This window comes from Mytilus trossulus, chromosome 13 (assembly GCF_036588685.1).
Source record: "Mytilus trossulus isolate FHL-02 chromosome 13, PNRI_Mtr1.1.1.hap1, whole genome shotgun sequence".
Taxonomy (NCBI): Eukaryota; Metazoa; Mollusca; class Bivalvia; order Mytilida; family Mytilidae; genus Mytilus; species Mytilus trossulus.
Genome location: NC_086385.1, coordinates 54,184,991 through 54,257,079, shown reverse-complemented (window position 1 = coordinate 54,257,079; position 72,089 = coordinate 54,184,991). Strand labels below are relative to the sequence as shown.

Here is a 72,089-nt window from a genome sequence, read left to right as displayed (position 1 = left end):
AACTCATAAATCCATGGACAAAAAAAAAATCGGGGTAACAAACTAAAACCGAGGGAAACGCATTAAATATAAGAGGAGAACAACGACACAACACCGAAACGCAACACACACAGAAACGGACCAAGCAACAGACAAAATAACACGAGAATAACAAATATAACATCAAAACCAAATACATGAATTTGGAATAGACAGGTCATAACGAATGTAACGTGGGTATTAGAATCAGACCCTCACCCTACCGGAGCACCTGCTATCTCCCCAAGTTTGTGTTGGGGTTTGTGTTGCTCAGTCTTTCGTTTTATATGTTGTGTTTTGTGTACTACTGTTTGTCTGTTTGTCTGTTTATCTATTTTGTTATGCCTTGGCGTTGTCGGGTGATTTTCGACTTGTCAGTTTAATGTCCCGCTGGTATCTTTCACCTCTCTTTTACTTCAAGGTTATTTTGATAAGTTAGAATGTCATGTTTAATAAAGATAGTAATCAAACAAAAATTAACTCGAGATGTAAACCGTCAGAACTTTGTCCTTATTTGTCCACCAGCCAATCAATTTACTAGTAACGTAATTATCAATTATAAGAGTGATCCGCCCTCTAGCTGTAAATGTCGGTCCAATTTGTCCCATGCATTATACATAACTACCATCACCGTCACATCATCTTCTATAAGAAGGTACAAATACGAAACTAATTGCTGTAATAACTGTTAAATAATTACCATATTTTTCTTTACAAGCTAGTACAAATACGAAACTAATTGTAATAATAACTATCATATCAATTATTATAATTGTTCTATTCTTTGACATGTGCTGTCTTATGACGGAGTGTATTATCCCGAAAGGTAGGGTGAAAGGGTTCTTTTTTTAATTATTCAATTCAAGGATAGTTCATTACCCGGTGCTTTATTTTATTGGCAATTTGTACATTTCTTTCTTGGTCTTACTTTGTAATAATGATCAATATCATAAACAGGACCCAATGCCTTAAACACAACACATAACAGTGCAATGTCAAATTATCAATGAAATGCACACGACTTAAGTCATACAATCAGAAAACTATCACAACGTTTCGAAATAACATAAAAAAATTGGTGCACACTGAATAACGCGCGTAGCAGGTTATTTAACAGTGTGTACCACATTTTTTATGTTATTTCGAATAGGCAGACAAAATATTACAGTCTTTTTTCATATAATTTAATTCTAAACTCCGTTTTAAATTGTAGAAAACCATGAAAAAACGATGATGACGTCACGGTCACATTACTAAATTATATGTTTTGGCTGATAACAAATTAACGTCAACCAATAAGAAGACGCGTTGCATCCAAAATTTTCATTATTTTGCTTTTTCTCTACTAACCGCTGTTTTATTTTCATATTTTTCTGGTACTCAATGTTGTAATATCGAAGATAACAATCACTTGGGAGACCCCGGATCACGGATGACAGATTTTCAAGTTGCTACAGGCTTTTTCGACATTTGCTTCAGCATTCTCACTTGTCGCATTGAGTATTGGGTAATCGTATCACCAATGGGTCTTCAAAACGCGAAATATCATGCATCCACAAGCTTGCGGCAGATGGCAAATGGACATAGGTAAGTAACATTGAGAATGGAAATAGGGAATGTGTCAAAGAGACAACAACCCTGTCAAAGAGCAATAAAAACCGAAGGTCACCAATGTGTCTTCCACATAGCGAGACAATCGCGCATTCAAAGGCTTGCTACTGCTTCCCCCTAATCATACGTTAGTGAAATTGAGGATGGAAATGGGGAATGTGCAAACAAGACTACAATCCGATAAAAAAAGTAAAAACATGCGAATACAACCAATTGGTCTTCAACAAGACGAGAAAATCCTGCATCCCAAAGGCTGACAACAGCTGGCCCCTCTAAACAACAATAAGTAAAATTGAGAATGGAAATGGGGAATGTGTCAAAGAGACAAAACCCCGACCAAAGAGCAAAACACAACCGAAGACCACTAGTATGTCTTCAACTCACGAGAAAAGTCTGCACCAGAAGGCGTATTTCAGCTGGTCCCTAAATAAAAATAGTACTTTTTTTCTGTAAATTTTATTTTTGTATGCCAATTGTTCTCCACCTGTTTAACATTATTGTTTTTATTTACCATCTTAAGACCCGCATAGAATCTATAATCTGTTAAAGATCACATTCACAAGTGACCTAAATAGGAGATTATTATATATTCAGTTGAGATAAATGTCACTGTACAGTAGTTGTTCGCCATGTCTTATTTTGATTATGTCACCCTCCTTCCAGGTATATGCTTTTGATATTATGTCATTTTGTCTAGGTTAATATAAATGGAGTCGCATGCTTTGACCAGAAGTATTTAATACATATTAGATGTCTTTCATTTATTAATGCTGACAGAGAATAAAATATGTAATCTATCAACTCGTTTTATGATCTGCTAGCTTTCTCACGTATTGGTTATTCAAGTTGTGTAACCGAAAGATCAGGTACCTTAAACTCATGAATGTAATCGGTAAAGTGTTGTTTTTATCATGTTTTTTTAGTTTAACTTTTATTATGTGATTTAAACCCTTAATTTCTACATTAATAAATGACAGACGTTGAATCTGTACTGACTATAAGCATACAAATCATACAAATTCACGATAGGTGATACGTATTAACTGTCGTGAATTTAGAAAAAAAACAGAGTTCATATTTTGTATAAGAAATATATTAAGATAGCATAGTTTATACTTATTAACTATCGGGAATTAAGCTTTTACGAATAGTTCTTTTATATACATGTAGGAAGTATATCATGAAAATCAATGGGAAAGAGCTGTTTTTGCTTCAGTTTTTTGTTGTTTTATCATTTTTACAATAGCTGTAAAGTTAAAACTGTCGAATATTTAACGAGTTATTTACCATTCATGCACAAGGGCACATAACTAAAACCGTAAAAAGAAACGTATGAAGTATTCGTCAGTTCGACCACAAGCACACAAAAAAACAGATACTACCAAGGATCAACATATTGGTGAAAAAGAGAAGGATGTGCAGATGGCACGAAATTAAAAAAAAATATAATACGATGGGCTGTGTTTTGGTTCAGATCGAAGAAAAATAATAAAACGACAAGATAACTTGTATTTGCCTATCGCGTATTTACAGCAATATCTGCGGACTATTTTAACTCGTAGTTAATTATATCACATTCCTTTATCATAGTAAATCCTGCAGTCAAATGGAGTACAACTTCCTCTATGTTTGTATGTGTATCAATACGATCGACTATTGACCAGACAAAGATCTCATTTGCATGGGATTTCCCGCTCATTCTTTTTCATAATAAGGAATATTATATCTATGTTAGATATAGGTTAACTTATATTTGTTAAGTGTCAATTGTGTATTACTATTGACACAAATAATATGATATCGTTATCTGTATTCGAAAAGCTACAGTAGAACAAAAATTAAAGGATCCCAATGGGGATTCAAAAACCTTTTATCGGTGATGTATTCCAGATACATCTCTGAAGTGTCATCTGGAATTAGGCATCTGTTTTTTTATACTAACACTTATATATATCTATAACTGATCAATATAACTTGTCAATCAGAATATTGTCAGTGTTTTACGTTTTGGTTTAAAGTATTTAGTCAGTGTCCTTTTATAATAATTATGACACCTAGACCAGAATATTGTCATCTTCATTTGAAAGTTAAAAACTGTAAGATGCCAACGAGGCTTTCAAAACCTTGCTGCATTCCGGCATTTGTCTTTGGTGTCATATGGGGTACATCTACATTAGTGTGTGTGTATTTCTATACATTTATATACAACTCGTCTAAACATCAACCCAACAATGTTAGATCTGTAAATTTGCTTGCGCAAATTTTTTGTTCTTCCCTCGCCGGGTTTCAAACCCATGCTACTGTGATATCGTGACACCAAATCGCCTGCACTGCAGCCGTCCCACTAGACCATACGACCACCTGGACTCTACAAAAAAAAGCTTTCGGTGGCCATGTGTTTACTTTTCTCGTCAGTTTTAATCTAGCGTCGTACTACAGTACATGCTATATTATATATATATTCCTTAACTGACCAATTGGGACGTGTCAATCGCCATTCGATTTTCACTTTCTGGTTGTAAAGTTACACAATGTATATATGGTATCTAAGATTATGTTTAAGGCATCAAACTTTTCATAATTACCAACAGAAATATCTTCTACATTTTAATGTGATTCTAAGTAAGACTAGCATGAATGAAAAAGGAGACCAATAACTTTAAAATAAATCAATTTTAATTTGTTGGCATAATATATATCTGTAATGTTTCGATTTTAGTTTTACAACAAACAATGGATAAAATATTCATAAAACAACAGCTTTTCAAGACACATAAAACTATAAAATGATCAGCATTATATTCATAGGTTCTTTTATGCTACACAATCAGTTGTGTTGCTATTAAAACATTTATTCGTCAAAACCCTAAATATAGAATATCAGGTTAATGTCAGGAAAATACATTTTTTTCGTATGAGGCTAAGAAAATGGTGAATGGCGATATTCTAGCTTTTTCCTAGAGGAAAAATAAATACAAAAAAATGACTTTCGTCAAATTTAAAGATACAACAACCCAAACAAAGACAAGAAAACTGCATAAGGGCATCAATGGGTCTTTTTCACAATGAGAAAATCTCACAGCTTAAGTAGGGTTTCAGCTGGCCCCTTTACAAAATGTGTACCAGTTCAGTGAAAAATGTACGATACACTAAATTCCGAACTTTTAAATGGACTAAAATTAAGAAAACTTGCAAGAATTAAACATGCCAGAGGATTCTGACCCGCAGCTGCAATCATATGGCGGAGTTAAACATGTCTTGAGAGATCACAATCCTCCCTCTTTACTTCGAAGAAGAATTAAAAACAAACAGCAGACATGTGGCGGGGTAAAACATGTCTAGAAAGATCACTACCCTCCCTCTTTACCTCAAAGAAGAATAAAAAAACAAACAGCAGACATGTGGTGGGGTAAAACATGTCTTGAGAGATCACCATCCTCCCTCTTAACCTCAAAGAAGAACTAAAAACCAACTGCAATACGCACTGTAAAACTCCGTTAAAGCTCATAGATCGAAAACAAACCGACAGAGCTTTGGCTAAATAAAGAAAAAGACAAACAGAGAGATTTTATCACACAAGATATAAAGAAGATGAATATATAACACATTCCGTATCCAGAACAGATAAAATAGGCTCTTTTAGAAAAAAAGAGGATACATAACATTGTCATTTTCAACATGAATGTATTTCCATACCCTCCCGCATCAGTCACTTTTGGTTCTTACATTCAAATTATTATCTTGTTTTAAACTTAGGTAAACAAAACTTACAGCCACAAGTATTAAGTTCGTGTGTTGCTACACCACTGAATCAATGTAATACTCTCAGATCTGTCTTGTCGTCTTTTTTTTTTTGGTTAATAGGGATACGGGATTGATATATAACATGCCACGTTCTGTCTATGTTTTATTTAATGTGCTTTTCTTTGTTTCGATCTTCAAATTTAGTCGCTTGTTTTTTAATATGTTGTGCTATATTTATTATACATGTAACTGTCCAAGCTGATAGGAGGGTAGAGCTTTCACAAACATGCTCAACCCCGCCATATGTTAAAAGTGTATGTCCAAATCAGGAGCCTATAGTTCAGTGTGGTTTTTACGTAAATGGTTGTGCAATAAATAATGCAATTAGCTTTTGCAAGTGATTCGTTTGATTTTAATCATGTCGGGGCTATTTGCCGACTATTTATACGGTATGGTTTTTTTTCTTATGAATTGTTGAAAGCCAAGCGGTTATGGATTTGTGGATAGTTGTTTCCTTATTTTGATATAGGTAAAGATTCGTCAAAAATACAATTCTAGTATTATTACGTATTGTTTCTAGTACACGAACGATAAAATTGAGACACCAGCTATTTTTTTGGGATGCATGTGTGAAATAAATTTGACTTTTCCTTGGTCTTACTTTATTTAGAATCATTGATAAGAAGATATTGTCATATACAAGGTTTCTTTACTGATTCTATTGACCTCTACATATACACTAATATGTTTAATTTTGCAGCTTCTCTATTTCCATTTTAATTTTTTAATACAATATGATAGATATCCATTAGTTAAAATGTAAAATCCTAATTTTGTATGATTTCTTCTGTGTGGCTGAGTTGCGTCTTTTAACTGATAAAGATGTTGTCATATATATAAATAAATAGATAGTCAGCTTATGTGTTAGATTTCATCTCATCAAATGAGTTAAAAAGAGAAAAATCTCGATTTAGAATACCAGAAATAATTGAAATGTATAGCCTCCAGTGAAGGAGTCTCGAGAACTATAGATGAACTATCTCAAAAATAGAAATCAACGACGCTTTGTAATTATTACGGAAAACTTTTATATCATCAGCTTAGTATTCAGTACTTCGGAACTTTTTTTATTGATAACAAGCTTCTCTAAAATTGTCCGTTAATAAATTTTTAACTTATAAAACATTAAGGTTTCAACTCTCTACGGCAAATTGACCTTAGATGAACTTGTGTTTTAATGTCCTTCTTTGCATAGTTTCTAATTAGGGTAGTAAAATCATATCTGATATGTGTCCGCGGCATATGTACTTTACTACAGAGCTATAAAACTTGAACTTGATTCACAATATGTAGGGTTTTTGTGTAGAAAAACTGACATTCATGCAATAGCTTTATATATTAAGCAATGAAAACGTTTAAAGCATTTACAACAAAATCAAAAGGTATACAAATAAAAAAAGTCAAAGCAAGATAAATAAAAAAATGTTCTACAGCTCATTGAGATCTGCAAGATAAAAACTGACAGGGACTGATCGTTAAATGAACAATCAAACTTTTATAATGACCAAAAGACATTTCTACCCTCAATTTATACGTTTTGATATCTGATTGAGTGCAGCCTATTGGTAATTCTACTTATCTTACATGTCTTATGAATATTCGAGTTCTATTTTTTCCATTATCTGATTTAAACACGTCTATGGTATAAATGTTTTTTTGAAATAGCTGATCCGTTTGGTTTTGTTTAAACCTGCTCTAGTTATTGCTTCTTTTATCGTGTTTATTGCTGGTAACTTTTTTGTTTTTGTGTTGTTATCATTGCATTAAATATGACGACGTTTCCACAGATAATTCAGGGCATTTAAATTAGTCAACATTATATCTTTTAACATTATTATAGCATGCAACACAGTTTGGCATCCTTAGAATGCAAATACATACAATAATTTAGAAAAATATTGAACATTGTCAAACGCTAACTCGCAATGTTAGTATTGAAGACACATTTGTACCAAAGTGTAATATAAGCAAACTTATATTGAAACTTGTCCCGTCTATGTTATATGACGAATATTCTAAATGGCGTTAATAACATGTATAAGAAAATCTTGTTAGTATCAACTTCGATTCAGTTAATGATACCTTTGCAATAATGACAGGCTACTGATGCGGAAGTTCAGGTCAATGAACGTTTAAGAAAGTACATGATAAATACTACTATAGAGAATATTTGATATGGTCATCGTCTAGACTAACAACCAAACGTTAAAGTAGAAACAGCAATGAATATAACGACCCGATGCTTTATTTTAGAATCTCTGTTCCAAGTTTGACCAATAATGAATCAGTGATAATTGAAATAAATTGTTTTTACAGATCTACCCAGGGGTGTATTCTTTGTACACAACCCAACATTGTTAATATGCGATAACGACGGATTAAGAACTAAAAGTGCATCCTTATTTCAGTTTTATTTCAATATAAAATACAATACAATACAATACAAATATGTTTTGTATAGTGACATTGTGTATAACAAATTGTGTACAATATTGAAATATTTCGATTAAGTTATGCCCGGCCCAATGGACCTATAAGTCACTTCAAATAGATGCTATAGTTATAAATCAGATTGTAATCAGGAATGATATATACATGTTAATTATTTAAATATAAGTGTTGTCTGCGTTTTGTAAATGAATGTTCTAAGTATCGAGCTGTTTTACGAGAATATTCTGACAATAATAAATTTAACTTTTCACTGCTATTGAAATAATAAGATATAATATGTTTGCCAATAGCACAACTATCCAACTGGGTCAAACATATTTTGATGTAAGCAAAAATTTATCAGTATATACGACCTTCAATTATAGAAAAAAATCTACTATGTAATATAGAAATGAGCCCCTATATGGCAAAATATGAATCATTTAAAACGAGTGCAAATTTTTTTATTATTGTTATTGTTCAATATCCTCAAAAATGTTTTGTTCGGTTTCATAACCAGAATCATATGTCGATAGTGTTTCTCTCCCTTCATGGCCTGAATTCTATGATAGTAAAAGCCTTGTTTGATCTAATGTTAGGAGAATGTTAAGACAGTGTGTCATTATTTTTCTTCTTATTTTAGTTTAAAATATAGGAGCATGTGTTGCTATTTCTTACCTTTTATGTTTTGATATTAAGGGTATGGTATAAACATGTGTCAATGTATTTGATATCCTTTGATATAATTTTTAACCCCTGTTCAGTCCAAAATATATAAACGTGGATGTGTCTTTTTTATACCCTTTAAATCAAAATAAATGGAGGATGTTTCACTATTTGTATCTATAAAGTCCAAATGTAAGAACTCATTAATTCGTAATGCGCATGTGTTACTATAAGTCAGGTTCATTTTAATTTAACTTATGTATCACTATTTCAGCCTATATAAGTCAAACTGTTAGAAAAAAGTGTCACTAGTTCTATCTCTTTGATTAACTGTTACCTTTTTTGTATGAATTTTATATAGGATTACATTACGTTGTGTCGTTTGTTTTCTCTTATTTTTTAGTTTAAATTCACAATACTATAAGACGTGTCACGGTACTTATCTATTCCAAATTCATGTACTTGGTTGTGATGTTATATCTGTTTTTCTCATAGTATTTTGTCTAATGCTTAGTCCGTTGCTCAGTGTGTTACAGCTTTATGTTGTGTCGTTGTTCTCCTCTTATATTTATTGCGTTTTCCTCAGTTTTAGTTTGTTAACCCGATTTAGTTTTTTGTCCATGGATTTATGAGTTTTGAACAGCGGTATAGTACTGTTGCTTTTATATATGATTATCTAAACGTTTCTTTGTATTGATTTTCGTTTTATAATCACAAGATTCCTATTTTCATATAAGAAAAAAATTTAACATAAGAAAATTGTAATACATCAATCTACAAATCATGCAGATAATTTTATGTAGAAAATCTTGTTTAGAGCATGTTATAAGCATACGTGACTATTTCGTTTGTATTCAACTATTGAAGCAGGTGTTTCTATTTACCTTTTCAAAAACTGCTACTTGCCACTTATTCTACCGTTTTTAGTATAACTGCATTTTAGTAGCCTGTGAAACAAGTATTGCTATATCATTACTAAAACATTTCTTTGTATTGAATATTGTTTCATAATCATAATGTTCTTATATTTATATATTAAAACATAGGCCCGCTGAAGGACGCCTCTGGGTGCTGGAATTTCTGGCTACATTGAAGACCGGTTGATGACTTTCTGCTGTTGTTTTTTCTATGGTCGGGTTGTTGTCTCTTTGACACATTCACCCTTTCCATTTTCAATTTTAACATAAAAAAAATTGTAATGTATCAGTCGTCTACAAATCATGCAGATGGAAGAAATTCTGTTGGCACGTACTGAACTTGTCAGACTACTTTATTCTACGCTAATTTAGTAGTATTCTGTAAGGAAAAAACAAAACTATACTTTACTAAATACCACAGTTCACTGACTTCCTACCACAAATTAATCTAATAAACCACAGTAAAAGACGGCAAACCGAACAACAAGACCCTTTATCTTATTGTTTAGAGTTATCAATCAAATGAAGGTCTTTTTGTTAGCAGGCAATAATACAATAATCGAATGTATGTCTAAATTGACACAGCGAAGAAAATGTTTTGTTAAACATGGATATTGAGAAGCCGTCAAACTTTTATAATTCTTAATGAAGACCCGATTATGTTCTCAACACGAGTAGATTGAAGACGTCCCGTTAATAAGATTGTCATGGTGTGAGGAAACTCTCATGCTGTCAAAGAAATTTCTACAATGTACCAATCAGTCATAGACAATCTAATAAACCCGTATTTTTTTTTTATCTCTGTTATACTTTTTAAATGTTTTGACGTATCTTGGAGGGTAATAAACTTACTCGACATGTGAACTTTGATACAAAACTGAAATTCACTTCTCTTTTTAATTTGTCGTTTCAAAATTTAGAGTAGTGTGGGTTAATTCATTGTTCATTAACGAAAGAGAAAATAAAAATCACGTCATTGGATAGATTCTTATTGTTTAGCACGTTATAAACCAATGATCACACCTTGGGGTACCCTTCTTATCACTACCCAGGACCCATTATAATTGGAAACGGCGAATTATTGTCAATTTCGTAAGAGAATAAAGACACTACTCCATACAATTGCGAAAGAAGAATTAGACTAAATATTTTCATAAAATTATACTTATTCTTCTGCCTGAGTTGTATAGTGAACAAACCTGTGTTTTCATTTTCGATGACGAAGCATAAATTATGGTATAAAATTGTTATAAAGTCATACATATGATTATATATAAAGTCTTATATCATATTTATTCTTTTAAGAAGAGCTGTAGTGGAACTGAATAAACTCATCAGATATACCAGAATTAAATTAGTACAAAAGACACATCAGTGACGCTCGAATCCAAAAAAGTACGAAGTTGAAGAGCATTGTCTGACTTATCATTCACTTAAATGTGTATGAAGAATTTAACAAATATGTTTATTAGAAGAAATAGGGGAATGCTGAAATAATTATATCGCACATTCCTTAAAAAAACATCTTTTCATCAGTGACAACACACCTAAGAAGTCATCAACTGTAGCTTACCGTACGCTTTTCATCGTTGAAATAAGCAATACACATATCATACCATTATATAAGAGGAATAAAAAAAAAAATTCAAACGACAAAATAAACAACCTTATTGATAGACAAAACTATACACGAAAACCTGTAAGATGAACATCAACAAACTTAGCTGAATGGCGGAAACCTGTGAAATGAATATCAGCAAACTAGGCTGAAAGGCGGAAGTTCTTTAAAATAGAAAGATGGGTCCTTAATATTTGTTTATGGCTCTGCATATGTTCTTACATAATAACTGAAATTTACAAAACAATATTCCATAAACCTATAATTACTATCACTCGCAGCATAATTTTGTCGTTATGTTGTATTTCAGTATATTTGTCACTCCGCTCCTTGTTGTTACTTAACACAATTACACAGGGTCATTGACCATACAATTATTTACAGTCTTCAAGTGATTCTTAAAATTATTTTTATTTTTGTCTTAAAAACCTCATAAGATGTGTTTACACTTCCGTTTGAAAACATACAGTGCTACCGAAACTGTCTAATTTGTCCATTACTATTCCTAGAATACTTTCGATGTAATGCTTTTTAACGCTTTAATGGATTAGTTATTGGTTATCAGTAATTATGTTTATGATGTTATTGGAAATTTTACGTTTTATTTATTCGATGGCTAACTATATGTTAACGGAGGAACATAAAATTCTCTAAAATTTGCAATTATAGTTTAGAATCTTAGTAGAGGATCATGTAGAAAGTCAATTAAAGTATTTGTACTTTGAATTAAGACAACAGTTGTATGCCGCTGTTTCAAATTTATAAAGCGATAAACACAAATTCGGGTTACAAACTTAAATTGAGGGAAATGCATCACAAATAAGAGAAACACAACATTAAAATGTAGCACACACAAACACGAACTGTAAAATAACAATGGCTATTTTCCTGACTTGACACAAGACATTTTTAGAAAAAAATAATATTGGTTGAACTTGGTTTTGTGGAATGTCAAAACTATGTCTAGTCAGAGGATGTTTTGATACATATAGATACTCAGATCTTTTACACATTGATGTCGTAGATTTGCAGCTAAAAGTAACAATATTAGGCATTTAACGGCTCTCTATGCCTAAAAACCAAATACTCTGTTTATCGTTCTATTGACACTATGTATCCTCCTTTCAAACCCAGTCTTCACAATTTTAAGCTTCATAATGTCTCCCCACATGCTGTGGTCTTGCAGATGCATTATGATGTTGTAGATGATGTGTGTGATCACCTGTGTTATCCGTGACACAAAAGTTATAATTTAAAATGATTTCTCAGTGTTATATAAGTCGAAGGCAAGGACGATTTTATGAAACATTGTTTGCTTTTGTTCATTTGGGGATACGCAGGTATAATACATAGTATAACACACCCGTGATATCGCGGGTCCGTGACTGAATTAAAGTATGTAACTATGCGCAAGCCTTATTTTAGTATTAGAATTGTCATCTGATAAAGTCATGCCGATTATGATATACACAGTTTTCTCTGCTTTCAAATCTTTTTATTTGAACCTGTCAAACTGGAACTTATCAATTATTGGTTATATTAATTATTTGGAAAACAAAAGGTTCTGGAATGGAGTATTTTTTAATCAACAGCATTGTCCTATATTAGTTATAAATAAAGCTGAATTTTTTGATTCGCTGTTTTACGTCATGCCCGCTAACAAATTGAAAACTGTACCTATACGCCTTATTTTTAGTCCAGATTTCTATGATTCGTTTTGTTATCTTAGAAAGTCTTACTGATTAAAATACTACAATAGGTAAAAATTTGACAATTTAGTAGTGTCAACCCTGTGTGTATATAGCATATTAATCCTGAATACACCGTTTAGTGGTGCGCCTGTCAGATGCAGAACGTACAGATAAGGAGGTAACAGGTGAATATACGATTGGTCTCGGTATCGGACTCGACCCGGAACTTCTTAATAATAGGCAATATTGATTACGTGGAAAACAAAAGGACCTGGAATGGTGTAATTTTTAATCTACACCTTTGTACTATATTAGTTATATATAAAGTAGAATTCTTTGAAGGCTGACAAATTGGAGCTCGTTATTTTAGTATTAAAGATACTTTAAAATAAAACGGAAAATTATTCCGTTCAAATAGTTTGTATCCCAACATTGTCGTTCAAATTTATGTCTTCCGGTTATAAAAATTAAGGGTAAGAATCATTCCCAGCGTGTACATTTTGAGTTATTTATTTATTAATTGGACTCGTAATGTCCTGGAGAAAGTAATAAGAAAATCAGTAGAAAAAAAGTACCAAGTTAATTGTAATATTCAGAAGGAAAATTATCCAAAAAGGCAGTAGACAGAAGTACCCAGTCACTTGTAATATCCAGGAGGAATTACGTGAGAAAAAGCAGTAGAACCGCAAACGATGTAGAGCTTTCAATAGATCATGTTCAATTTTTTAGATAAGTTTTCAAATAAAGAAATTAGCAAGAGAGGACAAATAGAGGTAAAATGTCTAAAATTATGATTCGTTCCAAAATGACAATGAATACATAATGAATCACAACGACTATGTATAGGCTTCAAAAGAGAAGAAACATTTGATTTTGTGATTCTGTCGGAACAAACAAAGTCACCCATGGTTTTTGGTGAATTTTGTGTTGCTCAGTCTTTAGTTTTCTAAGTTGTGCTCTGTAGACCTATTTGTTTGTCCTTTTGGTTTTTGCCATGTCGTTGTCAGTTTTTCTTTTGACAATGAGTATAAATGGTCCTTTGATAAACGCTGCCTTTCTTTTGATACAAACGGACAATTAAGAAAAAGAAGACAAGATAGAAAACATCATAATCTTACGGCAAAGTTGACGATAATTCATATATTCATACACTTTGATGAAATGTTAAGAATGTCACACGAACATTAAAAAAGCGTTTATTTTATTACTAGTAATTGTTTATTCTTTTGTATGTATATATCGATAGTATTGCTATAGATGTAATTACAGATGCTACAAACAATATTTGATATTATCATCAAGTAAGTAGAAGTTGTGAAAGCAAACTTTTACATCATTGCTTAAAATATGCACAATCAAAAATAAAGGCAACAGTAGTATACCGCAGTTCAAAAAAAATCCGTGGACAAAAAACAAAATCGGGGTAACAAACTAAAATCGAAGAAAACGCATTTAATACAAGAGGAGAACAACGACACGACACTAAAATGCAACACACACAAAAAAAGGACCAAGCATCAGCCAAATCCCACGAGAATAAAAAACATAATATTAAAACCAAATACATGAATTTGGGATTGACAAGTACCGTGACACGTCTTATCGCAATATGAATGTACACTCAAAAATAAGAGAAAACGAACGACGCTAAGCTAAAATGAAACACACCCAGAAACGAACTATAATATAACAATGGCCAAATTTCTGACTTGGTAAAGGACATTTTTTCAAAAAAACATACGCAGGAGTATGATTTACAGTAAAAGAAACGTAACTCTAAAACTGCACAATTCTTTTTTCTATACATATTTCATAAAAACAAATTATGCAATCTATATGTAATTGATACAATTAATTGCAATTATTCATTTCAAATGTGTTTAATACAAAATGTTTATACATATTCAAAGTGTTATTTACATGAATGAGTGTGAAATAGTCCTTTATGATAATAGTTATTAAAGGTACTAAGATAATAAATTTGACATAAGACCTGTAATTATATAATAATATATACTCTAAATGAAAATAGTTCACTCTTAACTTGTGTATAGTTGTAGGAAGATGTGGTATAAGTGCCAATGCGACAACTCAAAATCCAATTGTATAATTATTTTAAATGGTTTGCTTATTTGATGACACAAAGAGTTTTAGATTTAATTAATCAAGTATTTTATAATAAAGATCATTTTTTTTTTTTATCTTTTACTTGCTTTTTATTTCCCCTAGGGTATCACAAGCCCAGTAGTCAGTACTGTAAGTGTTAACATGAATTATCATTGATATTGTTATATTTATAAATTAACTGTTTACCAAATTTAGAATTTTTTTAAATATCCCAGGCATGGATTACCTCACCTGTATCTGGTAACACTTTTAAGAATTACGAATCTCAATGCTCTTCAATTTTTTACTTTATTTGGCTTTTTTTTTTTTTTTTTTAACTTTTTTGGATTCGAGCGTCACTGATGAATATTTTGTAGACGAAAAACGCGTCTGGCGTATATATAACATTAAGTCCTGGTATTTATGATGAGCCTGATAAGGGTATATATGGGTTGAATATATTAAAAAAAAATTATGCAGTATAAAATATTTATCCCTGACAAATTGATTTTCACAGTTATAGTAATTAAGGTAATATCTAAATTTTATTTGATTAAATATTCTTTCTCACTTTCACTCTATTCGTTACACCTTTGCACCATAAAACCTACACATTACACCATATACATATATTTTCTACACCTTCCAAAATTATCCGTTATGCAATTAAATTTAGAGAAAGCGCACGACTACATTTTTTTTTTTGATTTTTTAAAAATTAGGAACTTTAATCACAATATTTTTAAACAGTAAATGTATAACATTAAAAAAAAATTATCAATATTTTGCATAGTTTTTAACTTTGAAACTATTCGTTCACACCATTTCCGATCGCACGGTACACAATCACACCATAACTCTATTACCCTTACACCATTGCACCATATACCAAACACCATAATCCAATACACGTGTTTTGAAAAGATTACACCATCCAAGGGTTTTAAAACCAGGTTTAATCGATCATTTCTACATAGAGTCATGCCTCTACTGAGTTATGTAAATGAGAGTTGGTTCCCTTCTATTGATGTTTTTGAGCTCTTGGTGAGTTGTATTTCACTTTATAAAGGTAATTCCGCATTTCAGTTTCCATGGAGCTTGGAATTTCTGTTATTTAATTTTGAGCATTAGAATGACTAATTGTATTGTTTTTAAACTACACAATATGTATGTAAAGCAAGAGTTATGACATTCTTTTTATGTCCATGCATATTTCTTACAAAGCATGCTCCTGATGGGTTTTCTTGCTATAAAACTTCACAAGATGACAGTTATGCAATGACTGGACTTTTTTTATCTTATGTTATGGTTAGCTATAGGGTAGACTATTATACTTTGTAGATGTCCTTGTTAAATAACAAATGGATCGTACACAAGTTTTGCATTGTTTTGGGACTTAAAACACTCTTTTCGAAATATTGTTGATGGACGACTTAATGTGGTGTACATCCTCGTTCTTCGTTCTTGGTTAGAGGGGTGTTCTTGGCGTTTATCCAACATTTCCTGTTTTATAAATGATGACATCATAGTACATCAAAGTTTTATAAATCGTGAGCTGATTGCCCATTATGACAAAAGTGTGTCAGAAATCATATCTGATATTCTTTCTAAGTCATAATAACCTTCCATCATTACCGAACTGATCAAAGAAATAACAGAACGGGTACCGTATACGGTGCAGGAAATGCTTACACTTCCGGAGCACCTAATTTCACTCCCGGTTTTTAGTGGAGTTCCTTTTGTTTTTTTTATTTATTATTTATAACTGTTGATGTAAATGTCCTTTGGTTTTTTGAGTCTTTGTTTACTTCTTGGTTTTAATTGTTATTTTCCACTTCAAATTTAAATATCTTATCTACTTATTAAAAAAAACCTGAAAGTGTTTCAAGTACAATCCACAAATGGCCGCAAGGAATACATGCTGCTTGCCAACATTCAAAGCAACATTTTACGCAAAACCAAGCACATGTTAGTATTCGACTACATACAAGGGCAAAGGGAAACGATCTGTATAAGTAAGCAGAAGGCTTGAAACCAAACGAATTCATTTAAAGCTTTTTCCCCTGCAATGAGAATAACATTTTTTCCATTCCAAGTGTCTTAAGAACTCTGTCGGTTTTTTTTTCAATTAAAGCTAAGTGATAAATATTTATGTTAAAAGAATAATTATGTTTGAAATGAAAAGAATATATCGTAATATACTTACAAAAGATATAATAAATCGTAAAAGGATTATTGCACAATTTTTGAAAAAAAATTGTCTATTTGCATTATTTTATTATTATTCGAAGACTCTTGACATACGATGTACAGCTGGGTACACTCCTCATTATCCTACCTCCTATAGATTTCTAGGAGTAGGATTTGTTAACGCTTCCCCGTGGAGACTGTATTTATTTCATATTAGGATAGTAGGAAGGAGGGGCACATTTCATACACGGTTAGAAGGGGATTTACCTTCCTTTATATTTCATATTAAGTTAGACGGGAAGCAGGGCTCATAAAACTATTGAACCCCGCGGAAATTCAAGACGAATAGTTCAAAATCAAACGGCAAAATATAAAGCTCAAACACAGCAAACGAATGGATGATAACTGTCATATTCCTGACTTGGTAAATGGATATTCTTATACAATGTAGGATATTGTGAACTAAACCTGTCGCATCGAATTCCATTAAATTGACAAATTATGTGAAAAAACAAACACACGTAATAGGTAAGTATATTAAAAATATGGGTACACTAGTAACAATGATATAATCTTAATCACTAAAAAAGTAACAAATGTGTAGCAAAGATGCACGAAACAAAGCACATTAGCACACATTAATGACAAGAATACAATTTTGTAGATACCTCTGCTGGTGGACTATCAGTCCCCGAGGGTATCATCAGATCAGTAGTTAGTTCGTTGATACTGACATGATTTAACAAACTTTTCTAAAATTGTCCGTTTATAAATTTTGAATATATTAAGAAGCTGAGGATTCAACTCCCGCAAAGTTGACCTTAGATGAATAAGCCTATTGTTTTTTAGATATTTTTGTCATTTAGCTCTTCAACGGTTTCGGTGCTTAAACGTCATGGGATTTCAAATGTTTGGCTTTGAGCGTTCCTGATGAAGATAAATCTAGAAAAGCGCTTCGGACGCATATAATTATCAAACGTGTTGTTTCCAATTTTACCATAGCACAATAACGTCATGCGGGATGTATACATGTAAGTAAAAAGCCAGGTCATTTGTATCAAAGAAACAAAAAAGGGTATAAAGACAAAAGCATTAGCAAAAAAAATACAAACTATTTTCATGAAATTCCTTTCTACTTAACTTTAAAAATGTACATGAAATTAAAGGCGAATTCTACTACAAGTTTGTCAGAAATTTTTGAAGTACTTAGAACTGAAAATCTATTCACATGAAAGTCAACTTAAACTTCAAATTAAAAAAATGATGTTTTTTTTTATCCTTATAGGCTAAGTTTGATTGATTAAAATTATTCAAATACACTTTTCTTGCAAGAAAATTCTATAATTTGTTCAAATTTAAAAGATTGGTTTTTTTTAAGTATTTGCTTCCATATTTTCACATCATAACAGAACAAATGAATTTTGTTTTTAATGATTATACGATATGGAAGCGTAAACAAATATAAAAAATCATGCACAGAAAATAAGTGTATGATATGTATATGCATTGGTTCATGATTTGAATAAACGATACGAGAAGAAATGTTGAATATACCTATCTAAAACAGTGTTGTCGATGGTGTGATTCTAATATTAACGCATATCATCTTTAAAATTTGTAGACAATGAGAAAACATGACCACATGCAGTTTTAACTGTCCATGTGCAAAGACTTTTTATTTAAAAAATATTCTGCAAGAATGAAATAAAAGTTTGATATTGCTTCTTTCTTCAAAAAAAAAATAAGGAAAAAGGAATCCCCAAACCACTATCAAACAAAACCGAATAATTGTCAAAGCATTGTTCTGAACAAAAAGTTCAATAAGTTTCATAAAAAATCAGTTTTGAATTTAAAGAAAAAAGGCTATTGATTATTTGGTTACTTATTTTGGGGTGATTTTTTAAGTATCACAATTCGTACGTTCAGTGCATATCATTCGACATATTTTAAGGTACTATTGCAATCCAAAATTCAATTCCAAACTGTTAATTCATTTGACCTGCAGAAGTAAATATATGAATATGATACGAAATTACCTTTACTAAGTGTGGAATTAGCAGTGGTCGGTGTACAGGAATCACTCCCCGGAATGAAATGACATAGACGTTAATCATTGTATGAACCAAATGGAGCAAGTTCTGAAAACAGATAGGACTGAACTGCAACAAAACCGCCAACTAATAAGAAAAGTGCAAGAGGAAAAAAACACGTATTGTGTTTTTCTATTCTTTCCACCTGGCTTCTGCCTGCCATTATTAAGGTAATTCTGTTTATATTTTGAACTGTGTTATCATTAGAAACATAGTATAGATGAGATCTTATGAGGAAACTAGAATACATTAAGTAAAACAACTGGCTTTATACTCAAATTAAAACCTAATGTATAACTATAAAGTGAAAACAGCATAAAAGTTATTGTCATTTTTTTTTTTGCAGAGATTCATTGAGATATGCTTGAAATTTATAAATCTGTAAACTTTGGTGAGCCCCAAAACTTGTTAGAATACGTAAGTATGACACGTTTAATACTTAAAACCATTTAACAACTGAATGGTTCGTTGTGTTGATTGACTATCTATATTCAGTATAGGGATCACATTATCTTTTTTAAATTAGCAGTTACATTGTATTCAAAATAAAGGGTATATTGTTTAGTAGATTAAAACTGTACACTATTGTGTGGTGTTGAATAAAGTAATATTACGATATATCCAATAATATTTCTGTATATAAGATATTGTCATATTGTCGAATGCATATAATAGCCTGTGATTATTCTATCTAAACTATATTAGATCTATGTTTTCAAACTTCAAGTAGAAAATATTGGATTAAACATTTCAAATCCGACAGAATTTCACAAACACCTTTTCATTTTTCATTTTATTTTTCATGATTTGTATTTTCTTATTTATTTAACTTTTAATAGATAAAGACAAAAGTATTATATCGCTGTTCGAAATTCATAAATGGATAGAGAAAAACAAATCCAGGTTACAAACAAAATCTGAAGGAACCGCATCAAATATGAGAGAAATACGACACAACAGAAACACAACATCAAAATGTAGCAAACACAGACACGAACTTTAAAATAACAAATCCCACCTTCCTGACTTGGTTCAGGGCATTTATATAAAAACAAGAATGTGTCCACAGTACACGGATGTCCCACTCGCACTATCATTTTCTATGTTTACTGGACCGTGAAATTGTAATAAATTCTCTAATTTGGCATTAAAATTAGAATGATCTTATCAAAGGGAACAGGTAAACTAAGTTTCAAGTTGATTGGACTTCAACTTCATTAAAAACTACCTTAACCAAAAACTTTAACCTGAAGTGTAACAGACGGACGAACGAACAGGCGGACGGACGGACGGACGAACAGACGCACAGACCAGAAAACATAATGCCCCTCTACTTTCGTAGGTGGGGCATACAAAAAAGTGGTTTAAACCCGGTATTATGGCATGCCAACCCCCCGTTTTATTTGCAATGATAATCATTCCATTAAATTGACAACATAACAAGACAGAACTACAATACAATCAAATGAGAAAAATATGGGGGAGAGAAACATACGAATAATAGCCACCAAAAGGTACCAGGTTAAAAAATATTATACCCCAGACGGCGTTACGTCCACACAAGACTAACCAACGACGCTCAGTTGAAAGTACAAAGCTGAAGACCACTGAGGACCAAAAGTTCCAAAAAATTGTAACCAATGCGACTAGGGTTACCCGCCTTGGACAAGAACAACACTATCATTTAGAATAATTCATACTTTTGCCAAAGTACCATTATTCTACGTGTTTATATTTTCTATTTGTTTTCGTTTAAATGATAAGATATATATCAATATATTGCTGTTTATCGCAAATGTTATCTACAATGAATTATAGAATTTCATCAAAATTATGCAGACGGATTTTCAAAATTGCGTATTTGTATAACGTTTAACATACGTTATGCATGTATTTAATAGACAACTTTCGAGTGCATCAGTCATCGGAAAAGACTTGTCAAATATGCGCGCTTTGATGATGTCATTTACCGGATAAAGGAGATCGACTGTATACACGTACAATAAACGTTCATCAAGCATGGTATTTATCGTCAAAGTGCAGGATAAACTAGTAAATAAGGTTTGTTTTGTAAGTACTTAGTTACGCTTCCCTAATGACAGCAGTGGTGATTGTCAATTATTAGAATTTAATTTGCCGAATAATAACTTTAAAGTTATCCCGGCCACTCGCTAAACATTTGCACGGAAGTGACGATTCCCCTAAACGCACGAATGATATTCACTAAAACCAGAGTTTTTGACGGAAATGCATCGAACTCGAAATATGTCTTTTGAGTTAATAAATTGTCAGATAGGTGCATTTCTGAAATTAGAAATGAAACACATATCTTTTTTTTTGTCTATATGAGCATACGCTTTCTTACTTAATTGCATTTACTTTATACACAACATTTACTTTACTTCATACCAATATTTTCTAATGAACATGACTGAATTGATATAACACAAACATTGCTTCACTAAAAAATAATTATAACATTTAATATTCATTTACAATTGAGAGGCCCCAAGCACTTTATATCTTATTACAGACAGTAATGATTCCATTATTGATTGACAACAATTTACATTGAGGGTTAGAAAAAAGAAATCACCAATTCAACAACATTCCAACTGACTCCATTTTCAGAAAACGACATATAAAACAAACAGTAACTTCTAGCTTATTCTTTACAAGTAGAACCAAATGCAAGGAAAGTCCTAAACATAAGATACACAAAGCACCCTTTAAATATAGATTTATTTCGTCTTATAGTCATTGGTCCAACACTAAATTGTCTATTATTCTTACCAGTACACTTGGAGCAATCAAAAACCTGAAAATAGTTAAATCAATTACTTTAAAATCGTTGAAGTACTTCATAAATTGCATGCTTATATTGGTAATTTTTAATCTGTTCAGAGTTTAGATTTTTTTACCCTTCATACCACATTACCATCATCTTCTCATCAAGAAAAAAATCACACACCTTATCAAATGGCCATTTAAAAAGACAGAATATGAATGCATATGTTCAAACTCTTTTATGTCTTTTTAGTCGCAATTACCAAAAGAACTATGTCAATTGAACATGCATTGATACTATGACTTACTTGACTTAATCCTCTTCGCTCCTTGTGGAAATTATGGCTGCTACAGTCGCGTTCCATCTCACTCAATTTTGGGCTATCCTTTTTGCTTCGGTCCAGGTATATCCAATATTCACCAGGTCTTTCAGTTTGATCTTCTCTAGCTGTGAAATGGTCTTCCCGGTCTTCCCGGTCTCCGATGTCCTTGGGGATTCCATTCTAATGCCTGTCTAGTGATGGTACCTACAGGTTTCCTCAATGTATGCCCAATCCATTGCATAGTTCTGGTTGGTTCTTTCCCATAAGCATTTGTTACTAATGGTTTCTGGCCACCAAAATTTACAAATTTGGCGCAGGCATTTGTTGATAAAAACCTGGATTTGTTGTTGTACCCCTGATGTAAGTCTCCAGGTCTCTGCACCATAAAAAAGGACTGATTAAACATTGGTGTTAAAAATACGAATTTTGGTGTTTTCTGTAAATGCTGTTGATTTCCAAACTGGCTTCAGCATAGCAAAACCTTGTCGAGCTTTATTCATTCTTGTCCTGGTGTCTGCATCTGTCCCACCAGTTCTATCCACCATGTTTCCTTAATAAGTAAACTGATCAACTTCATCAATATCTTCTCCTTCAATTGACACTGTTCCTCCTTTTCTGGTCTTTACTTTCATAATTTTTGTCTTCTTGATGTTGATTTTTAACGCTAGTTATTTTCCTGTTTCATGGAGTTCGATTGTTTTGTCTCTCATGTATTTCAAGCGCTGAGATAACAGCGCCAGATCATCTGCAAAATCTAGGTCTTCTAGCCCTTGTGTGCACAACTCAATTTTAAAAATAAGATATCAGTTAAACAATTAGTATTTGGATATAAAATATCAGATTTATGGTTTTAACTATTTTTTGACAGTTTTAGGTTTTTGCATTTTCAAGTCATACTACGTTTCAGAGCAAAAATTTATATATATATAGATGTGTATGAATTGTTTATAAAGGAATTAAGAAGAGTTATGAATGAAAGCAAAATAATTTTTCAAAATGTATTTTTCATAAATTTGAAGAAATTAATTTAATAGAATAAGTTGAAAATAATGTAATAGTTTATGTAATATTGTTATTATATTCTGAGTATGTTTCTGGCAACTCAGAAGTTTTTTTCACAGGAATACTCCACTGGCGCTTGGACAGTGAAGTATAATTGTAACAAGATATCTTTAGAATAAAGAATATATTTGTTGTTAAAAAAAAAAAACAAGTTCCACTGAATACCTCTTGGTGTAGTGTCTAGTGCTTGCTTTGTTTCCCGATCTATAGCTATCAAGAATAGTGTAGGGGAAAGTAGGCAGCCTTGTTTCACATCAGTATTTACCTGGAAAGAATTGGTGAATAATGATTCATCTATCACCTGTTCTGTGAAATCCTAATACAACGCCTTGATCATGTTCACAATTTTTGTCGGTATGCCATAATGCCTTAGCAGTTACCACAGCCCTATTCTGTTGACACTATTAAATGCCCTTTCAAAATCGGGACAAAGTTGATGTAGAGGGATGATTGCCATTCTACCGATTGTTCAATGATGGTACGTAGTGTTGATATTTGGTCAGTGCAGCTTCTATTTGATCTGAAACCTGCTTGTTCGTCTCTCAGTACTTGATCAATTGCATCTTTAATTCGGCTGAGTATCATTCTGCACAGTATTTTACTAGCTACTGATAGAAGTGTTATGCCTTTCCAGTCCTCACATAGCCCTAAATCACCTTTCTTTGGCAGCTTCACTAACAAACCCTTTAACCATTCTCTTGGTATCTTTTCTTCCTGCCAGATCTTATTCAGGAGTTTGTACATGTATTTGATTATGCCATTGCCTCCAGATTTGAAAACTTCAGGTAGTATTTCATCTATGCCTGCAGATTTTCAATTTTTGAGTGATTTGATGGCTATTTTCACTTCATATTTCTTGATGTTATCTATATTAATGTTCAAATCTACCCCAGCTGGCTGTACTGGTTGGTATGGCATTACTATAAGACGTGTTACGGTACTTGCCTATCCCAAATTCATGTATTTAGTTTAAATGTTTAATGTTATATTTGTAATTCTCATCGGATTTTGTCAAATGTGTCGACGTCTTTTTTTATTATATTTAGGAGCTACGGAAAGAAAAATTAATCACCGCCTTTATTAAAAAATTTTAATTTTGTACTATAATGTACGTTTGAAGTTGGATTCATAACAAACGGGACATATATATATTATAGTTAATTGCTATTAATAAGTATTGCAATATGCATTGTTTATATGTAATATCAGTATTTAGTTCTAATATAATCTTAAATTAATCCTAATTCTATCTTACTTTTCAATTATAGTTTTTCATATGTGACGTCATGCTGTTTCTAAATTTCATAAATTCAAATGTGGCGTAATGTTTGTGCCTTTTCGCCATCGTATGTGACGTCATTTTAAAATTTATATTTTACTGCTTTTAGGCCTGAACTGATTCGGGTGTGTATATTCTGTGTTTGTCTTAGCATTATGTATTCGATTTTAGTTTTCAGTAATTAGTTTATACTTCAGTTTCATTATGTATATCACTTTCATATTCATTTGATAAAATTTACTGTTTACAATAGCATTAATTGTTCTAAATAATAAGGATGTTCTTATCCCAAGCATAAACACTACGCCGTATTTGACACAACCTTTTTCAACTTTTTATCGTCAGTGCTGTACAACTTTGTACTTTTTTTCACTTTCGATCTTTTATATCTGGGCGTCACTGGTGAGTCTTGTGTTGACGAGGCGCGTTTTGAACGTATTGAATTTTAAACCTGATTCTTTTTGTTATATGTTAATCATGTGTTTCTTTGTCTAATATGTTCTCCTAATTATTTGTATTGTAGTCCTGTAATATTTTGTTGTCATTTCAATGTTATATTAACTTTGCCATTAAAGTGCGTGGTTTGGCATGCCACAAAAACAGGTTCAACCCACCATTTTTATTCCCCGTTAAAAATGTCCAGTACCAAGTCAGGAAGATGGCCATTGTTATATTATTGTTCGTTTCTGTGTGTGTTGCATTTTAATGTTGTGTCGTTTGTTTTCTCTTATTTTTGTGATATTAAGATAAGACGTGGCACGGTACTTGTTTATCCCAAATTCATGTTTTTGGTTTAGATGTTATATGTGTTATTCTCGTGGGATTTTGTCTGATGCTTGGTCCGGTACTGTGTGTGTTGCGTTTCGGTGTTGAGTCGTTGTTCTCCTTTTATATTTAATGCGTTTCCCTCGGTTTAAGTTTGTTACCCCGATTTTGTTTATTGTCCACGGATTTATGAGTTTTGAACAGCGGTATACTACTGTTGCCTTTATCTGGTCTATTCAGGACATTTACAAAGTATTCATTCTATCTATCCATCTGCTCATTAAGATTGGTTAGGACTTTGCTTTGATACTATATCTGCACATTAATTTTTAATAGATAACATTTGTGTTCGCTTTGGAGTTTCCGTATATCGTCAGGATATCGGAATTCAAATTGGGACTTATTGTGCACCACTTATTGCAGATCTATTTTTGTATTGTTATGAGTTACAATTTATGAATAAAATCAGCAAAGACCTATTGAAATAACATTTTAAATTTTATAATACTTCTAGATATTTGGATGATATTTTGACTCTCAATAATGACGACTTCAGTATGGATACTAAAGAAATGTGTCCTGTTGAACTTACTTTTAAATAAAGCTTATACTAACAATGACCACTGGCCTTTCCTCGATCTTGATATCTATCTCATTAACGGAAAGCTTAATTTTAAAATTAATAATAAAAGAGATGAATTTTCATTTACTACAAATATAATCCATTTTTAGATGGTGACGTTCCCTTGTCAGCTCTTACGCTGTGTATAAGAATAAGAATAAGAAGAATAAGAATACTTTATTAATCCAATTATGGACCCTTGCGGGTTTTAAATTTAATACAATGATTACAATGATTTGTTATAACAATGAAATAATAAAATGAAATACATGACAATAGAACTCTGAACAGTTATTGCATGCACATGGAATAGAAAGTAATATGGGAGACAATCAATTAATTTCTGTAAGGATTATTCCCCTTTAAACAGATATGGTGTTTTGAGTTGCATACAAATGATATGCAGCCCCAACTGATTAGATATAAGGGTATTTTTCTCCCATGTACACACAGCAACCAATTACTAGATATTTATGAATATAATTATATTTTTTGACAATTGCAAGAATATGATAAGCACCTTAGAGTTTTACTGCAGTTTGTTTATAAGCATTTACATATTCCTGCAATTGTCAAAAAATATAATTATATTCATAAATATCCAATTGGAAATTACTTTTATGAGAAAAATATGTATCTAGCTTTCCATTAACATTATCTTTATCATTGAACCATGCTTTTAAAAATAATGTCTTTAACTTTTTCATAATAAGTTGTTTTAATCTATTAATTGAATAATCAATACAATATGTTTCTTTCAATTCAAGCTTTTGTAAAATAAATTTAACAGAGGAATACCATGTTACAGTGTTATTTTCATGCATATCTTTGTTACATAAAAACGCTTCTTTAATTAAATTTGAGTTACAATGATGTAATCTATGCAGATAGCTTATCATAGATATAACAATATCAAAATATATAGGAAATCTACCTAATTCTGATTGTACAGCAACATTTGTACTTTTATTATTTAAGCCTAGAATATGCTTACAGAACTTTAAGTTCATTTTATCAGCAACATTATTCTGGTATATTTTTTCAAGCACATTTGAAGCATCTTTTTTACAGGAAGCAGAGTTGGTTTTAAACATTCCCCATATCTCTGAGCCATACAAAATAATAGGTTTAATGGTATGGTCAAACAGATGTAAATTTGTTTTAATACTAGCATCTGAGCCAGATAAACATCTATTAAGTTTATATGAAGCTTTTAAAGATTTATTAAATAAGTCTTCTTTTGCATAATTAAATAGGCCACTTGACTGGAATATAACTCCAAGGTATTTATATTTGAAAACAGTTCCAATTAATTCATTTTTAAAATAAAATGGTTCTTTTATGTGGCGTCCACTTAAAGATTAAGACTTTAGTTTTTTTTTAAGTTTACATTAAGGCACCAGGTATCACAGTATGATTACAATGCCTTCAATCGCTTTTGAAGTCCATCTGCAGAATCAGAAAATACAATGACATCATCTGCATACATAAGACAGTCTATGCGACTAGTGCTGAGTTTTACACTATCAGGACAATTTAGTAAACAGTTAGGTAGATCATTTATGAATAGATTAAAAAGGGCAGGGCTTAAAAATCCCCTTGTCTAACCCCAATATAAGAGTTATAACATGGACCTAGTTTGTTATCAACTTTTACTCTTAAATTATTAAGTGTATACATGTGTTTAATTAACTGGTAAAATTTTCCCCCAATGTCTGACTTGAGCATTTTGATAAGAATACCTGGGTGTATCACAGTATCAAAAGCTCTTTTAAAGTCAATAAAACAAGCATAAAATTTACTTCCCTTACAGTTAGTATATTTATCAATTAAGCATTTGAGGATAAACATGTGATCTGTTGTCCTTGATTTATTTCTGAATCCAGCTTGGCAATCAGTCAAAATATTTCTCTCATCTAAATGTTAAGAAAGTCTTGTATTTAACACAACATTAAATAACTTTCCAATACAAGAATTTATAGCTATACCTCTGTAATTTTCAGGGTTATTTATATCTCCTGATTTATGTATAGGTATACAGTATCCTTCACACCATAGCTTTGAATATGTACTATGAGTAGTATCAAATTAAAAAGTTTATTAATGCAGCCTACAAGGGCTGTATATATTTCAACTTGTACGATTCGCTCGTGTATGTTACAATTTTTTAGATTTTTAAAGTTAATACTGTGAATGACCAAAAACATTATTCTTTAATCTTTCTTTTTGACTTCGTGAAGGCGAGACAACAAAATGTGAACAGCTATCGTTGTCCAGGCTACAAATCCCTCCCTGTTATAACAATAAGTGTTGTCAGTATATTTATCGTATTTTCATTGAACTATCTAATACAAATAAACTGTCGTCGTAACAACAGTCCTGTTCTTTTTTCTTCCGAATTAGACTTGCATCAATAATGTATTTTTATAAGTATCAAGACGGGTGCAAAGTTTACAGGATCCACCTCCGACGCTACTGTGACCAACCCATGTTTTTTTAGTTGTTTTTTTCGATCAGCTCAGTCTTTCGAGTTCTATTTTGTGCGGATAGTAATCAAAGGTACCAGGATTATAATTTAGTACGCCAGACGCGCGTTCGTCTAGATAAGACTCATCAGTGACGCTCAAATCAAAAATATTTATAAACCCAAACAAGTACAAAGATGAAGAGCATTTAGGATCCAAAATTCCCAAAAGTTGTGCCAAATACGGCTAAGGTCATCTATGCCCTGTTTTCTTTTTTCGTCTGCAGTACATTTTTTAAGTGACATTGTCAATATGAAAAAGAATGTTTTTTTTTTATTTTGCTAATGTGTATATAAACCGTCTTATATCTCAAACTATGGATTGTGTTTGCTAACAAAACACAAAAAATTGACATGTTGAGTGTTTGAGGCTAAGTAATCTTTTGTCATTTACATTTCTCATGTCCAGAAATTGATTTTAAAACACAGGATGAATAGAAGGGGATCAATCATTCCAAGAGAGCCTTGGTTTACTGATTGACGCATCAGACTACTAATACAACGGTTCCTAGCTTGATACCCGTTCACTGAATTTTCGGCTATGTCTTGACTCAATTTACGGGTAAAGTCTTGAGAAACGATGATAATCCGTCGGAAGGGGATGACAAACGACTGAACTGAACAGTTAGACCCATATATCTTGCACGTTAGAGACACTTTGTAGATTTCGAAAAGAGAAAGGAAAAGAGATTATTATAATTTGCAAACATCTATTTTCAAATCCACTCACCGTGAACACATATGTTTAAACGTTCATTCCACAAAATCCCCAAAAACGTTTAAAATTAATTTTATCCACACAAGAGAATAAGCAGTTATACAAATGGTATCGACTATTGTTTTACAGCTAATTGATGTTAGTGTACTTTCGCTCATTCTACAAATACTGGTTTTTGTTTCTTTTGTTATAACTCCTTTTAGTCTTGTTGAAATTTCTTACTATCATCACGCATCATCGATTTAAAACTGAAGAACAATTAAGATTAGATAACAGTATATTTTATTAAGGAATCGGTTGATTTATTTTTTCATAATTTCTAATCGTGGTTACAGTTTCCATCCGTTGAAACTTGTATGCATATCAGCTCGACTAACGATAATTCCATCTATACTATCAGTGGGGTGAGTACGTATGTAAACAACATCTCCCTGGGTTAGTTCTGCTACAACACTTCCGGTTACTGTATGTATATCGTCAACCCCGTCGCTGTCTGTTAAAATGGCACCGAATGGATTAGAATTGATAACCAGCTGAGAAAAGTTAAAATTGTGTCTACCACAAACAACAGTCCAGATAAAAACGTATACGCCATTAACTGGAGCAGTAAACATCCCATTGTGTTTGTTAAAGGCAAGTCCAACGTTTGTCTTGACGTCATCAAATACGAGTATGTGATTTTGTCCTGGTTGCAATTCGTCTTTACTCATATAGGCATAAAATGCTACAATGCTATCATTCAATTCTGCAAATATCAACGGAAATTATTATAAGATTTGAAATTGTACATTGTTATCAAAGGTACGAGGATTATAATTTAGTACGCCAGACGCGCGTTACATTACGTTTCCGTATCATTTGTGGTTGTAGGGAGTCGATACGTATATAAAATGCAAAGATAATTATGTTTAATAGCTAAATTTCTACTTAAGGTGGCTCGTGGGTATAAAAATTTCATAAACATTTATATTTTCATTATAAATTTTATTTATTACACTATTAGTTATTACTTTTTGATATGGTACAAAAATCAACCCAAAAAATCAATTTGGTTTGACCCCAGATGACTTTTAAAATATTTATATCATTGAAAAAGCTCCAAATTATCTCCCTTTGGTGCAAAAATGCCATTTTTGTCATTAAATTTGAAATATCTTTTTTAACTCATCGGTCACCTATATTTTTTATTATTGTCTTCAAATAAGCTGTACATAAACTAAATAATTGTAGAATTTAAGCGATTTCTTATATTAGGTTATTTTTTTATTTCGAAATTACCTCAATTTCGCCTATTAGTTCAACAGAAAAAAAAGGACATCAACAAAAATGTATGCTTCTTCCGGAGGCAGATTGTGAGCTTAAATGAACGGTTACCCCATTTTTTTATTGCATTTTTCTTTTAAGTATATGATAACGTTTATTTATGAAAAGATATAGCGAAATCCTATATTAGAAAAAAAATGATTTATACCCAGGAGCCCCCTTAAATATGCCCATAACTGACCACACTTAAAAGACAATGTCAATAAAAGATATGATGACAAATACATGTTTATAAATATGGTAACAAAAATCAGACAACAATCCAAATGCTGAAGTCAACGTCAGAATATTGGAAGTACAAATGAAGTTTAAATTTGAGAATGGAAATGGGGAATGTATCAAAGAGAAAGCAATCCGACTATAGAACCGATAACAGCCGTGGGACACTAACGGTTCTTCAATTCAGCGGGAGAATACCGCACCCGAAATCGTGCTTCTGTTGGCCGCTCAACGACAACATACACCATTCAGTAATAATGGATGTCATCATAACTCCGAAATATATAAAAGAAACTAAAATTATAAATTATAAAAGACTACCAAGGCGAGAGACTCCTAACTTGGGACAATAAAATTAAGAAAGGAAATGGGGAATGTGTCAAATGAACAATAACCCGACCATAAATAAAACAACAGCCGAAGGCCACCAATTTGTCTTCACTGTAGCGTAAAACTCCCGCACCCGTAGGTGTCCTTTAGCTGGCCTTTAAAAAATATGTATACTAGTACAGTGATAATGGAAGTCATACTAAACTCCGAATTATCCACAAGAAACTAAAATTAAAAATCAAACAAGACTAACAAAGGCCAGAGGCTCCAGACTTGGGACAGGCGCAAAATTGCAGTGGTTTTAAACATGTTCATGAGATCTCAACCCTCCCTCTCTACCTTTAACCAATGTAGAAAAGTAAACACAGAACAATACGCACATTAAAATTTAGTTCTTGAAGTCCTAGTCCGATGTTCGAATATGTAACAGAATGTATGTATCAAACTGAGTCTTTTTAACCTGTTCGATATACTATACCTAATCGTTTTGTTAGAGAATGTCTTTCCTTCTTATTTCTGGTTTTCTCTTCTGTTATGGACTTAATCGACTGACGTAGTGCGTAGTCTAGAAACGAATGGCTGCTGATATTTCCAAAGTCACGTGCTTCTGTCTGTTTCCATGGTTTTATTTCATAGCCCCCATCTGATTGTTTCTGTCTCGCTTCATTGATTGATTTTCCTTCCAGCATAGAAATATGTTCAACAGCCTCGTTTATCTGTTTCTCATGGGTTTGAATTTGTATTTCCTGAATATTTATGTAGCGTTGCTGCTCTTCGATAAGTGTCTTTTGACTTTGAATGTGTTCTTCCTGTCTATACAGCTGCTCAGTCATTTTCATTACCTTATGTTCCAATTTTAAAATCTTTGGGTCCTGAAAGTTCTGTATTTCTTCACGCACTAGGTCACGAATCTTATCGTACTCTATACATTGAGTTTCACTTTTCACAGAGAATGCAAGAACACAGAGAAGAAATCCAAAGACAATCAACGTCATTATTACAGTTAGGTCTGTTCTTATTTCAATAGGAATTCATATACGTAGGTGTTAAAGATAATACGAGGTTATCTCGGGGTTCAGTTCATGACTGTATATACATTTCTGTTGTATCTAATACAATGGAATTACGATTTAAAGTAAACTCACCAAAAAAATGAACTTCGAGGAAAATTTTAAAAGAAAGAAAGAGACAGAACCATTGTTAAAGTAAAAGTAACAAAAAATGATTATAACAAGACGACAACAGTACCGATAGTAAAATCATCTGCTCCGGCAAGTTAACAATGTATATACTGCAGCAGCCAAATTGCATTGACTGTATATTCATATGTGATCGCCTTGTTTATGACGATGACAATGTGTTTTCGTAGAGTTTTTATTTATGACGTCAATAAAGCATATAGGTTCGCGGAATGTTTACGTCATCCACTTAAAATTAATACATGACGGTGCTTACCCTAAATACTTCATGTAGAGCAGTAATAAGAGTTGCAGTATATAAAAGTGACCATACATTGTCTTAATATCAATTGTATTTGTACTCGGCTCGAAACAGGTAGAAATGGTCGGCACTGTCTCGCTTTCTAACTGTTTCTCAGCCTTGTACAATTAACATTGAAACTTTAAGACAACGTATGGTTATTATATGTTAGCGGCAATAAACACAATTTGGCATTAAGCTTAAATCCTATGCAATAAGCTAACGCCTAGGCATTAAGTTATTGAGAAACTTTTAGGCATTAAGCTGATTTCCTGAAATATGATGATGATTATTCATCCACGTGCCGAACATAATTTTAGGCAATAAGTATACAACTTTGGAATGTATGCATAAATCTATTTTGTGATTTATTCTTGATATTAAGTCGTTTCTTAGTTATATTTCGAATATTACATGTATAAGTATACATACATTTGACAGCTAGGTCTTCAAATTTAGTCAGTTTATTTAGTAACTTTAGCAGTTAAAAAAACAGGATTAACTCAAGTCAATTAATTAAATTTTTTGTGGCTTTACAAAATATTAAAAAGGTTTTTAAAAAAGTGAATGTATACAATTAAAAAAGTAAGAGATTCTTTAGAATAATTAAAATATTTATTTGAAAATTTGTACACTTGAATACTTCACAATTCAAGCTGATCTGAACTGGTCAAATGTAAACAAAATTAAAATATGATTTTTTTTCCTCACACCATTTTCCAATCTTTATATTGGATAAGTAAATTTTCTTTGTTCACAGTTCACCAACCTTTGATAACAAAATGATTTCATGGTGTTATTGGCAATCAAATCACATGTTCTTTTTTTATATTTCGGATGAAACTGTAGCCTGTAGTTTTGCATCAGTAAAATTATATGTTTATCTTTTGTTCATATTCAAACATATGTAAATGTTGTAGTAATAAAATAAGTTGAAGTACTCTGAGTATTTATATGGAAGATGCACGATATTTGCCTTCGATTTTTTAAGTATCATGGAAACCGTGACACCTCAAATTCAGCTCCCTCAAAGCATATAATGATTTTACCGATTATGTATTTAATTTTAACTATTTACAATTAGTTTGTACAATTGTAATATAAAACATAGTTATATTTGTTTTTACCAATGGTTTGTTCCAAAGAGTTTAAATGTAAAATTAAAATATCAAACTTAATAATCACCTTCGATTTAAAACTAATGAATATTTCCAAATGATTAATCGGTTTTTGAATTAAAGTTGTTGTTTAAATTTGATCCAGTATTTCAATTATTTTATTTACAATTTTCTTTTACGCCAATATTTAGGACAGCGGTAAGAAGATTTTTACCAGATGGTAAATTGTGGTTTGCCATTATGTCGTCTAATCTTTTAATTACCAAACGTGACTTATTCCCGATTGTGACAGTTTTGCTGAATGTGAATTCGCATTACTATAAGACGTGTTACGGTACTTGTCTATCCCAAATTCATGTCTTCAGTTTAAATGTTTAATGTTATATTTGTAATTCTCAACGGATTTTGTCAAATGTGTTGGCGTCTTTCTATTATATCTATGTGTTATGGAAAGAAACACTAATCACCGCCTTCATTTATTAGATTTAATTTTGTTCAACGTAATCTGTACGATAATTTACGTTTGAAGTTGTATTCATAACAAACTGGACATAAAATTATATATATTATAGTTCATTGCTATTACTAAGTATTGCAATATGCATTGTGTTTAAATGTAGTATCAGTATTTAGCTCTAATATAATCTTAAATTAATCCTAATTCTATCTTACTTTTGAATTATAGTTTTTCATATGTTAGTTTTGTACTGTTTCAGAAATTTCATAAATTCAAATGTGACGTATTTTTTGTGCCTTTTCGCCATCGTATGTGACGTCATTTTTATTATTTATTGCGTCCTGGACTGAGTCGGGTGTGTCTATTCTGTGTTGGTCTTAGCATTATGTATTCGGTTTTAGTTTTCTGTAATTAGTTAATATTTCAGTTTCATTATGTATATCTCTTTTATATTCATTTGATAAATTTTACTGTTTGCAATAGCATTATTTGTTCTAAATAATAAGGATGTTCTTATCCCAAGCATAAAAACATAGCCGTATTTGACACAACCTTTTTCAACTTTTGATCTTCGGTGTTGTATAACTTTGTACTTTTTTTTCACTTTCGATCTTTTATATCTGGACGTCACTGATGAGTTTTGTGTGGACGAGGCGCGTTTTTGGCGTATTGAATTTTTAACCTGAAGCTTTTTGTTATCTATTAATCATATGTTTCTTTGTCTAATATGTTCTCCTGTTTATTTGTATTGTAGTCCTGTAATATTATGTTGTCATTTCAATGTTATATTTAACATGGCCATTAAAGTGCAAGGTTTGGCATGCCACAAAACCAGGTTCACCTTTGTTTCCCCTATAAAAATGTCATGTACCAAGTCAGGAAGATGGCCATTGTTATATTATTGTTCGTTTCTGTGTGTGTAAAATTTTGACGTTGCGTCGTTTGTTTTTCTTATTTTTTAGAATAAATTCACATTGCGATAAGACGTGTCACGGTGCTTGTCTATTCCAAATTCATGTATTTGGTTTTGATGTTATATTTGTTATTCTCGTGGGATTTTATCTGATGGTTGGTCCGTTTCTGTGTGTGTTACATTTCAGTGTTGTGTCGTTGTTCTCCTCTTATATTTAATGCGTTTCCCTCGGTTTTAGTTTGTTACCCCGATTTTGTTTTTTGTCCATGGATTTATTAGTTTTGAATAGCGGTATACTACTGTTTCCTTTATTTAGTACATCCTAGCTAAGATAACCCTCAGATAGCTTCGATGTGCATGCTGAGATATGAAGTAGGTCGGTCCTTACTTTATCATAATTTCTGTTCTATGAATACCTTATAGGACCGATCTTAAGACAGTTTCGATAAACAGGCCCCAATTCTAATAATGTTATTATGTATCAAATATATTTTTATCTTAATGTCTTTTATTAACTCGCAATTATGTTTTATGCATTAAGCTTCATGCCTGCACACATTTTTTCAGGATTTAAGACTTATCCCTAACATCATTCAGGCAATAGACTTACTGCCTAGGCGTAACTTTATTGCCTAGAATTTAAGCTTATACTTAATTTCACTTATTGCCGCTAACATATATATATATATGTGTGTGGTCTAGCGGGACGGCTGCAGTGCAGGCGATTTGGTGTCACGATATCACAGTAGCATGGGTTCGAATCTCGGCGAGGGAAGAACCAAAAATTTGCGAAAGCAAATTTACAGATCTAACATTGTTGGGTTGATGTTTAGACGAGTTGTATATACATTATGTACACAGCCATGTATCACCATCATTGATGGCGAACCGATGGATACATCTGTTGTAGGGTTGTCACTGACTCAGACGTACTTATGAATATAATTATTTTCTGTGACTGTATCTTACATTAATTTGTAGGATCCTTTACTATAGATAATTTAGCTGATCTTCATGCCTTGTATATCATGTACTGTAGTACGCCGCTAGATTAAAACTGAAGTGGAAAGGTAACACATGCCCACCAAAAGCTCTTGTTTGAGAGCCCAGGTGGTCGTGTGGTCTAGCGAATTTTTGGTTCTTCCCTCGCCGGGATTCGAACCCATGCTACTGTGATATCGTGACACCAAATCGCCTGCACTGCAGCCGTCCCGCTATAGCTAGACCACACGACCACATGGTGATACATGGCTGTGTACATAATGTATATGCAACTCGTCTAAACATCAACCCAACAATGTATATATATATAGTTGTTAATTTCCTGTGTCATTTGATCTTTTGTTGAGAGTTGTCTCATTGGAAATCATACCACATCTTCTATTTTATATTTTACATTATAGAAGAATGACGCAAAAACGTCGAGTATATATATATTTATTTATCTTCACGTTTTGTCAAATCATTTGAAAATATGAATGAAACACCGAAAGGCATTCATTTATAAAAATATATCAAACTGACGATGCGCAGATTTATTTTCATATGTACAATTAATATGTTTTTAATCGATCGCGATGGATCTAAGCGTTTACACTTGAAAAAAGATAAAAATCAATCTTTTTAAAACCACATCTGGGGTGGTCTTTTTAATTTCGATTGACGATCGACGTTTCTCAATTTTTGCTATACTAAAGATCGGCGATCCCAGAAACGATCGATCTTCATTGCTAGTGCTAACGGGGTATTACATCTCTATAAATTTCAAAAACTATCGTCATAATGAAAAGGAATAACATTCTGAATTGAAATTAAAAATTCATAATATCAAAAGCAAAATTCTGTCTTGTCTTTCAGATATAATTTTAACTTTGTAGAATTTTATAATCAAATGATTTGATTACAAAATTCTACAAACAAGCTGAATTGAGATATTCAACACACTTATAACAAATTTTGAAGAATCGTATTCAAAAAGTGTATTTGTATATAATTTCCTGGCATATTATAAAGCAAAAGCTTGCAAAATTGCAAAGAATTCGAAAATACATATACCGATGTGATTCCGCTAACATTCCGAAATGGTAGGCAATATCATTTTATTTTACAAACATTTTTTATCTGGTTTTACTACAAGGGAATCAGTCTGACTATAACAGTGCTTGTTCCAAAATGGCATATAAGTGTCACTTAAAATAAGGATAGATATGGTATGCGGTAATACATGTACTATTTTTTATTGGCCTAATATAAAAAAAAAAGAAGATGTGTTATGATTGCCAATGAGACAACCACACTATTTTGTATTAGCCTGAGCATATTTACTTTAAATTAGTTCAAATTAGAAGTAATGCAGCATAATATGATATAGATCGTAAGATGATTTTTTATAACTTTTCACTGTCTTTCTTTTCAATATTCACATATGTGTTACTTCAATATTGCTGTTCATTTAATTATATAAAATATCTGTTCAACACATAAACTATCTTATCAGCCTGAATAGAAATGTTTATTGAAGCATTCGAATGTACATTTACAAGTACAATGCATTGTTTTCCAACCACCGCAATTACATTACGTGTCTGTGATACTGACTGAAAACTAAGTACTATCATGTGTAGGTTAATGTGCATTTATTGTTATTGAAAACAAACAAACAACAAAACAGCAAATAATGAGAACTGAGTTGTACGTAATTTGTAAGAATATCGCCTAAAAAGTCAACCGTCTTACGACGTTGTTTTTAGAATTGGCGCAATGTATTCCCGCCAATTCAAATTGTTAACCACATTTTCAGAAATATCTTTTTTTTCTATTAGGGTGACCCCACCTTTTTATTTCCTTATTTTGTTTAGATATAAACGACGCATATTCTATTGAATACTCATCTAGAAATTATTGGCCAATTTTTATAACACTTAATTTTTTTATAGATATTTCACGATCAAAAAGGCGGGAAAACTATTATAGCAACTTATCGTTATTATTTTCTATTATTTTTCTACTCAGAAAATGGTTACATCAATAAAATAGTTCGTACTAACAGACAAGACTAGTTGAATAGGCTACGGACTTTTAGAAAAATATTACACTGCTTTTGACTACAAGTCCCGATTTCCCAATTCCATGAAAAAGATGCGGCTTTAAATCGAAAACGAGGTCGGTGACCCAATTTTTTTATTTGCTTATTTTTAAGCTTTTACCAAACCTAAAGTAAACATTAAATATAGAGAAGATATTATTGGTAGATCTGAATAAAAGGATTTGTCTTTAAAGATAATAAAATGTTATCTCAGGGTTCAGTTCATGACTGTATATACATTTAAATTGGTCAGTTATTCTAATTTTTTTATTAGATGTTTGCTGAAATATCATATTATCATTTGAAATTAAGTTAAAGTTGAAAACTACATTTTACTTGACTACCTAGATACTTATTAAACAGTTTTAGTATTCGCTCTCCATTGGAAAATAACTTAATCATCTCATTAAATTTTTGTATAAAAATTCCCATTCAAAAATATTGAGTCTATTTGCAAATCGCTACAGACTTTGTCTGCAGGTGGTCTTCTGTGGTTCTAGTACATGTTACTCTTACAATAAGGATGTATGACCAGTTGTAGTATAGTATAATCTTTCTTCTAAAGTACTAAATATATGTTCATATGATATGAGCACTGCATGAACGAAAAGCTACCATTCTCTAGTCTCGTTGAAATCGAACACTCCTATCTTATATATGGTAAGTAAGACAATAATAATGTAGACGTCACAAACATGTTATCTATTCATATGCCATTGGTGTTCGTAAAATGTACTATTAGAATTGTCCATGTCATATTAATTATTTTATTGTAGGTTTCATCCTAGTGAGACCAAACCGCATAGACTTGACAATTGATATTTACTGCTTCTCTGCTAAGCAATAGAAAAAATAATCGTGTAAGGGAACATATCTTCTCACGTTACAAAGAACAAGGTAGGCTTCGAAATCAATTGAAAAATTGTCTCGTCGTGGAATGTATGTTATAATTCCTGTTAAGACATTGCTAATTTATAACAATTATTAGCAATACTTAAAATGTAAACCCTTTCGAACTGCAAATGATGGTTTTTAATGTTCAATGTTATATTTGATGTTTCATTTTTTAAAATAAAAACGTACATCTATAAAAAAAAAATGTCAAGGAACTTTCCGTTTAGAATTTTCGCCGAAGTTATTGTTGTTATGTTTGTAGTGTTGTGTAGTCTTTTGTCGATCTCTTTTCGACATGTAACTTTCTTTTACTCCCTGTGGTATCTTTTAACTTATTTGTTTTATCAGATTGATAACAATTCAGTGTTTGTGTGTGTGTTCAGTTTAATTCAAAACTGTGTACTACAAGCAAGTGTAAATCATTTAGCAAGAACGTGTTTGCTCTCAATATAGTAATTTGTGTGATATCCTGTGCTTAGTATACGATCTGTATTTTGCTTTTTTAATATGCATGCATTAGTTATAATATCTTTTCTAAAAGGGATAGGAACAAACAAGGTAGTGTCTTCAACGACTCGCTTCGGGAATACTAAATTTTAATTTGCCTCTATTTTTTAAGTAGTAACAAAAAGTTCAACAACCGTTCAAAGTTCCTTTTTCTATTAATATTAAAAAGAAAGGCAGTACTACAGATGATATTAACTATTGACCACTACTTATTCTCATTTATTGCTCTACATGTATTTCAATATACTAAAAGAGGGACGATAAATACTAGAGGGACAGTCAAACTCATTGATAGAAAATAAACAGACAACGCCATGGCTAAAAATAAAAAGACAAACAAACAAACAATAATACAGAAGACACAACATAGAAAACTAAAGACTAAGCAACACGAACTCCACTTTATCCGCAAAATCATGGCATAAAATATTTCCCTATAGAAAGAAAATCTTATCACACTTTTAGTCAACTGTTCAAAAATGTAACGCTTCTCAATAGAAAGTATCATTTGTCAACACTGTTATTAAACTGGAGAACTAGATTATATTTAAAGATCCTTTATTAATAATGAGATTAAATATCTCTATTATAATTTCCATCCGCTAAAACTTGTACGCATCTCATCTTGACTTCTGATAACTCCTTTTATGCCAAAAGTTGGGTGAGTACGTATGTAGACAACATCTCCATGGTTTAATTCTGCTACTACACTTCCAGTTACCGTGTGATAATCATTAATCTCGTCACTGTCTGTTGCAATGGCCCCGAACGGATCTGAATTAACAACCAGTTGAGAATAGATATAACTATATGTACCAGAGGAAACTGTCCAGATAAATGCGTAAACACCATTCACTGGAGCAGTAAACATCCCACTGTATTTATTGAAGGAAAGTCCAACGTTTGTCTTAACGACATCGAATACGAGTATTTGGTGTTTTCCTGGTTGGGATTCCCCGTGACTCAGATAGGCATAAAATGCTACAATGTTATCATTCAAACCTGTAAATACCAAAAGGAAAGAAGTTCTTGTTAGTTATGTATTCATTGTACATCATGTTTATATATTTGTAATTGTCACATATTGCTGTTGATATGATGCAAAGATGTGCCCCCTATTATATCAGTGTTGTACAGTAGTCCTCAAGATATTCTATTCATATACTTTGATACAAGAAAAGTGGTATTAATGCCAATATGACAACGCTCTATCTAAGTCACAATTTGTAAAAATAAAGATATGGTTCTAATGTTATAAAAATTGTTTCCTTGATATTTAAGCGGTCGTTTTGTTTCGTGTAAATATGCAATAATACTTAGATCAACCAACTTATAGTATTTAAACCTATTTGATATACTATACCTAATCGTTTTTTTAGAGAGTGTCTTTCTTTCCTGTTTCCGGTATTTTCAGGCATGGACTTAACCGGCTGACGTAGTGCATGGTGTTTTAATGAATGGCTACTGATGTTTCCAACGTCACGTGCGTCTGTATGTATCCATGGTTTGATTGTAGAGACTCCAACTGATTGTGTCTGCTTTACTTCATTAACTGCGTTTCCTTCCAGCTTAGAAATATGTTCAACAGCCTCGTTTATCTGTTTCTCGTGGGTTTGAATTTGTATTTCCTGAACCTTTATGTAGCTTTGTTGCTCTTCGATTAGTGTCGTTTGACTTTGAATGTGTTCTTCTTGTCTATTTAGCTGCTCATTCATTTTCATTACCTTCTGTTCCAATTTTAAAATCTTTGAGTCGTGAAAGTTCTGTATTTCTTCACGCACTAGGTCACGAATCTTATCGTATTCAACATTTTGCGTTTCACTTTTCACAGAGAATACAAGAACACAGACAAGAAATCCAAAGAAAATCATCTTCATGATTACAGTTAGTTCTGTCCTTATTTCAATAGGAATTCATAGACGTAGGTGTTAAAGATAATACAAGGTTATCTCGGAGTTCAGTTCATGACTGTTCATACATTTCAATTGCCTTTAATAAAAAGGAATTTGCGCTTCAATTTATATCCATGTGATATTAAATTGCACATATCATGTGACATGCTAACGTTATAAAGTAAAATCACAAAAATACTGACCTCCCTGGAAAATTTAAAAAGGAAAGTTCCCAATAAAATGGCCAAAAACAAAAGCTCAAGCACATTAAACGAATTGATAGAATAGAGTGCGCCCGATATATAAGACATAATCCAAAAAATGTGTAGCAGGAAGAAAGCCAGAACCATTGTCAAAGCAAAAATACCAAAAGTTGATGTAAACAAGACGACAATAGTAAAATCATGTGCTCCGGCAAGTTAACAATGTATAGACTACAGCTGTGCTATTTGAGCATTCATATGTGACCATATATCGCCTTGTTTATGACTACGAGTATATTGATTAAATCTGAACGTGCATGAATGTATATGTCGTGTACAAGTTGCGATTTTGTACAGGTTATAACATGTACAAAAATATTGTACATGTTATAACTTGTATAATGCAAAAATACAAGTTATAACATGTACAAAAGTACCTCATACATGTTATAACCTGTACAAAATATTGCTTAAAAATGGTTTTAACTTGTACAAAATCGAAAAATAAGGATATTTTTCTATTATCGCAACAGATAACATATTCATAACTTTTTTTATTATTCCTTCATGTTGGTGTGTTTTGTCCTTTTTGTCGAGCCTTCGACTTTAGTCGAAAAGCGAGACTAAGCGATCCTACATTCCGTCGGCGTCGTCGTCGGCGGCGTCCACAAATATTCACTCTGTGGTTAAAGTTTTTGAAATTTTAATAACTTTCTTAAACTATACTGGATTTCTACCAAACTTGGACAGAAGCTTGTTTATGATCATAAGATAGTATCCAGAAGTAAATTTTATAAAAATAAAATTCAATTTTTTCCATATTTTACTTGTAAATGGACTTAGTTTTTCTGCGGGGAAACATTACATTCACTCTGTGGTTAAAGTTTTTAAAATTTTAATAACTTTCTTAAACTATCCTTGGTTTGTACCAAACTTGGACAGAAGCTTGTTTATGATCGTAAGATAGTATCCAGAAGTAAATTTTGTAAAAAAATAAATCTATTTTTCCATATTTTACATTTGAATGGACTTAGTTTAACTGCGGGGAAACATTACATTCACTCTGTGGTTAAAGTTCTTAAAATTATAATAATTTTCTTAAACTATCCTTGGTTTGTACCAAACTTGGACAGAAGCTTGTTTATGATCGTAAGATAGTATCCAGAAGTAAATTTTGTAAAAAAATAAATCTATTTTTCCATATTTTACATTTGAATGGACTTAGTTTAACTGCGGGGAAACATTACATTCACTCTGTGGTTAAAGTTTTTAAAATTTTAATAATTTTCTTAAACTATCCTTGGTTTGTACCAAAACTGGATAAAAGATTATTTATGATCAAAAGAAAGTATACAGAAGTAAATTTTGAAAAAAAAAAAAAATCCACTTTTTCCGTATTTTACTTGTAAATGGACTTAGATTTTCTTCCAGTTAACATTACATACATGTAAAGTCTAGATCTGCAGTTGAAGTTTTTAAAGCATTTATTTAACTCATAAACTATGCTGGATTTTTACCAAACTTGGACAGATGCTTCTTACAATCAAAAGATTGTATCAAGAGGAATATTTTCATTGATTTCTTTCCTCATTTTTGTTGAGCCTGCCATTTACAGCAAAAATAGGCGAGACACTGGGTTCCGCGGAACCCTTACAAATTTTTTGATACAGTTAATGCACAGGGGTCGGTATTACGAAGCATTCCTAAGACCTGTCATAAAATATATATCTTAGGACATGTCTTATGATTGTATTATGACTAGCTATGACCATATCTTTATTTGATGAATTATAATTGTGAGTGTCCACTTTGAAGGCAATAGTAAAATACTTTCATTCTAGTTGACAATAAAAGACATAAGAGGATATCCAGGAAAGATGTGTCTACAAATAAAATTGGGAATTGAAATCGGGTATGTGTCTAACGACAACAACCCACCAATGGAACAGACAACATCCAAAGGCTACAAATAAATGCTTTCAAAGTAGAGGATATATATTTAAAACATCACAATGACATTCGCCTCATGCAATGATCTTATAGTTTATAAACAAAAAGTGAGTTATAAATTTACATAAGTCATGCTGAAGATGTTGAAGAGTATATGTAGATCCAAAGATATTGATAATGAAGCGTGGTCCAATGAAAACTATTTCAGCTCTCTCTTGCTTTAACAGAGTAAGCACATAAGATATTGTTTTAGTCTTTGCATGCTATAAAAATGAGAGGGAGGAGTATTTCCCAAAATCATTAAGAATCGTTCTTAAATTTTTTTGAAGAATTTAGGAACTAGTATCTAATGTAATTGTCATTGAGGAATGCAAGCTTTTAGTAAATAGTTTCACACTAATTTTAAACCATGATGGACTGCATAAGACAGACAATTACATGAAAACACATTTTGCCAACATTATTTATGAAACATATATTTCTGAAACTTTGTGATCATTGTCCTTTATAGAAAAAGACACGTTCTGACCTATTTATTGTTGTTCTTTCTGCATTGGTGAATTTAAATGTATATTTTACTTCTTTAAGATTTATTTTAAATTTTGTACAAGTTTAAGCAATATTTTGTACAGGTTATAACATGTATGAGGTACTTTTTTACATGTTATAACTTGTATTTTTGCATCATACAAGTTATAACATGTACAATATTTTTGTACATGTTGTAACCTGTACAAAATCGCAACTTGTACACGACATATACATTTACTTAAATAACCTTCAAACTGGACACCATAGGTTTATATTTTAGTAATAGCATATTGAGGAGGAACAGTGTACTAAAAATATGTTTTAATTCATTTAACAAGTCATATTTCGAGGAGATATGCCGAAAAAAAATCATTTGACGCACTGCTACGCCAGACAAATATTGTTTGTCTGAGCAAAAACATACCTTTGTCATCCAATTGAAATATTATAATTACAAGTAATCCCATACTTAATATTTGGTAATAAAAATCAGCAACAAAAATATGTACATGTATGGTCGATCTATTTCACGAAATCTAAAGTCAAAACGATAGTTTTAATGTTAATTCCGTCTTTAAAGCTACCTCACACTGATTAGTTGATGTGAAGGTAGCAGCCGGCTCGTTATTCGATATTTGATATTCAATATCCAACCAGCTGAAAATTAAGAAAACATAATTAACATCCAAAGCTGGATTTTCGTTGCTGAAAGGAGTAAAAAGATACGTAGGAAATCGTTTGATGTGTAACCTTAATCTTTAAAAAGTTATTTCTTTCTGTTTATAGCCAATCTAGTGCATGTGTTGATCTGTTTATTCAGTTTGTTCCCTTGTTTGTGTGTAAGGTTTTTTATTTGCTTTGAATTTTGGACTGTCTGTCTTACATCTCCATATTGTTTTGGATTAATTCTTATCTTTAGTCAACCCCTTTTATAAATCGTAAACCAATCTGATATCTTATGTCATTTGTAATGCCGTCTATATAAACTTAAGTGCAAATACAATTCTATTAAGTACAAGTGCAATATATATGCTGTCCTGACTAAACCTCGAGATAACCCTGGGTTATCTTGGCTAAATACTTATAAACACCTACGTATATAAAATCCTACTGAAATCAGTTTAACAGACCTAACTGTCATCATGAAGTTTGGTTTATTTGGATTTCTTATCAGTGTACTGGCAGTCTCTGTGAAAAGTGAAACTCAAAATATAAAGATTCATGGATTAATGCTTGACGAAATACAGAACAAACACAATGCAAAGATTTTAAAATTGGAAACGATGATCATGGCAATGGATGAGCAGCTAAATAGGCAGGATGAGAAAATCAGAAGTCAGAATGATCGAATTCATGAGCAACAGCTGCGCTTAAATGATCAGGACATTCAAACTCGTAAGCACGATCAAAACATAAACGACGTTGTACAACATGTCTCTGAACTGCAAGATAGTACAATCAATGACGTGAGCCAGAACCAATCAATAAGAGGCTTCAAAATCAGTCCTTTGAAACAGTCAGAACCACGTGACTTTGTAAAAAAACGGTAGTCATTCGTTTATAGACCATGCACGACGTCAGTTGATTCAGTCCATACCAAAAGAGGAAACCGGAAAAAGAAAAGGAAAGCTATCTTTTATAAAACGTGCAGGTATATTATATCAAACATGTAAGGGTGGTTAATTTAAGTATGCTTGAAACTAATCGAAGTTTGAAGATGATAAGTAGTTTAATGAATATATACTTCTAATTATCTGGAGTTGACTCTTACTGATTGGTTGTTGTCTAAATTAGGTTATCTTATAGAACAATGTACTTTTAAATAAAATTAACGGTCCCAATTTTCTTGCACCAGATGCGCATTTCGACAATACATGTCTCTTTAGTGATGGTCGTGGCCAAAATATTTGAAATCCAAAGCTTATATAAAAAATGAAGAGCTGTACACCATTTAACATACATTTTGGTGACAGTGTGTATTAATTGTACATTGTTCAAATGATGATTATAGATCAAAATGATCGAATACACCCATTCTGCATAGAACCTTTGGATAAATAACGAGTTTTTAGTGAAGATAAGCCTATTTCAAGCAGACTCTGTTTCTTAAAGGGTAAAGTTTGAGGCAATATTGACCGTGTTATCACGAGTCATCTTGCCTTAACTAATTTGTACGTATGGTAAACTTGCGCAGTTCACCCTTCGGCGCAACTGAGCTCACCCCGGTTTTTTAGGGGTATTTGCCTCAAGACTTTAGTTTTCCATGTTAGGTTTTTATTTTGATCTGATAATATCTATTTTAACTTTTGATAACACAAATATGGACAAATACATATGGATTACTAACAATACCAAGATAAACTCAATACTGAACGACCATTCCAACACAATTAAAACTAAACATGGAAAATCTGTAAGGTGTATTCATTAATTAGAAGGAAAAAAAACATAATCTCGATCACAAACATCATCTACATATAAAATGTACGATGTGACACTGGATGGACTCCAATTATGAAAATTGTAAAAAAAAATAAACAAGATATCAAAAATATCTTTTCTGTTGATATTTACAGGTTTGAATGATAACATTGTAGCATTTTATGGCTATCTGAGTCACGGAGAATCCCAACCAGGAAAACAACAAGTACTCGGGTTCGATGTTGTAAAGACAAACGTTGGACTAGCCTACAACAAGTACAGTGGAATGTTTACTGCTCCTGTTAATGGTGTATACGCATTTACCTGGACAGTCTCCACTGGTATGCATAGTTACATTTATTCTCAGCTTGTAATCAATTCAGATCCGTTTGGAGCAATTCAAACAGATAGTGACGAGGTAAGCGACTACCATACATCAACGGGGAGTGTAGTTGCAGAACTAAACCATGGAGATGTTGTCTACATACGTACCCACCCCACTGAACTCATAAAAGGAGTAATCAGGAGCCAAGATGAAATGCGTACAAGTTTTAGCGGGTGGAAATTATAATCGAGATTTTAAATCGCGTTAGTAATAAAATATTTTGAAATGTGATATAGTTTTTTAGTTTTAAAGCAGAGTAAACCTATGATACTCTCTACCGAGACTATTAGTGACTTTCCGTGTAGAATTCATGGAGCTAAACATAGCATTTGAAATAGATGATTAATTACAAATCAACATATGTAGTCCTAAATAGTTTTCATTCCAATAATGTTGATTATGCAGAGGTTTCTGTGACGAACGCCTTACAGGAAATTTTACATGTATATCCAGAGGATACCATTTTTATATGAATATTAACCCCGGTAATTACTTTGAAACAACCCATATGAAGATATTCTTACTTACACGTGCATATAATTTTTATTTCTTGCTTGCAGAAAGGCACCACATATCAATTGTCTAGTATATAGTTTGATCTGACCGGGATAAAACCCACAACCTATGCAGTCAGATTATAAATTTGTCAATGGGGTATATATAACCGATTCACGAATATGATTGTTTTGCTGAGTGTGAATTGCAACAATATAATATCATGTGTGTGTAAAATATTTTCATATAAAGGAAGAACTGTAACTTTTTTTTTTAGTATACAATTTTGTTTTCTCTTTTGAAAACATACCAACCATCCTTGGCTGTTTTTACAGTGTTTATTTGATTATCAGATCACATATTTCATGATTATTTCATAACATATAATGGTATTTTTAATTATTTGATCATCTTGTTTAAAAAAATCATATTATGTGATTATTTCGAGAGAGAAAAATTGTGATCATACCCCTCTTTTCGAAAAATATGATACCTGTCGATCACATGATTTTGCTCAAAGAAACAGAGTAAATAATCTTCCATTTCTTACAATGAGACATTTCAGTAAACAATGTCACGGGTTTTTTTTTATAGAAATTATCTATCTTAATAACTATAGTAAGGTAAATCATAAAAAAGAACTGAACTCCGAGAAAAACTATGACGAAAGGGTCCTAATCAGATGGCAAAATCAAAAGATAAAACACATCAAACAAATGGACAACGACCCGGATTTTTTTTCTATCGATTTATGAGTTTTGAACATCGGTATACTACTGTTGCCTTTATATATTCCTGACTTGGTGAAGGGTTGATTTCCATAGTGTATAACGTTGTTAAACCACGTCACCTTTTCCGTCATGGGGATACAGCCGATACTGGTGGTGATACAAATAAACATCTGAATAACACTATTAGAAAAATGGATGTTGCGCAATCGGAAGTCAGGAAAAACTATGCTGAACATTTAAAAGCGCAATCGGGAAGACAGAATATATATTTATGTCGTCATGAAAGCCGCTTATAAGGAAAAGGGCATGACAACATTTTATTAATTATGTTTCGATCAAAACGAACATTGCTGTTTTAAAATATTGTATTTTCTTCTCGGATCAAATGCAGTAAAAGACTGATTCCTTGAATGACAAAATTACTTTACGAAAACTAAACTTTACTTATACATTTTACATTAGATTAACCTAGTAAGCCAAACATGTACAAACAACAATTGACTCAGGTAAAAAAAAATTAACAGGTATTCCGCTATGCTGTATAATGACAAAGGAATAGTTTACACGTACTAACAACACTTAAAAATGTCCCAATATAAATATGATATATCATCACAGAAGTAATATGTTTCTTGTACAAATATTTGGCTTATCATAGTTAAAATGAATGCTACAAATGTATTTCTTTGAATGATAATGTTGTGATATATTGACAATAATTTGAAAAAAATATCAAAAGTAAAATCACAGAAATACCGATTTCCAGGGAATATTCAAAACAGAAAGTCCCTAATCAAATGGCAAAATCAAAAACTCAAACATATCAAATGAATAGATATCAACTATCATATTCCTGACTTGGAACAAGTATTTTTTATATTGTAAAAAATGGATTAAACCTAGATTTAGAGCTAGCTATACCTTTCGCTTAAATTAAATGCCTTAACATTGACAATTATATTGAAAGCGATGAAAAACGTGTTGTCTTCTACAACAAATTATGTAAATATACACAGGAACTAGTGTATTTCCTGATATTAATATGTTCTTACATTAGATAATCGGATTTATCAAATCGAGATGTTTTTAAAAATTGTTAAATTCTATTAAAATGCGATAATCCATAGCAACTATGTTAGAATCTGATTATGTAAGGATTATCAAATACACATGTTTTGTTAAAAGTAAATCCACTTCGGGTGTCCTGTGCATTCCACAAAAACTTAAATTTCATTAACATTTGTTAACACATGTTTATTCATTCTATGTACTGATAAATTTGATCACCCTTTAACTCGTCCAATCAGCATCTAAGATCATTGCAACAAAGATTTTTGTTTATATATACAATGGTTAATCAAAGGGTTAAATTGACAAAATATTATAAATATTTTTGTTTTTTTTAAATACGCACATTTTATATTCTATTGATATAAGATAGTAGATGAAAATGTGTTTGCAGCCATATGCATTATACCGTAACCCTTAAACAGGCAAGGTTTTGGTAATTTATTTGTCTATTCTATAAGTGACAAAAACGTGTTAACGATGCAATGGTTACAATTTGGTACGATTAACGCGCGTCTTGTCTATATAAGACTTATCAGTCGTACTAGCTTAAATAAACATATGCCGGCCGGCCAATTAAATCAAAAATCTTTGACAATGTTGGGCTAAATACAACAAGTGGAAGTGATGCGTAAAAAATTTAAGTCAAATTCATAATGATTTTTGAATAGCCATTTTTACTGGAGTTTATATCTTTGAAGGATTAATAGAGACTTAACATCTTAGTCATTCGTTTTGAAAGTGCCATAATGTTTTGCTCGTGTAGTATTTTATATTGCAATCTTGTAACAACGCACAGTGTGTGTCTGAACTTATCGGTCGTCCCACTGTCTATATCACTCTGCTCAGCTCTTAATATTATTCCGTATCATGTCTTTGTGGCTTCAAATACGTTGACCCGGCCTTAATAACTTTGTTTATAATTGTTTATAATCCAGGTACTTTTGATAATAATTGTATTCACATTGAACGACAAATTTATGTGACGTATATAATTTTTCTGACGTCAGACACTCAAATCAATCCATGTGTTCGTAGATAGTAGATGTTGTTGTGTCCTGTTAAATTGTTATACAATGATGACTGATGTTCCCATATTTTGACTATTTTATTGATTGTGACTGTTTATTTAACGCATCATGTAAATGTAACGGAATTTGATGAGACTGTTATTAAAGTGAGAGGGTTAGCGCTATAGAACCAGGTTTAATCCACCATTTTCTACATTTGAAAATGCCTGTACCAAGTCAGGAATATGACAGTTCTTGTCCATTCGTTTTTGATGCGTTTTGTTTTTTGATTTTGCCATGTGATTATGGACTTTCCAAATTGATTTTCCTCTGAGTTCAGTATTTTTGTGATTTTACTTTTGACCCGGACATATCAGCGACGTCATAATGTTTGAACCGACGTTTATAACTTTGACCCGAACTTATCAAGTCATCTTTTGTGTGCTGGTGAAACAAAGAAAACACTTCTGAAACACGCAAATATAGCCCGATAAATCGATTATCAGATTATCTGCATATTGATATTGTAAAATATCAGCTGCTTGACATAATATGAAGGCTTTTTGATCTCGTTCGCTACGCTCACTCGACAAAAGCTTCACATTATGTCTCGCAGCTAATATTTAACGCTATCATCATGCAGATAACCTGATAATCGGTACATATCTAACATTATTGTTTTCGAGTTGCATTCAAGAGCCTTAATCTCAGTTATACCCACTTTGAAGAACCTATAATACTGTTAATTATTGTCAAATTGATTTTGCATTCTTCTCAATAACTGTATATTGCTGCAAAGAAACTTAATATATGTATACCATAACTTTATTTCCTTTATAAGTGTATTTATTTATAAATAACAATAGGTGGATTTGGTCATTAGTTTCTTCCCATTTATCACATATTCATAAAACAAAGGCTTTTAAATATATGGTTCTCCACAATCCTACTGAATATAAAACCAATAAAGCGTTCATTTCAATTTATTAGACAATGCACATTATGAAAATATCAATATATAATGACAGTTAATTCTATAGTGACAGTATTTGAACTCCCTTTCCCATTCGGCAGTTTCTGTTGTATTACGTCGATTGGTTACATCATCTTTAATTGTATTTAGTAGATATAAGAAGATGTGGTATGATTGCAATGAAACAGCTATCCATCAAAGTCACAATTTGTAAAAATAAACAGTTATAGGTCAAAAAGAGGGGCAAACAATACAAAAAGGACATTCAAACGCATAGATCGAAAATAAACTGACAACGCCATGGTTAAAAAGGGAGAAGGCAAACGAAAATGATAGTTTACAAGAAACAACACAGAAAACAAAGACTAAGCAACACGAACGATTCTCATTGCGTAGCCTTGACTCACACAAAACAGCAAGCTACAAAGGGGCCAAAAAGTACTATTTTAAAACCATAAGAAACGAGAAGTACTCATGAACCCCATGGAAAACACAAACTACTGAACATCAGATTCCTGTTTACATTCTTAGTACTTCCAACATGTTTATGTTAAAAGAACGCTGGAGACGGTATAAGGAGTTATGTATACACTGTTTAAGGGTTATGTTGCAAGTCCGGACTTTTCTATGTGTATGTAGTAAGGTTTTAACGGAAAGAGGGTACTTGTACACATCATTGGTGATTTTGCAGTTGTTTTGTAATTTAATAATAATGCTGGTGTACTACTTTTTTCCACGACCCTTTGAATGTACCCAATTTTAAAGATTGTCTCATTTTTCATCAGTTTTACCCATTTGTTTGGGCTATTATCGTGAAAAAATTACAGCTTTGAATTAAAGTATTTGTCATACTTTCAAAAACTAATCTGAATAAATTTAACTTAAAGAATATAGGTAGTTGTTAATATAAGAAAGTTTTATCATATCATGCTTTTTTGTTCCATTTTTTTTCTCTCTCGTTTTTAGAACAAAATGCATATTCTTTGCATTAAATGAGCGAATAAATACATATTTAAAAATAATGAACAGAAAAAAGTGATATTGGATGTACATGTTTCTGGTAAAATAATTTCTTTTACCCCACACACATTTTCTCAAAATTTTGGCAAAACGACTGACTCAATTTGTAAAAAGAAATGGTACTAATTATTCGTTTAAGTTTGATTAAACATTTCTTAAATTCTATTATATTTTATCTATTATTTTGAAAATAATTCCAAAACGAGATTTCAACGATACTGAAACGTCAGAAAATGTCATTAGTTTGTTTTGATACGTTACAGTTTGAATATGCTTACTAGGAGTATATGCCAATGTCAGCTAAACAATATGTAGATTTCAATTTTTTAAAGATAAACTAGGGAAAGGGAAAATAGGACAACAACAATAAAAACAAAGGAGTAAACAAAGACTCATAAAACCAAAAGACATTTACATCAACAGCTAAAAATAATAAATAAGAAACAACACGAACTTCACTCAAAACGAATGAAATCAGCTGCTCCGGAAGGGTAAGCGTTTACTGCACCGTATACGGCACCCGTTGTGTTATTTCTTTGTTCAGTTCGGTAAAGATGGAAGGTCATTATGACTGAGGAAGAGTATCTGATATGATTTCTGACACACTTTTGCCATAATGGCCAATCATCTCATGATGGCGACCATAAAAATTCTCGAGTGATGACCTTAATTTGATTGATTCACAGCCCTGTCTTAGCGTTCATTCAAATCTGAATAAGAGCGTTTAAAGATCAAAATCTCATAACACAGTTATGTCGAATCTGCGTCCATCCATGCATAGGAGAAGAACATGAAGAAAGACCACATTGTGTAATGGCATCTTAATTAAAGGCAACAGTAGTTTACCAATGTTCAAAACTCATAAATAGGTAGAAAAAAGCAAATCCGGGTAATAAACCAAAACCGAGGGAAACGCACACAAAAACACACAGAAACGAACTAAGCATTAGACAAAATCCGATGCGAATAATAAATATAACATCAAAACTAAATACATGAATTTGGGATAGAAAAGTACCGTGACACGTCTTATAATAATGTGAATTCACACTCAAATATAAGAGGAAACAAACAACACAAAAGAAACACAACGTTAAAATATAACACACAGAGAAACGAACTTTAATATAACAATGACCATATTCCTGACTTGGTACAGGACATTTTTTAAAGAATAAAATGGTGGGTTGAACCTGGTTTTGTGGCATGCCAAACCTCCCTCTTTTATGGCCATGTGAAATATAACATTAAAATGACAACACAACATTACAGGACTACAATACAAACAAACAGGAGAACACGGTTGACAAAGAAACACACGAATAACAGCTAACAAAAGGCAACAGGTTTAAAATTTTAATACACCAGAAGTGCACTTACTAGTGACGCCCAGATACAAAAGTTTGAAAGCCGAAACAAGTACAAAGTTGAACAGCATACATGACCAAAATGCATGGTTTTCTTTGCGGGACCAGTATGAATACACAATTTTAACAATATTATGTTGAAGTCAATCTTAATAGACGGCAAATGCGTCAAAAGAGTAGTTCTATCCTGCCGCGTATGCAGCAAAATTTTGTGGTTCTCTTTTCTGTAGTTTCCCCTAATTGTTCTCTATTCTTTACATTTCAGCACGGAAATATTTTGAATTCATTACAATTTTATACTGTTTTCGTTTTATAAACATGTACATGTATAAGTGTCTTGTCCATTAATTTAAAGTTTGCAAACGAGACACAAAAGAAACCAAAGGGAGTCATACTCGCAAGTAGGAAACAAACTGGCAACGCCATGGATAAATTATCAAAAGACAAAGACAAACAATTTTGCACAAAAAACAAGATAGAAAACTAAATACTATAAAGCTAGACAACACGAACCCCCTAACAAAATAATGGTGTTGATCTCAGGTGCTTCGGAAGGATATGAAGATCCACCAATTCTCATCCGAGCCCTAATGCATTATTGGTCAGAGCAGGTTGTTGTTTATTGTGAACATAGTGTCAAAATTATAAAACTGGTTTGCGATTCCCTAAAGAAATACGCAAAATAAAATTTCATAATCGATTTCTCTACCTAGCCTAGTGTATGTTTCAAAATTCCTACCTTAAATTCCTTGCTTTATTGGTATTTTTCGTAATGAGTCTCGACAAATTTCAAATATAATCAAGATAATACTAAACTTCGGAGTTTTGGTAAAATGGTCTTCAAATGCTTTCAATTTGCTTTAGTTTATTTCGAAACAGGTAAAAGTTAATTGTTTCTACTAAATAGTTATCTGCATTCTTGTCTTATTTCTGGGATCGCCATGCATACATAAGGTAGTTGTCAATTGTTTCTATTAAATGGTTTACGGAATTCTTGTCTTATTTCTTAGATTCGCCATGCATTTATGATAAGGTAGTGGTCAATTGTTTCTATTAAATGGTTTTCGGAATTCTTGTCTTATTTCTGGGATCGCCATGCATATATAAGGTAGTGGTCAATTGATTCTATTAAAAGGTTTTCGGAATTCTTGTCTTATTTCTGGGATTCGCCAAGCATATATAAGGTAGTGGTCAATTGTTTCTATTAAATGGTTTACGGAATTCTTGTCTTATTTCTGGGATCGCCATGCATATATAAGGTCGAGGTCAATTGTTTCTATTAAAAAAGTTTTCGGAATTCGTGTCTTATGTCTGGGATTCGCCATGCAGATATGATAAGGAAGTGGTCAATTGTTTCTATTAAATAGTTTTCGGAATTCTTGTCTTATTTTTGGGATTCGCCATGCATATATGATAGGGTTTGACAATGAATTTGCCAAATACAGGAAAAACAGTGTAAATTTTGTCGTGATGGGCAACATCTTTCCATTGATGATTTCTATCAAGAACGAAGATATAAAGGGTCCTGTTAAAATTATTGTTTGAACAGCTATCACAATACTCGTCACAAACGCTCGGACTTCCCATGATCTCTTAAATCTAAACTTCTGTGTCAGTCCTCTTCTCATTTGTCTTTCATCGCTTTTATTATTGTGTCGACAGTTGAAAATATCCGTAGTAAATTGATAATTTTGATTATTCGTTGATGAATTCATCAAGGTCAATGCCTTTTGGTCTACTTGAAATAAATCTGTCTTGGTTCCGCCTGTGGAAGATTGGCCATTTTGATCGTCCATGAAAGAATTAATTGCCTTTTGGTCTTGAATTACATCATTCTTCCTTTTGCTTGAAGTAGTTTGGTCATTTTGATCGTTCTTAAGAAAATGTATTGCCCTCGGATCTTGGAATACACCTTTCTTCGTCGTCTTTTCTCTGTTATCTTCTTGTGACATTGTGCTAGATTCTCGAGAAGCTAATGTAAATCTGTTGAAATCATTATCTATTGGCACAAATATTCCAGCTTCCATTTGCGTGCTAATATTTCCGTTCTCAAACCGAGGTTCATACTGTGTGTTTTCTTTATTCACCAAAAACATTTCAATGGATGTTTCATTTGAATCTTCGGTTAGCATTATCTTTGTATTCGTATCTTGTGGATAGATATGACTTGTGCGGTAGTCTCCGTCATCTGAGCTGCCTTCTAAATCTTCTATACGTTCTTGTGTACTTAATTCACTAGTCATGAAATGGCTTGGTATTCGTTTTGGCGACTTTTGATCATGTTCAATACGGTTTGACTTCATGTTGCCGCCATTTTTCCTTCTTCTAAGAGTACCTGACATCGGTTGTATTTTTCGTATCTTGAAATATGTTTTCCATAAATGAAAAGAAGTGAGTATTGAAATCAAGAATACCAGAAATATTATAAATATTGGTGGTCCGAATCCAGCTATAACATAATATACATATCTGCTACCATATAATTGCTGAGCTGTGCATTCAAAAAAATTGTCTTCTTTTGGAGTGAGAACCATTACTCCGAAAATAATGATAAATACAAAAATTACTGGAGCAGCCACAATGAAATATTTCTTTCTGTCAAATTGTTCTACAGTTCCAAAGTTGTACGATCTGACGGTAAGGTACCTTTGAAGACACATTAGAAAAAGAAAGCAGTAGGTCAAAGATACTCCGAACGTCATTGTGAAAAGCTGTAATATGCATGTAAACATCAATCCATTCGTAACTTCTAGAAGAGGTAGAGATGCAAAAAATATAAAAGACAATCCTGTCACTACATCGCTGCAGCACATACCCAATATGATAAGATTGTGAAATGATTTCCGTAGAACTTTAAAGCACACGATGATGTAGGTGATATTAACCAGAGATAGTATGCCAGCTGTTATACAACATAATAATCTAATGAAAGAGATTACACCATTGTTATGTGCTATATTTGAAGTTGTCTGCAAAATAAAATAAGATTACTATTTAAGGCGGAAAATAAGCCTCAACTGGTTTTAATCCATAATAGATTGCGTTTAATAAGTAGGAGGAAGTTACAGAAAACTGGGAGGTTGATGATCAATACACAGTGAACAATCTTAAATAAGTTAACCGTACTTGACTTATTATGGTTTACTTTATTAAATTGTGACTTGGTTTGAGACTTGTCTCTTTGGCTCTCATACCACATAGGAGAGCCGCGGTGTAGTGGTTTGCACATTGGACTACTTACACAAAGGTTCCTGGTTCGATCCCTGCTCCGGGGAGAAAACTTTAGAGACTGAATTTTTCGGCTCTCCCTTGACAATAATTTGGGCTTCAGAAACGATGATAGTTCGTCGGAAGGCGACAAAAAATGGCTGAACCGTGTAAACATCACCCTTAGGCTTGTAGATTCCGAAAAAGAGCTGACTATAAGGCCGCTACAAGGCAGCACTCGCAACCGTAAAATGGGAAGGGATTTATATAAGTTGCAATAAAAAAAATTCCGAATCAACTATAAATAAATATGATAAAAACTAAAAAGAACTTTTTTTTAAACACATTTTCTTTTTGATCCTCTGAAAAAAAGGGAAAAAATTCCAAAATGACATTCAAACTCAAAAAGGCGAAAATAAACAAAACCATAACTAAAATAAAATATACAAAGCACAACATAGAAATTAAGAGACTGATCAACACGAACCCTGAACAATGAAATGTTTGAACAAACAATAATAAAGTCGTCGCCTCTGCGTTTAATTCAGAACTGTTCATACGGTTCCCTTGCACTCTTCATTGCACTCTCCCTTGCAATTTAGATCTGTTAATGGCACTAAATAGATATAGGAAGATGTGGCGTGATGTCAATAAACACTCTCCATCCAAATAACAATTTATAAAAGTAAACAATTATAGGTCAATGTACGGCCTTCAACACGAAGCCTTGGCTCACACCGACCAAAAAGGTATAAAGGGCCCCAAAATATGACAATTAACAGGTAAAACAACTATTGAAATATTCTGAACATTGACTGAACAGATCTAAAACGACTATAATGTACTGATATTACCGCTGTAGATAAATTTGAAAATTAAATGAAAGACGAATTTTACTTGATACTTTATGTTCAGTCGTTCAAGAGCTGCCATATCGAATTGGTTTATTAGTGGTTTGCGACCTTTTATAAAATTATCAATTGAATTTGTTTCATAGTTTCCATGCGAGGGCCTTGTATCCTTTTATAGCCGATTATACAGTATGGGTTTGACTCACTGCTGAAGGACGTACGGTGACATATGGTTGTTAATTTCTATGTCATCTGGTCTCTTGTGGAGTGTTTTGTCATTGGAAATTACACCAAATCTTTTTTTTATATATTTAGATTTCATATAGTTGTCAATATAGTGGAATTATATGCGACTCTCATATAAGTGAAAGGTTTAGCTATAAAACAATTTATAATCCACTTTTTTACACTATAAAATGCATGTATTTATTGGCAGTTGTGTTCCATTCTGTATTCGTGTTTTAGGCTTTTATTGGCCATTTTATAAAGAACTTTACGTTTTGAATTTCCTTAGGAATTCGGTATTTTTTATATGAAATGTTGTATTGATTACATGTTATAATTAAGATAACTACGCAATAGTTATTCTTTCTACTTACATTCATTGTATCTCGTTACTGAAGTGTACGATTTGTTCAAAGCTGAAATATCTTCATCATATAAAAATAAAAGGAAAGTTGATGCTGTGTATGTTTCATGTGACCTAAAGCTTCTTGCTGCACAAATTGAGATTCGTTCAGGGAAGGAAATAAGTTTTGTATTTTATTTTAATATTTCCATAACCAAAACTGTGGATAATTTTAGTTGTAGTATAAACAAAAGTATGAGATAAATGTCAGAAAAAAATGAACAATTTACGGCAAGGATTTGTATAGTTATACAATTTCTTGTTTACGGTAAACAAATTGCAGAAAAAGCAACAACAAACAAAAAATAAGAAGATGTGGCTTTACCAGGAATGCATGTAGGCAACTTCTTCATGAACTGAATGAAATTAACGATAAATTCAGTTTAATAACAGAAATTCTACAATCTCTCAATTCTGTTCAATATTGTTCAATCACTAGATAGTTCCGAAAGAGTCAGCTGAACTTTTAAATCACTTAAAGAAATATCAAGCTACATTGTACGTGTACTCAAGGATCAAAATTACTGTATACATGTCAAAATGTCAAACTGATATTTACATATCAAATAATTTTTTTCCAATAAAGTGTGGTTCAATTTTTTTTTTAATTGTTTTAATTTGGTCAAAGAGTCGAAGTAAATATATTGTCAAAATTTTATGGGAATAAAACTAGCCGAAATAATTTTAGTCCAGGTGGTTTGTGCGACCTAAATTGATTGCAAGTTATGTTCAAAACTAGCATTGTTGGCATTCTTTCTATAACGATATTTTCCTGACATACATTGTTTTAAGCCGCAATCGTTAATTTTGATGATTGATTTTTTTTTTTTTGGGGGGGAGGGGTGTAATTTAAAAAAACTTACCTTGTATATTCAAGGACGATATCCCTGTTCTTCTGTTGAGCAGTAAAACTTGTATTGTCTTGCCAGGATACCAGACGAAGTATTGAATTGTGTCAGGATGCTAGGCTATGGAATTAACAGTATAATCGAAGAAGAGTTTAATGTATAATAGTGACAATGAACATACATTAGCCACGGCTTTTCATATCAATTGTAGTACAATAGCCACGCCTTCTCATATCAGTTCTAGTACGAAATTCGACAATGTATGCATCTGTGTGTTGATATTCAAGCTTTCTTCATATTGAAAACCCTGACGGTGCTAAAAGCTCAATATCGATCTAGTCCTATTTATTCCGTGTTTCTTTTTATTAATTTTTCGTGGCTTTCTGAAAAATTATTATTACTATTTTAATTAATCATCATTTTATGTAACACAGATTTACCTCTAAATATATAGAATGTGTGAAAAATGTAATTAATACTATGTTGACATAAAGCTCGCAAATCATACTTTCGTGATAAATTAGACCTGATGATACAATTAAATGTGTTGTATTTCTGTTATTTAATCTTCACTTATTTAAATATATTTATAAGATTAGATGAATCAAAGAATCAGTTCAATGTATCAAATGTTTTCTAGATCTTTCGTTATTTAAAAGAAAAATCACAAAAATACTGAACTTAGAGGAAAATCAATTCGGAAAGTCGTTATTAAAAATGATACCATTAGTAACCTTAAATTTAACCCAAATGACCTTCCTCAATATAAACATTATCTTTATAAGAGGGTCCGGATTGGGGTCTATTATTCTGTAAACATTTAATTTTCAACCCTTTTTTCTCTCTCTAATCTTTCTGACTTTGCTGATATTCGTAAGAAGCATTTCAATGTCAATAATATGTATGATTTATTTAATAATGTTCCATTTACAAATATTGTTGCTTTTTTAAAAGAAATTGGAATTTATTATAGAATATAAAATTGTTATTATATTTAAATCGATTTTAATTTTGATCACGTTATTTTACTGTTGATTTTTATTTGTATATACTCAATTTGCTTTAGTCAAGAATTTTAGTATATTGAAGGACCTTTTGTCTTATTTTAAAAATATGCTTTAAATTGTAAAAATATTCGAATTAGCTCTCGCCGCGATATAGCCTTTTTGTGCTAATGCGGCGTAAAGCAACCAACAATCAATCAATCAATCAATCTCTCTAATCTTTCAAAAATTAACCCCTTTTTTCTCTAACCTTCAAAAAATTAGACCACGCATTTCTCTAATCTTCATATTTTTTATGCCCACTTTTCTCTAATCTTTATTCTTTAAAGGCATTATTCTTTAATCATTTAACTATATCCAAACCCTCTTATAAAAAAAAAAGTAAAATCACAAAAATACTGAACTCAGAGGAAAATCAATTAGGAAAGTCCATAATTACATGGAAAAATCAAATAACAAAACATATAAAAAACGAATGGACAAGAACTGTCATATTCCTGACTTGGTACAGGCATTTTCAAATGTAGAAAATGGTGGATTAAACCTGGTTCTATAGCGCTAACCCTCTCATTTTAATAAAAGTCTCATCAAATCCCGTTATATTTACATGATGCGTTAAATAAACAGTCACAATTAATAGAATAGTCAAAATATGGGTACATCAGTCATCATCGTATAACAATTTTAAAAGGGGACAATTTAACCGAACACAAAAACATCTTCTATCTACGAACACATTAATTGATTTGAGTGTCTGACGTCAGAAAATTGTATACGTCACATAAATTTGTCGTTCAATGTGCATACAAACAGTTTTAAAATTTACATAGGCAATGTAAGCATACAGGGTTAAAAAATCAAAAGTATGTAGGAATAAGTTACAGAAATAGACCGATATTAAAACTAGTCCAAAAGTTATAGGTAGAATTAGTTATAGGTATAAAGAGTATTCTTAGAATATTTTAACTAATTTCTCAATAAACAGTGACAAATTCTTTATAGCTTTTTTGTCTCTTGGAGAGAGTTGTCTCATTTGCAATCATACAACATCTTCTTTTTAGATTTATATTGCTAAATGAAAGCAGTCCTTTCATTTTCTCGACACATGGATAAATGTGGTAATATTCTGTATATGTATTTTTCTGGTACTCAAATAAGTAGTGAAACTCATTTCCAATTGAAAAGGCGCAAAGATTACACTCAGGCTGTATTTATTCCTGTTCCTATTGGTATTCTTAGGTTGCTGCATCATTGCTAATTTTACGATCTGCAGATGAGAGTCTTAATAAATATTTTTCTAAGCCAAAGTCGATATTGGAAATACCTATATGTTTCCTTTAAATAACTTCTGAATTTTAGTGTGGGATTGTTTGATGAATTCAACTGTAAAATTTTGTTTTATACGCGTTTTTATCTGAATTGTTTTAACATATTTATTTATAGTTGATTTTGAAATAAATTTTGCGACTTATATTAATCCCTTTCCACTTTGCGGGTGCGAATGCTGCCTTGTGGCGGCATTAACCGGCTTTTTTTTCGGAATCAACAAGGGTGTTTTAGAGAGATTTGGCTCTCTCTTAATACGGGTCAGCTATTTACCGTCCCTTCTGACGGACTATCATCGTTTACTCAAGACAGTACACTTTATCTTAATTGGATCAATCTTCGATCTACTATACCATATAAAGCTAAAACTAATATTGGTCATATATTGCTTCAACATGTTTAATCCATTTAAACTTATGCATCCGGATTTGTTCAATTTGAGCATTATAGGATACAAAATGGAAGAAAGGTTATGATTATTGCAAATAATTCAGTTCCAAAAGTTAACTTTTCTAATTTAATTATGATATCGATCAAACATCGACCAATCTGACCATAAATCATGAAAGGGGAGATGATAAAAAAAAATCAGCGACCTGTTGATAAAACTATGAAAATATATCTATTTCAAAGTTGTTTTATTTCTTTCTATTATCGTATGTGATTGTATTTTGTGTTTATTTACCTCTTGTTTCACACGTGAATGTTACTGAATGTTTTAAAATAGAAAAGCACATTCCCTACTCAAAATATCATTTTCTATGTTTAGTCGACCTTGAAATTGGGATCGAAACTTTAATGTGGCAATACATTTAGAAAGATTATATCATAGAGTACATGTGCACTAAGTTTAAAGTTGATTGGACTTCAACTTCATCAAAAACTACCCTAAGCTATCAACAACTTTAACAGGAAGCTGGGCAGACGAATGATCGGATGCAGGTACAGACGGACATAGATAAAACTTAACGACACCTCCGCTACGGCGAGATTCACTTGTTGTCGAGTATCGAGTTGCGAGTTAAGAAAATCGAGTTGCGAGTTTAAAAAGTCGAGTTGCGAGTTACGAATGTCGAGTTGCGAGTTACAAAAGTCGAGTTGCGAGTTACGAAAGTCGAGTTGCGAGTTACAAAAGTCGAGTTGCGAGTTACAAAAGTCGAGTTGCGAGTAACGAAAGTCGAGTTGCGAGTTACAAAAGTCGAGTTGCGAGTTACAAAAGTCGAGTTGCGAGTTAAGAAAGTCGAGTTGCGAGTTACGAAAGTCGAGTTGCGAGTTACAAAAGTCGAGTTGCGAGTTACAAAAGTCGAGTTGCGAGTTAAGAAAGTCGAATTGCGAGTGACAAAAGTCGAGTTGCGAGTTACAAAAGTCAAATTGCGTAAAAATGTGGAAACTAAAATATTTTAATTTTTTGGTGTAACTGTATAACATTTTGGAATGATGATTGCTTATAGAATTGTACATAGTGTTGTTGATTATTTTTGTGGTTTGGACTTTATCTGAGTCTCTTGTAAAAATGAAATGGACTAGATAATAACTACGTATAGTATTTTCTGAAGAATCAGATAGCCTTTTGAAATACAGCAGATGGCTTGCCGTTTAATTATTTTTAAATTTCATACATAGCACCGTCGTATTAAACTTAAAGGGAGATAGCAACTAAAATATAGTACATATATGTAAAACACCCCTTCTGCATATTTCGTTTAAAGTGGACTTTTTGGGGCAGCTGCAGAGCCGGGCAATACCGATTCATTAGGGTCCGCAAAATTAATTGTTTGTCAGTGACACTCAAAATTGAGGATGTTAAAATTATATATGATGGGCGTGAATAAAACCAGTTTAAACCCGCCGCATTTTTGTGTCTGACCTATGTCAGGAACCTTTAGCCTTTGTTGCTCTTGTATATGTTTTAATTTTGGTTCATCTTTATATTTAGCAGCATAGAATGGCGTCTATATTCTTGATCCATCTAATATGGTGTTTTGGGGCCTGCTCAGGGCTCCCTCTCGGTGTGTGATTTTTCGCTGTGTTGTAGACCCAATGACCTTTGGTTGAATTGTATATTTTGATTTGGTTGCTGTCTCTTTGACTCATTTCCCGTTTTTATTCTTTATTTTATAAATGTAGCTGTCAAAGATACTATTATAAAAATTCTAAAGGGTTCCGCGGAACCCAGTGTCTCGCCTACTTATGATGCTTATCGCAGGCTCAACAAAAGAGGAATAAAATCAATAAAAACATTCCTCTTGATACTATCTTATGTTTCTAAGAAGCTTCTGTCCAAGTTTGGTAAAAATACAGTATGTTTTAAAAACTTTAACTGCAGACTGTCTGTAATGTAAACTGGAAGAAAAACTAAGTCAATTTATAGGTAAAATACAGATACACAGGTACAAAATTTTAACAAAATTTTCTTATAGATACTAGCTTTTGATCATAAACAAGCTTCTGTCCAAGTTAGGTACAGGTCCAAAATAGTATAAGAAAGTTATTAAAATTTTAAAAACTTTAACCACAGAGTGAATGCGTTGTTTCCTGGCAGAAAATCTAAGTCCGTTTAAAAGTAAAATGCACAAAAAAATGGATTTATTTGTTAACAAAATTTACTTCTGGATACTATGTTATGATCATAAACAAGCTTCTGTCTAAGTTTGGTACAAACCCAGGATAGTTTAAGAAAGTTATTAAAATTTTAAAAACTTTAACCACAGAGTGAATGTAATGTTTCCTGGCAGAAAAACTAAGTCCATTTTTAAGTAAAATATGTAAAAAAAGGAATTTTATTTTTCCAAAATTTCCTTCTGGATACTATCTAATGATCATAAACAAGCTTCTGTTCAAGTTTGGTACAAATACAGTATAGTTTAAGAAAGTTATTAAAATTTCAAAAACTTTAACCACAGAGTGAATGTAATGTTTCCTGGCAGAAAAACTAAGTCCATTTATAAGTAAAATACAGAAAAAAATGGAATTTTATTTTTACAAAATTTACTTCTGCATACTATCTTATGAACATAAAAAAGCTTCTGTCCAAGTTTGGTAGAAATCCAGTTTAGTTTAAGAAAGTTATTAAAATCTCAAAAACTTTAACCACAGAGTGAATATTTGTGGACGACGCCGACGACGACGCCGACGACGACGCCGACGGAATGTAGGATCGCTATGTCTCGCTTTTTCGACTAAAGTCGAAGGCTCGACAAAAACAGACCAAAACACACAAACACTCAAAACTTAGCAATGGACCGTGAAAATGAGGTCAAAGTCAAATAAAACCAGCGTAACCGACATAAAGATCATAAAATATGTCCATACACCAAATATAGTTGACCTAATGCATAAAGTATTAGAAAAATAGACCAAAACTAAAAAACTTAACTTTGACCACTGAACCATAAAAAATGAGGTCAAGGTTAGACGACACCTGTCAGCTAGACATGTACACCTTACAATCATTCCATACACCAATTATAGTAGACCTATTGCATATAGTATAAGAAAAACAGACCAAAACACAAAAACTTAACTATAACCACTGAACCATGAAAATGAGGTCAAGGTCAGATGACACCTGCCAGTTGGACATGTACACATTACAGTCCTTCCATACATCGAATATACTAGACCTATTGCTTATAGTATCTGAGATATGGACTTGACCACGAAAACTTAACCTTGTTCACTGATCCATGAAATGAGGTCGAGGTCAAGTGAAAACTGTCTGACAGGCATGAGGACCGTGCAAGGTACGCACATACCAAATATAGTTATCCAATTACTTATAATAAGAGAGAATTTAATATTACAAAAAATCTTAACTTTTTTTTCAAGTAGTCACTGAACCATGAAAATGAGGTCAAGGACATTGGACATGTGACTGACGGAAAGTTCGTAACATGAGGCATCTATATACAAAGTATGAAGCATCCAGGTCTTCTACCTTCTAAGATATAAGGCTTTTAAGAAGTGAGCTAACACCGCCGCCGCCGTAGCCGCCGCCGTAGCCGCCGCCGCCGCCGGATCACTATCCCTATGTCGAGCTTTCTGCAACAAAAGTTGCAGGCTCGACAAAAACTACATTTGCGCCATTTTACAGGTAAGATTTAATTGGAAAGTATAAAATGATTATTGCTACATCGTGATTTCATAAGTATTTTTTAAAAGTATTGGGTAACTTTATATTCAACTGAGTCACTTAGGTATAAACTTGAGTTATATAGTGTTCACATGTTTGATATTGTCAATTATAAGTTATTTTTAACTTAATTAAAACCGGCAAAATAGCAAAACTCTGTATAAATCGCTATTCTGCTGGAGCTGGTAAAATGGCCCCGAAGGGAGTCGAAAAAAACAGCCACTGCCATATTTTATACGTTGAAACGAAATATTATTCTAAATAAGTCACATACATTTAATTCAAGACAGGACCTGAACTATAAAATCACTGATTACAATTATCATTGTTAAGTAACTTATATTCATTTACATTTCGTTTAACATCTAGACTTGTAATAATATACAAATGTAGTTCCCTAAATATCTATGTACAGACACATTCTCAAATATACATAACAAAACAAATTTTGTCTCATTTGAGGGATATGAAAAATTAGTAAAATTCTGAAAAATATCTCCTTGAAAAACATCTTCCTACAGATCATCTTTGTACATGCTAGACAACTTGTAATGAAATGTTGTTCATCTTCAACTACATTTCTTACAAATCCTTTAAAATGGTCTCTTGCTATATACAAATTTTTATATCTTGTCTCTTTCTATTTTGAGATCGTGGGCACTGATTCTGATTTTACATATGACGACACTTCATCAAAAAAATGTTTAAAGATTCATGTAGATACATTTCTTTAGAAAAACAAGTTTTTAATTTGAAATAAAAATCTAATTTACTACTCTTTGTATTTATTCTTTTTGTGTTCCAAAATTTTACCAAACTTTAACAAAGTTTTTGCTTAATTGACTTGATAACAAAGTCAAGCTATACTTCCAAATTATGAATATTTCAGCTTTTTGAAAAAAAATAATGTATGTGTATGGATGAATTAAAGCATTCAATATTATTAGTGAACATGTTTTTGTTACACATAAAGGTTTCATATTGTTGTTTTTTTTTAAATTCTAAACCGATATTTCATAATTGATAATACAACTGAAAAATATAAAGGGAATATATCAAGCTCTCCTAGCACAGCTATAAAGTTAGAAGACTTTTTGTTTAACCTAAAATATATTTCATATATTTTAAATTGGATTCATCTAAAAAAATCGTTCATATGTAAAGGTGCTGTAATAAATATTCACTTTCTTTCTGGCATGCTGCAGAGATAGTTTTGAACATTCCTGTAATTTCACTGCCATTCATTAAAATAGGTTTTATTGTATGGTCATATAAATATATATATATGTTATAGAGTAAAATTACTTGGATTGTAAGATGATGAAGTTCGCAATTTGAATATTGCTTAAAGCGATTTTTTGTATAAGTTAACTCTCCCTTTCCACGCTTAAAAAGTCAATATACATTTTAAACCTAGATACTTATAATTGTAAACACATTCTATTATATCTTTTTCGCAATACAAATATTCTTTTAAAAGTTTTCCAGGTTTGTTAAACATATTAACTTTGGTTTTAGATAGATTGACCTCTAAACACCATTTTACAGTACAGGATAAACTATCAAGTCGTTTTTGAAAGACTTGCCTTGGAACTAGACAAAAAATAAAAAGATCCTCTGCATACATGAGGCAGTCAATTCTGCGGTCATTTAATATCAACAGCATCTGGGGTTTCATTAAATGCATCCGGTAAAATTCATTTATAAAATCTTGAAAAGGTTGGGATTCAAAATATCCCCTTAGTTTACTCCAATTTAGAAGTAAGCACATTGTTTATTTTAGCACATAATTCACTTTTATTGTACATATCTCTCACGATTGCATGGAAATTACTACCTATGTTTAGCAGCAAAAACACACGTTTTTCAAAACGATGGATGGAATAATGAAAACGGAAAAGATCGATCTTCAATCGGTCTTACAAAGTCTACTTCCAGATATCGATGTAGTTTTAAAAAGATCAATCTTACTTGAATCGATCTTTTTTCAAGTGTAAATGCTTAGATCGATCGCTTTTTTCAGGTGAAAGTTATATTCAGATATGAAAATAAATCTGCGCATGTTCGGCGTGTTTAAAAATGATGGATGGAATACGAAAAGTAAACATAGATTCGTTTTTTTTTTTATTATCTTCTAAATCAATATATATGTTCTATTTGTTTGCTGCAAATCCTCATCTTCAAACGCATTGGCCGTTCGTTATTTAGCGATAGTCTACACACATAGCTTTGTTTAATGACTTGTGATGTATGATTCAAACTAATGATAAGTCCATACGAAATTCCAATGAGCAAACTATTTTCTCAATGATTTTGCAATGTGTTATAGGTCGCGCGAGATGCAGAATTTCCTTTACTATTCTATTTTTAGGATTATGTGTTTACTAAAGGTAATTTATGGTCAGATCGGTTCGTTTTATGTTGTATTGAAAACGCATTGGATTAAATAAGATCGATCTCGTCCATTAGAATACATTTTTTTTAAATGCTTCCAGAACTTAACTTATATTAAACTCTTATAGATAAGTATCACATATAACTGTTTCAAATCCCACAATCACGGGAATAACTAAGTTCGGGTACATGTACATGCATGTTTTATTTATCAAATGTGAGTCAAACCTGAAAATTCGGTGTAAACAATATTTGTGTAACTCGCAACTCGACTTTCTTAACTCGCAACTCGACTTTTGTAACTCGCAACTCGACTTTTGTAACTCGCAACTCGACTTTTGTAACTCGCAACTCGACTTTTGTAACTCGCAACTCGACTTTTGTATCTCGCAACTCGACTTTCGTAACTCGCAACTCGACTTTTGTAACTCGCAAGTCGACTTTCCTAACTCGCAACTCGACTTTTGTAACTCGCAAGTCTACTTTTGTAACTCGCAACTCGACTTTTGTAACTCGCAACTCGACTTTTGTATCTCGCAACTCGACTTTCGTAACTCGCAACTCGACTTTTGTAACTCGCAAGTCGACTTTCCTAACTCGCAACTCCACTTTTGTAACTCGCAAGTCGACTTTTGTAACTCGCAACTCGACTTTCTTAACTCGCAACCCGACTTATATAACTCGCAACTCGACTTTCTTAACTCGCAACTTGCAACTCGACGATAAGAAACCCTCCGCTACGGCGGAGGCATACAAAATCATGTGTATAGTTTCCATACTAGACTATTGGACATCATAAGGGAAACCACTCAACATCTCAATAAGGAAAACATCTCATGTTTCATCTCTATATAGGAATCCCCAAATGCTACGTCTTATAAGGGAATCCCCTCATGATAAATATATGTAAGGGAATACTCACATTATACATCTCTATAAGGGAAACCTCTCATACTACATCTCAATAAGAGAATCCCCACATATGCCACATCTCAATAAGGGAAACCTCTCATGCTACATCTCTATAAGGGAAACCTCTCATGCTACATCTATATAAGGGAAACCTATCATGCTACATCTCTATTAATGAATCCACTCATGGTACATCTCAAAAAGGGAATACCATCATGCTAAATGTCTATAAGGGAACCCCCACATGCTACATCTCTATAAGGGAATACCCTCATGCTACATCTCAATAAGGGAACCCCCTCATGCTTCATCTCTATAAAGGAATCCCCTCACGCTACATTTCAATTAGGGAAACCTCTCATGCTTAATCTCAACAAAGGAACCCCCACATGCTACATCTATATAAGAGAAACCTCTAAATTAAATGGTGAATCTCTATAAGGGAATCCCCTCATGCTAAATCTTAATAAGGGGTGAAACATTTCATGCTGCCTTCAATACGTAAATTCTCTATAAGAAAAGTTTACAATACAAAAACTTTTTTCAATGGCGGATCCGGAAATTATAATAAGAGGGGACTCACTCAATAAGTGAATTCCCTCATGCTACATCTCGATAAGAAAAACCTCTCATGCTATATCTCAATAAGGGAATCCCCTCATGCTACATCTCAATAAAAGAATCCCCTCATGCTACATCTCTATAAGGAAAACCTCTCGTGTTAAATCACAATAAAGGAACCCATATATGTTAAATCTCTAAAAGGGAAACTTCTCATAAAGAAATCCCCTGATGCTTTATCAGTAGTATATATTGTGTGGCAGCAGCAAATATTTTTGCCACGTTGACAAAAATTTGTTCCCGCTAGCAAAATTGTATAATATATTTGTTGAATAATATCAAAATATTGGATTTTAAAATTTGTAGAAATATAAAAGACTGTTTTGATTTTTTCACACGTTGAATTTTGCAGACGTCAAGAAAATTACATAATATAACTGTTGTATAATATTAAATGAAAATTTTGTTTTTTCACTTATAAAAGAATGTTTTGATTTATTTTCCATCGCATTTAACATATAGACAATTTAAATTGTTAATATTTTGGATAAAGAAGTTAAAAGTAAAACTGAAAAAATAGAAGATTAAATGACTTCGCGTTGAGAGAAGAAATTTTATAAAACTTTTAAGTTTCATTTGTAACAAAAAATGAATAAGAATTGAAAATATATTAATTAACCCTAACCCTAGCGTATATTGTAAAAACTATTATTATTATTTATTAAAACAATCCATACTCAAACATTAATTAAACCTTATCCATCTACCACTCTTATCCCAACCATATATCACGGAATTAATTACCCCTAATTCATTCCCTAATTAGACTATTGTTTTTATTTCTCATCCGGGTATTTAATTCCTCAAAATATTTGCAAAATGTCACCCATCAACACCATGTTTATATTCATCATCATTTGTTTCACAATGTCAGCTGTTTCATGCTCGCATGAATTGAGAGATGTATGCACAGTGGAGGGGGATACTCTCCATTGCAGATGGACTGGAGCAGGGCTCTACAACACCAGAATCCGACTAGATGTAAAGAAAGTCGTATTCGAAAGATTTTTTGTTGCCGGACAATTGGACCTTGCAAATAATAGAGACCTGCATTCAATTGAGATCAAACAAGGAAATTCTAAATGCAGAAATGTTTTAGCAGCACCAGAAACAATAACAATTGTTAATGGTATACATTGTGATGTAAGTATATAGGAAATTAGAAAAGAATAACAGAATAATAAGAGCTTTAAAGTAATCACGTAGTATTGTCTCTATATGTAAAGTGACTAGAAACAACCTAAACTATGAGCAGATCTTATATATTATTTATTAATTTTATTGTGTAAAACATTTCTTACATTATGTATATTTTTTTTTTTACAGAATGGAGTCATAGCTTCTACAACAACAACAGCAGCAACAAGAGTAACACCAGGATCCACATTGTCAATCGGCACCACTGATAAACAACTGGTAAGCATTTATCTGATATTTTTTTAATTAAAACGTCCGTTTTGTTTTCTATTTTTATTAGGAAATACATGTACATGAACGAGTCAATTTGTATTCTCTATAGTATAGTGCTTAAAAACAAATTAAAATGTGAAGGATAAGATTTTTTAATATCAACATTTTCATGAAATACATGATTTTATTTCTTTATTTCAGAAGTCAACACCACATGCACAGGAGGAAGACAAGGGTCTAGATAATATTAAGATCATTCTTATAATGATTTTTGGTAAGTATCTAAATTTAATTTATTTATTTGATTGACAAACAATATAAAAATAAAATAAATAAATAAAATAAAAATATATACATGTTCTAATAAAAACACTTATTTATAAATAAGAAAAAGATGCGGTATGAGTGCCAATGTATTATAGATCAAAGTATGACCTTCAACACAGAGCAAAAGCTCACACCAAACAGTAAGCTATAAAGACAATTCAAACAGAAAAACCAATGGTCTAATCTATTTATATATATCAATATATTTTATAATTTTTAAAGTAAGTGACATATTCAAATTTATCTTTACAGCATCTCTAGCATGTGTTATGCTCTTGCCGCTGATGTTATTTTGCATCTGCAAAAAGAAGAGAACTGCAAAAACCAATTTCCGCCAACACCAATTCTCCTTCAATGTCGATGCAGATTCACTATCCAAAATAGAAATTGCAGATTTTGTTAATACACCAAAAAAAACTGTTTAAGTTAATATCTATCTCTGTATTTACTACTTTTTAATTTGTAGAATATATCCTCATCACAATTTATGAAAGGCTTCAAGAAATTATAAATTATTTTTTTCCACCACATGAAAATAACAGACGAGTAGCCCCAGCACAACAACAACCACCAAGAATATTGAGAAGATCAAACAGGATATCTATTCGGCCACAGAGACTAACCTATGATTAATTTTCTAAACTTTTAAATTTTATGAAATTTTTTAAATTTTTTTTTCTAAATTTTATATTTTTTTTATTTTTTTTTTCTAAATTTTATAATCTTTTTTCTAAATTTTATAAACTTATTTATACACTGTTATCTAAATTTTAATAATCACTGATGAGGATGTATTCTACAAATCTACTTATATTATGAAAAATTATATCACCAAAA

At 31.9% G+C, this 72,089-nt stretch overlaps 5 protein-coding genes across 5 annotated transcripts; 2 read left to right on the top strand and 3 right to left on the bottom strand.

Annotated features, from left to right (window-relative positions):
* Window positions 1-29,550: 29,550 nt before the first annotated feature.
* Window positions 29,551-32,088, bottom strand: LOC134694488 (caprin-2-like). Its single transcript, XM_063555499.1, has 2 exons — window positions 31,572-32,088; window positions 29,551-29,966 (listed from the first exon to the last, which is right to left on the bottom strand). The coding sequence occupies exons 1-2, from the start codon at window positions 32,086-32,088 to the stop codon at window positions 29,551-29,553; spliced, it is 933 nt and encodes a 310-aa protein (XP_063411569.1).
* An 8,044-nt stretch (window positions 32,089-40,132) lies between these two features.
* LOC134694487 (uncharacterized) lies at window positions 40,133-41,423 on the bottom strand. Its single transcript, XM_063555498.1, has 2 exons — window positions 40,910-41,423; window positions 40,133-40,548 (listed from the first exon to the last, which is right to left on the bottom strand). Exons 1-2 carry the CDS (start codon window positions 41,421-41,423, stop codon window positions 40,133-40,135), a joined length of 930 nt encoding a protein of 309 aa, XP_063411568.1.
* Window positions 41,424-45,264: 3,841 nt separating this feature from the next.
* LOC134694486 (complement C1q-like protein 2) lies at window positions 45,265-47,159 on the top strand. Its single transcript, XM_063555497.1, has 3 exons — window positions 45,265-45,437; window positions 45,673-45,773; window positions 46,699-47,159. Exons 1-3 carry the CDS (start codon window positions 45,265-45,267, stop codon window positions 47,112-47,114), a joined length of 690 nt encoding a protein of 229 aa, XP_063411567.1. The 3' UTR covers window positions 47,115-47,159.
* A 7,080-nt stretch (window positions 47,160-54,239) lies between these two features.
* LOC134695015 (uncharacterized) lies at window positions 54,240-58,254 on the bottom strand. Its single transcript, XM_063556152.1, has 2 exons — window positions 58,250-58,254; window positions 54,240-56,561 (listed from the first exon to the last, which is right to left on the bottom strand). The coding sequence occupies exon 2, from the start codon at window positions 56,403-56,405 to the stop codon at window positions 54,939-54,941; it is 1,467 nt and encodes a 488-aa protein (XP_063412222.1). The 5' UTR covers window positions 56,406-56,561; window positions 58,250-58,254; the 3' UTR covers window positions 54,240-54,938.
* Window positions 58,255-69,709: 11,455 nt separating this feature from the next.
* Window positions 69,710-71,677, top strand: LOC134694484 (uncharacterized). The gene is made up of 4 exons (XM_063555496.1): window positions 69,710-70,658; window positions 70,842-70,931; window positions 71,127-71,199; window positions 71,505-71,677. The coding sequence occupies exons 1-4, from the start codon at window positions 70,335-70,337 to the stop codon at window positions 71,675-71,677; spliced, it is 660 nt and encodes a 219-aa protein (XP_063411566.1). The 5' UTR covers window positions 69,710-70,334.
* Window positions 71,678-72,089: the final 412 nt, after the last annotated feature.

Bases quoted from the DNA above. Each gene is read 5' to 3' on its own strand.
- LOC134694488 (XM_063555499.1), bottom strand. From the start codon at position 32,088: ATGACGTTGATTGTCTTTGGATTTCTTCTCTGTGTTCTTGCATTCTCT. The intron at 29,967-31,571 runs GTATAGTATATC...TGATATTTGCAG, and splicing joins TTCTCTAACAAAACGATTAG to AATTGAATGATAGCATTGTA.
- LOC134694487 (XM_063555498.1), bottom strand. From the start codon at position 41,423: ATGAAGATGATTTTCTTTGGATTTCTTGTCTGTGTTCTTGTATTCTCT. The intron at 40,549-40,909 runs GTATAGTATATC...TGGTATTTACAG, and splicing joins CTCTCTAAAAAAACGATTAG to GTTTGAATGATAACATTGTA.
- LOC134694484 (XM_063555496.1), top strand. From the start codon at position 70,335: ATGTCACCCATCAACACCATGTTTATATTCATCATCATTTGTTTCACA. The intron at 70,659-70,841 runs GTAAGTATATAG...TTTTTTTTACAG, and splicing joins TTAATGGTATACATTGTGAT to AATGGAGTCATAGCTTCTAC. The intron at 71,200-71,504 runs GTAAGTATCTAA...TTATCTTTACAG, and splicing joins CATTCTTATAATGATTTTTG to CATCTCTAGCATGTGTTATG.
- LOC134694486 (XM_063555497.1), top strand. From the start codon at position 45,265: ATGAAGTTTGGTTTATTTGGATTTCTTATCAGTGTACTGGCAGTCTCT. The intron at 45,438-45,672 runs GCAGGATGAGAA...AAAAAACGGTAG, and splicing joins ATGGATGAGCAGCTAAATAG to TCATTCGTTTATAGACCATG. The intron at 45,774-46,698 runs GTATATTATATC...TGATATTTACAG, and splicing joins ATCTTTTATAAAACGTGCAG to GTTTGAATGATAACATTGTA.
- LOC134695015 (XM_063556152.1), bottom strand. From the start codon at position 56,405: ATGTGCTGCAGCGATGTAGTGACAGGATTGTCTTTTATATTTTTTGCA.